This window comes from Pipistrellus kuhlii, unplaced genomic scaffold (assembly GCF_014108245.1).
Source record: "Pipistrellus kuhlii isolate mPipKuh1 unplaced genomic scaffold, mPipKuh1.p scaffold_m20_p_45, whole genome shotgun sequence".
NCBI classification, from domain to species: Eukaryota; Metazoa; Chordata; class Mammalia; order Chiroptera; family Vespertilionidae; genus Pipistrellus; species Pipistrellus kuhlii.
In genome coordinates, this window is record NW_023425546.1 from 2,254,832 (window position 1) to 2,326,920 (window position 72,089).

Sequence of the window (72,089 nt, forward strand, 5' to 3'; positions counted from 1 at the left end):
AGGGCACAGAGCAGCCCACGCCGAGGGCACAGCGGAGCCCCAACAATGAGGGCACAGCGGAGCCCCAACAATGAGGGCACAGCGGAGCCCACGCCGAGGGCACAGAGCAGCCCACGCCGAGGGCACAGCGGAGCCCACGCCGAAGGCACAGAGGAGCCCACGCCGAGGGCACAGAGCAGCCCACGCCGAGGGCACAGCGGAGCCCACGCCGAAGGCACAGAGGAGCCCACGCCGAGGGCACAGAGCAGCCCACGCCGAGGGCACAGCGGAGCCCACGCCGAGGGCACAGCGGAGCCCACGCCGAGGGCACAGCGGAGCCCACGCCGAGGGCACAGAGCAGCCCACGCCGAGGGCACAGCGGAGCCCATGCCGAGGGCACAGCGGAGCCCACGCCGAGGGCACAGAGCAGCCCACGCCGAGGGCACAGCGGAGCCCATGCCGAGGGCACAGCGGAGCCCACGCCGAGGGCACAGAGCAGCCCATGCCGAGGGCACAGCGGAGCCCATGCCGAGGGCACAGAGCAGCCCACGCCGAGGGCACAGCGGAGCCCACGCCGAGGGCACAGAGCAGCCCACGCCGAGGGCACAGAGCAGCCCACGCCGAGGGCACAGCGGAGCCCACGCCGAGGGCACAGCGGAGCCCACGCCGAGGGCACAGCGGAGCCCACGCCGAGGGCACAGCGGAGCCCACGCCGAGGGCACAGAGGAGCCCACGCCGAGGGCACAGAGGAGCCCACGCCGAGGGCACAGAGGAGCCCACGCCGAGGGCAGGGAGGAGGCCTGAGCTCTGAGCTGCCGGGGGAGCAGGAGCCACAGGCCGCACCTCCCCGCTCGCACACTGGCTCAGGGGGAGCCCTGGTGGGCCAGCTCCCTGGAAAGAATCAAAGCAAAATATCTCAGAAACAAAGCCTGAGCCTCAACCTGCAGATCACAGTTTGCTCTGAACGTGCTTAAAAGGGAGGAGAGGGGAGCATTGCCCTGCCTCCCATTAAGATGGGGTTATGGCAGCTGCCAGGTGAGCATGTGGTCTGTGAGCAGAAACTGGTCCTGGAGCTGGAGCTGTGGCCAAACAAAAGCCGGAGCAGTGTCAGGACTGCTCACTGCAGCCCGCAGGCGCCTGGCCCCTGTGTGTGCATGTGTGTGCAAGGTTCTCTGCTCAGAGGGCTCTGGCCTCACCAGCTCCCCCCACAACCAAAAGTGCAGCTCCTCATTGGCTGCCTGGTTTTGTCGAGTGACTGTGACGAGCTGGAGTCCAGCCCACCTCATTGGTTGGTGCCTTTAGCTCATTGTCAGGGGAGAGCGAATCAGACACCTGGTCAATATTTTGTTAAGCTGCACAAGACCCCTGGGTGAAGGCGCATTGCATCCCTCCCTGTCTGTGCTCTGCTCTAACTGCAGGAGAGAAGCCAGTCTCAGATGCTCCCCTCATTGGCCACTTTGGAGTATTTGTGAGTCCAGGCAAAAATACCGGGATGCCAAACATGAAGCAGAAGAGTTCATTATAAACAAGATGTCAATCCTGTGAGCAGAAACATCGCAATTAAGCCAGACCAGTGGTGCCCCTTCTGGATGCAAATTACACCTCCTTTCTTCATCTTCTTCTTTCTTTCCTTCCTCCCTTCCTCACTCTCTCCCTCCTTCCTTCATGTGGAAACACAAGGCATATTTATTGAACACCAAGTCTGAGCCAGTTGCTGGGATGGCCTCATCTCCGATGGATACATTGTTGTGTCATGCAAGACCGGTTTCCTTCGGGGGTCATTCCACAGCAAAGCAGGGCACAAAGGGGTCAGGTTCATCACATTCTAAACAAACTGGTCCTAAAGGAACTCATGTGAGCATCATCCATGAAACCAAAGTTCCCCAGAGGGACACAGATCATACATCAAAAGTTGGCCTAGTAACCAGGATTTCTACATGAATCTCTGGTAAAATGTGGCTGCATAGTAATCCTGAGGAAGAAAAAAATTGAGGTTTTAATAAATTTCCTCTATCACAGAGAAAATAGAAGCAGCCAGGAAAGAAATTCCACATGTGCTCTGCCACCTCTTAGCAGCTAATCTATGTCTGTCCTTTGTGCTCCTTCCACTTATAAGGAACAAATAGAGTGATTCTATCAAAATCAACACTTTCGTTTATATGCTAATCTCATCCCCTCATATAATTCTCACATTGTTCTTTAACATCATCAAATTTTAAAATATTCCCTCTCTTCCGGTCATTTTTATTATCATAAAAATATGCTGGGATATCCTTATCTTAAAAATTAAAGATAATAAAGGGAGGGGGGGGGGCCTCTTTATAGATCCAAGGCTGATGTTCAGTTGAAATACACTAGAACTACCATGCTGGTTTTTAAGATGTTCACTTTGTGAATCTGTTGGCAAGCATACACAGCCCTGAGCTTTCCAAGTACCCCCCTTCCACTTTTTTCTACCCCACCTCTCCCCTGAGGCCTCCTGGGCATTCCCTAATTCAGCAACCAAAGTTAAGTCTGGGTCAGTAAGACTGCTCCACACTTACATCTGGCATTCAATTTGATTTGTGGCCATATTTAGGGCACAGTCCTATATTAAAAAAGGCTAATATGCAAATCAACCGAATGGTGGAATGACCGGATGCTATGATGCTCACTGACCACCAGGGGGAAGATGCTCAGTGTAAGAGTTGCCCCCTGATGGTCAGTATGCTCCTATGGGGTGGCACTGCTCAACCAGAAGTGAGTCTCATGGCTGGCAAGTGCAGCAGCATTGGCAGGAGCCTCTCCTGTTCTGCAGGAGGGCTAAGGATGTCCTACTGATAGCTCCCCCAGGGAGCGTGCCTAAGCTGTCAGTCGGACATCCCCCAAGGGCTCCTGGACTGTGAGAGGGCTCAGGCTGGACTGAGGAACCCCCATCCCCAGCAAGTGCACAAATTTCATGCACCGGGCCACCAGTTATTAATATTAGACCCTACATTTTATTTGAATCTTCCCTCCTTCAATTACTTTTGCCCCTTTATAGCGAAACCCTTGAGAGAGTTGTCTATTCTCATTGTCTCTATTTCCTGTCCTCTTTTCTTTTGAATACATTTCAATCAGGTTATATGTCCAATTTCCAGCATCATAGCTTTTTAAAAAATATATTTTGAATGATTTCAGAGAGGAAGGGAGAGAAAGAGAAAGGGAAAGAGACACCGCTGGAGAGAGAGAATCATTGATCGACTGCCTCTTGCATGCCCCCACACTGGGGGTGAAGCCCGCAACCCAGGCATGTGCCCTCACCAGAAATCCAACCCACGACCTCCTGGTTCACAGGTCGACACTGAGCCAAACCAGCCAGTCCGGCATCATAGGTTTTTTTGTTGTTGTTGTTGTTGTTTTTGTTTTTGTTTTTGTTTTGTTTTTTGAGGGCTATCAATGAACCTTTATTTTGTCAAATTTAAAAATAAATTCTTAGTTCTCATCTTATTTTGCTTATTAGCAATGTTTGACATGGTTGACCACTTCTTTTCCTCTCCTTAAAATATATTTATTGTGTTCACTTTCTTGCTTATCTCTGAGACAAGGATCATTCTTTGCATTCTCTGCTTTTCTATCATCCTACCTTTTGTTTTCTTTATTGGTCCCTTCTCATCTCCTTGACCTCTAAACAGGGAAGTGCTCAACCTGGGCAACACATCTTCTTTTCTTTCTACTTCACTCTCTGCTGATCTCTCCCAGTCTTGTGCCATTGAGTACAAATTATACTCCAAAGGTTGTCAAAATTCTACCTCCTGCTTCAACATTTCCCCTGATTCAAATATCCAATTGTCAACTCTGCATCTTCTCTTGAGTATCTAATATATCTCTCAAATTAGGTTGTATGAAACTGTATCATTGATCTTCTCCTCAAAAAAGTTCCCACTTTCTTCCTGTCTTTTTTATTTCAGTATATAGCACATCATTATTCTATGCTCAATCCAAAATGCTTGCACTCAGGCTTGACATGTCTTATTTTCACACCACACTGCAATCCACCTGCAAATTCTGTAATTCTACCTTCAAACCAGTTATCACCACTTCCCACCCTAGTCATTTAAGACCATATCACTGTCACATTTCCTCTTTATTATTGCAATGATCATTCAAAGGTCTCCTACCTTCACCTTGCCCCTAACCATGTCTTCTCCACATACAGCCAGAATGAGTCTCTTCAGTCAATTCATGAAACTCCTAAAGCTTGGTGTTTACAAATGGCATTATGGTCTATTCCTAGACACTGAAAGGCAGAGTGAACTATGACATGGGTTTTGCTTTAAGGAGTGATTTATTATATGTCTAAATACAAACAAAAGAGCAAACAAAAGCAATTTGTGCACAATGTATGGGTCAGTTATGAAATTTCACATTTCATTTAAAGACAGAAAATTCCCTTAATAGGCATTAAAGTTATATCATGTCTCCACTGACATCACAAGCTGGCACTAAGTAGTATTAGATATTAAAATGTCATGTCCAATGTACATAGTGAACATGCACTACGGCTGCTCAGTGCATACATGGGGAAAGACTTCTATTTCTTAGTTAGGACGATGAAGACCAGGAAATGAATATTTACTGTGGAAGGTAACTTACATTTTTACCCCAACAAATTATTGTCTCCTTTTTAAAGGTGAATTCATAATTTTGTGGCTCAGAATCATTTCTCAGGGCACCGTCATAGATGACAACATGAGCTTGTGTCAGATGGACTATGAGGAGGGTAGCTCATAGTCGCAGGTTCAGTAATGTGGCCCGCCTGCCTGCTTGCCTGCCTGCCTACCCACCTGCCTGCCTGCCCACTGCCTGGCCACCAACCACTCTCCTGCCCATCAGAACCTCTCCATCCTCCATGGAAGGGACAGCCCTCCCACAGGCTGGGCCTGGACAGCCTCTCTTCTGTATGCAAATGGGAACATTTATTTCATGAGTAGCATAAAGTGATTTTATTACTGGTATAATAAACTATGAAAGTTTCTGGGGAGGTTAATAAAAAAAAAAGAAGAAATGGCAGAGTTTGAACAATGATCGGTGTGGCTTCAATGCCTTTGCTTCTGCCATAGCCAGATCATGAAGAATCCTTGTGTATTTGTAAGACTTTTAGAACTACACAATGGGGCAAAAGCAGGTTTACAGCTGAGAGTTTATTCTTGTATTATTATTTGTTAACTAGAGGCCCAGAGCAGTGGACCTAAGCCAGCAGGCAGACATCCCTCTCGCAGGCTGGGACCCCTCACCCCTTACCACCTGCCTGCTTGCTGCTCCTTACTGCTTGGTTCACTGCTCCTTAGTCCACCACAGAGGTTCCCACTGTTGTGTTCACCAGCTGTGAGCCCAGCTTCTGGCTGAGTGGCGCTCCACCTGTGGGAGCGAACTGACCACAGGGGGCATCTCCTACATTGAGCATCTGTCCTTTGGTGGTCAGTGTGCAACTGGTGGTTCTGGTCATTCCACTGTAATACAATAGTAGCTTAGGCTTTTATTATATAGACTAGAGGCCAAGTGCATGACATTCATGCATGGGTGCAGTCCCTAGGCTTGGCCGGCCATCAAAGCTCAAGTGTCTGGCATGGAAGGGCAAGTCCCAGGTGTCCTATGAGACCTTGGCAACATCTGGACCCCCAGGCCCTGTGTGCTCCCTTCCACTTGAGTCATTGGGTCCCGGTCCAGCTCCCTCCATGCCTGGGATCTAGATGGTGGCCCTGACCCCACCGCCACTGCTGGTCACCATCCACAGGGCGATCAGTGGGGCAATTGGACCCTGCTCACACCCGCCTTGGTCTGGCACTACCTGCTCACCTGATCCACCATCCCACCATGGTCTTGCTCTCATTGGGGCCCATTGTGGCTGGCAGCACCTCCACTGCAGCTTGCTGCTAGTGCCACATCCTCAACGCCCACCATGTTCCACACTGCCCCCTGGTGGTCAGCACATGTTATAGCAAGAAGTTGAACTCCTGGTTGAACTCCGGGTCAAAGGGGCAACTTGCATATTAGGCGTTTATTATATAGGAGTAGAGGCCAGTGCACGAATTCATGTACAGGTGTGGTCTCTTGGCCTGGCCAGTGATTGGGGCTGATTGGGTGGGCTGACCAGCCAGGGGGAGGAGCTATGGGAGATCAGCCTGCCAGCCACTGGAGGTTGGCTGAGAGAGCACACTTATCACCAGGAGGCAGCTCCTGTGTTTAGCATCGTCCCCCTGGTGGTCAGTGCACATCATAGCAATTGGTCAACCACTTGTTTGTTCGTTCCATTGCTTATGCTTTTATATAGAGAGATTATTGCATTATTTCCCATACAAACAACTGTACATCTACTTTTACCCCATCCTATATAACACTCCCATTATCTTTACATACCTCTGAAGATCAATGAAAAGTGAGAGGCAGATAACCCTGTTTTTAGTCTACAGGGGGTACACAAGCTCCGAAAAGTTTCAAGGTCAAGCAGGGAGATGTCAAGCCCGGTCTTCTGCTCTACCCCCCGAGTATCTTCCCCGGGCCTCCTGCTATCTGACCTGTACTCTTCTTAGCTTAATGAATTGGACCATTGGCCCTTTAAGTGCTGGGATGGACTTCCTAGAGTTATAACCCATGATATTTGTAGTTTATTAACCACCCTTCTCATAAGCATTCTTTACAATTCCCTGTCTCCTGGAGGTAGGAATAGAATGCTGTTTCCTGGAGATGCTCTCAAGCCCATGGGAAGCTGAAATCAATTAGTCAAACTCAGATTGTCAAATTTCAATCAGGTATTTGCTTATAATATGAAAAGAAACCAAAACAATGTCAAAATTTGTTTATTTGTATATTGTGACATAATCCAATAAAGAATCCGATTCAGTGTGATGCTGTTTTTCTAGATTTCATGGTCTTTTTGAGAATCAAATTTCTAGTCATAACTTAACCCTATCTACATAAAAAATGTCCCTTCTTGTCAGTAGCCTCTGTGAGGAATGACTGTCCTGTGGTTGAGGTGAAGAGCCAAAGAGGAGAATCCTATTGAGCAGGTGAACATCTGTGTTTAGTCTCTGCCAAAAGAAGACCAGTCATCGAAGCCAAGTGCATATGAAGCCCCACTGGCTGAGTCCAGTGAAAGTGTATTTATTAGGAGAAGTGTAGATTTATTTCAGTTCTCCAAAGAGGAAATCAATAATTTACACAAAGCTTTGCGATGGGGTCAGCTCCCTGGAATGAAGACACGAATGAATGGTCTTCAGCCATTCCACAAGCTGCCCGCTGTTTCTAGGGGGCTGCTGCCAGCGCCATGCAGGCCACCCTTCAGGACACGCTCTTCTGTGTGCTCAGTTTGTCTAAATGACAACCTCTGCTTGAACGTTCCCCCGGGGCACCTCAGCACTGAGTACTTGTTTATCCTGCTTTAGGAAACTGACCTGGGAAAGTTAGGATTAGAGCACATGTGTCAAACACAAGGCCCGCGGGCCAAATCCGTCCCGCCAGGCCTTGCAATGTGGCCCGCACCACGCTGTCATCACTGCACTCCGCTGCGTTTCCATCACAATGACAGTTTATGACTGTTCAGTAAACCATTCGGCCCGCGATTTAGGCTGGATTTTAGATTTTGGCCCCTTCTCTGATTGAGTTCGACACCCCTAGATTAGAGGAATAGTACAGGGACAATCCTTTTGGTACAGTCCCTAGAAAGAATTTTGACACATGTACACACACAATGGAGACAAAACCCAAAGAAACTTCCTCTAAGTGAATTGCTAGGAAAAACTTTGAGATAAAGACAACTCTAGGGTCACACAAGCTATGTAAGTCCAAATCATGGCCTTGGAACCACATTTATATATTTTTAAGTAGCTTGATTCCAGTTTGGTTTGCTAAAATTAATTCAATAGCAGATTTTTCCAAAAGCAATCAGTGTACTTAAGATGTGGCATATGCTGGAGATACAATAGTTGCCATCATATTTGTATAATTAATACACTTTCTTCTGTGTATTTTCCATATTTGCAATTCATGATCATAGGATTCCTGAAACATTGGAGTTAATTTTTAGATGTTTCATATTCTCTATCAGGGTTGAGTAGACAGTCCCAAATCCCAATCAAGGTCCTCCCAGATAGGAGTGCTCCTATGGACTCAGAAAAGGGCATGAACATATTCCGATCTGCCAACTCCCATGATCCAGAGCTGGAAAGGTCTTGGGTAGGTCCTGACTGATCCTCTTGGCACATCTGTGAAGATTATAGGGCTATGCAGAGAACAGATTGGTAACTAGGCACCTAGCCTACTCCCTCATTTCTCAGACAGAAAAATCAAGATCAAGAAGAACAAATGCTTCATCCAAAATCATAGAACTAGTCATTGCTGAGCTTGAACAGGTCTCCTGAGCCCAATCCAATCAGCATTCTCTCCATGTCAGAGCCACCGTGGCCTCCCTGCAGCCAAGTGTCCTCTCTCCGTCAGGCCCACAGAGCAAGCCAGGCTCCTGCTGGCCACTGGCCTTGGCATCAGTCCTGGTCCCCAGCACTTAGGCTCTCAGCATTAAAAAGCTGACATATGGAGCCCTGGCTGGGTGAGCTCAGTGGATGGAGAGTCAGCCTGCGGACTGAAAGGTCCCAGATTTGATTCCAGTCAAGGGCACATGCTTGGGGTGTGGGCTCAATCCTTAGTAGAGGTATGCAAGTGGCCAATCAAGGATTATCTCTCGTTGCTGATGTTTATCTCTCCCTCTGCCTTCCTCTCTGAAATCAATAAAAAATATATTTAAAAAAGAAAGCTGACATGTATAAACAAACTGTAATTTAAGCATTGTATGGTCAGTGAATAGAGGCCAAAAGGAATGAATATTGACTTATAAGGTAAGAAGGAGCCAGTTTACAATTTTCCAGTCTTGTTTATTTCTAGTGACAGGTACATAAATATTGCAATTGCTACCAAGAGCTTTTGCTAACTCTTAACTCAAAATATCCCTCAATTCCATACCAAGTTTAACAAAACTTAGTCCCCATTTGGAGCAAGTGAGCTGTTTGGGGGCCAGCGGGTGGGAGTTATTTCTAGGTTTCAGTCAGGACTTGATTACTCCCAGACACAGGCCAGAAGCCACAGCACGGGAAAACCCATGTGGCTCTTTGTGGAACACAGGACAACCCAGTGGCTCAGACTAGAGACGACTGTCTATGCCTTTTGCCCCCATGCCACGTGCCCATTGCCACCGTCCAGTCTGGCCATCCTATTACAGATCCATCTGCTCACTCCACCACTGTTCTTAAGGGGACAGCAAAAAGCAGCCATAAGGGAATTTATTTTTTACTTATCAATAGAGATTTATATAAAACCCTAATGTGCACATAGACCAAATGGCGGATCAACCGAACAACTGAACAACCAGTCGCTATGACATGCACTGACCACCAGGGGGCATGTGCAGAACATGGGGGGCATTGGCAGCCAGCGGCAGAGCATGGAACATGATGAGAATAAGCCATGGCAGGCTGGTGGAGCAGGTGAGCGGGTCGCCAGACCAAGGCAAGGCCCAGTCGCTGTTATTGTGGTGCACCTCTGGTGGTTACTGAAAATTCTTTGCTCCTGCATTCCATGGTCCCACTGGGTGCTTGCACCCACTGCCGGCACTGGCCCCACTCACACCTGCAGCCAGCACCTGGTGCTGGTCCCAATTGCTCTGCACCATCAGTGGGTTTGAGCAGCGGCTGCTGACCCTGATCACCCCAGAGGGCTTCTACACCTCCCCCTGCTTTTGAGCAGTGATCAGGACAATAGCCACTGCTCAAACCCCTGATGGTGTTGGCCCCACTCACACCTGCTGCTGGTGCCAGCCCCAATTGCTCTGTGCTGGCTGTCAGCGGGTGTGAGCGGGGCTGGCACCTTCAGCACAGGGAGTGGCAGCAGCAGGAGTGGGGCTCCTGGCAGACAGTGGACCAGGGGCCTTGGCAGGGGGAACTGGGCAGGGATGTAGAGGATGGGTTAAGATCCACCCCTGTGCCCACTGCAGCCTCACAGCCCACTGTTCCTTTTATGGGGCCCAGTGCATGAAATTCGTACTGGGGGTGTGTGTCCCTCACCCCAGCCTGCACCCTTTCCATTCTGGGACCCTTTGAGGGATGTCTGACTACCCAATAGGGTGTAAAAGAGCAGTCAGACATCCCTCTCACAATCCAAGACTTCTGGCTCCCAACCGCTCACCTGCCTGCCTGCCTGATTGCCCCTAACCACTTCTGTGTGTCAGCTTGATCACCCCTTAACCACTCCCCTGCCAACCTGATCAATGCCAAACTGCTCCCCCATTGGCCCGATTGCCCCTAACTTCCCTCCTTCCCTCCCCTGCCAGCCTGATAACCCCCAACTGCCCTCCCCTGCAGGCCTGGTCCCCTCCAACTGCCCTCCCCTGCTGGCTCGATTGCCCCTAACTGCTCTCCCCTGCAGGCCTGGGTCCCCCCCCCCCCCCCCAACTGTCCTCCCCTGTAGGCCTGATCTCCCCCAACTGCCCTTCCTTGCAGGCCTGGTTCCTCCCAACTGTCCTCCCCTGCTGGCTATCTTGTGGAAGCCATCTTGTGTCCACATGGGGGCAGCCATCTTGTGTGTTGGAGTGACTATCAATTTGCATATTAGTCTTTTATTAGATAGGATTAATTCTGATAGAAAGAATTAGACTCAGATTATTTCATCTCAATAAAACACCAAGTGGTGACAGGGATTCATTCTATATAAGAATTAAGGAAAAAGGAAAGGCAAGATATGATTTTTAAAATGCATCATTTTGAGGGGACATCCAAGATGGCAGTGGAGTAGGTAGAAGTTCATCTCACCTCCTCCCAGGACCAAACTGGAATTACAGCTAAAATATAGAGCAATCAACCTAAATAACCAACTAAAGACTAGCTTAACAGAAGTCTCATAACCAAGAAGAAGCCACATCAAAACTGGCAGAAAGGACAAAGATGAGAAGAAAGCTGCTTTCCTCCCCAGCCCCAAGGTGTGGCTGCTGAAAATTCGGAGAAATACCTCAGCTTCACTGTTCACCCCTGAGGAACCTGGAGTCTCAACTGTGGGCTGTACATCTCCATCCAGAGTGCCAGGGCTGGAAGAGCACCCACATGCATCTGGCTGTGTTAGTTAGTGTGCATTCTCACCACCAGGACAAGACAAGCATCTTCTAGGAGGCTAGGTGCTTCTTAACAGGTCGGTACACAAACCTCATTTCCAGCCACTCAGCCTGAGCTCCCACAAAGAGAGGGTGGAGTGGAACACAGTTCTGTAAGGAGAGACTGGGATGTGTAAATCCAGTGAGAGAGCTGAAAAAACACCGACCAGAGTCCCTGTACAGAGTCCCCCTCCCACACCACTGAGGCTGTCTTTCTTGGGTAGAGCACTCCCATTATAAGGCAAAAGCCTGGGGAATGCAATAGCACCACCCTCTTGATTTCCTACCACCAAGATCTGCAGAGCTCATGCGTGTGAAGGAGTCAGTTGTCTGGGCCCGAGTGTAGAGGTCTAGGGGATTAGGAAGGTGTCAGTGACTGAGTTGCATAGGTCTGGAGTGGGGGACCATTCCCCCACCTTTCTGCAAGCTTGACCAGCACTACTCATTCATAGGAAATCCACTAGCCCATCCTCCAGAGTTCTGGTGTACCCATTCAGCTGAACTCCAGCTCTCCAGGAAGTCTGAGTGGAATCCAGGACAGACTGATTTGTGTGGCTCTAGGATGGTGGCCATTGTTTCTTCATATGCCAGAACAGTGTAGTGCTGTTCACATGGCAAGATCTTGCTTGGTTTGGGCTTGGGCACCTCCCTGGCTGCCTGCCACTTAGCACTCTACTACATCCCTCAGGGGGTGTCTGACTGCCTGATCCTCACAGGCCAGCCTGCAGGAATCAATATCTTCTGAGGGGTCCTGGATTGTCAGAGGGCACAGGCAAGGCTGAGGGACACCCCTTCCCATGCATGAATCCATGCACTGGACCTCTAGTATGAAATAAAGAATACACTAAAAGTAAGAAACAGGAAGTTAGTTGAAGCAGAGAATCAAATTGGTGATTGGGAAGACAAGGCAGAATAAAACACCAAGTTCAGCAGCAAAAAGAAAACAAATTTAAGAAATAAAAATAGTTTTAGGGACCTTTACTACAACATGAAACATAGTAACATCTGCATCATAGAAATACCAAGAGCAGAAAAGAGAGAGCAAGAGATTGAGCACTTATATGCATAAATAATAACTGAAAATTTTGCTACTAGGTGAAGGAAAAAGAGGCACAAATACAAAGACCCCAGAGAGTCAAAAACAAGATCAAGCAAAAAAGGTTCAATAAGCAACATAATTTAAAAAGGCAAAAGCTAAACACAAAGAGAGAAATTTAAAAGCAGCAAGATAAGATAAGAAAGTGTCCATAAAAAATGTCAGATGAATCATTAACAGAAACATTTCAATTCAAAAGGGATTGCCATAAAAAATTCAGTGATGAAAATCAAAGACCTACATACAAACAAGACTAATCTACCCTGCAAGGTTATAATTTAAAACTGAAATAGAAGAAAAACCAAGATGGTGGCATAGGTGCCGCCTTGCACAACAATTTCAAAACTACAACTAAAAGACAAAACATCTATCACCCAAAACCACGGGAAAGCTGGCTAAAAGAGAAAGGAGCACAAGCACTGAAAGGCTGAAAAGCTGAAAAGTCTAGGTATGGAGGCACGAGAGTCGGGCTGGTGGCGGGCAACTGGGCTCGTGGCTTTTTTTCAACCGGAAGGGAAACAAGCTCCCGATCACTTTGAAATCCAGTTTCTGGGGTCATGTGGGGGACCCAGATGCCTATGGGGAGAAGCTGGTCTGTCGGCTATCAGGTCCGAAAGTAAGGGTGACTTTTGTGCAGAGGTACGCACAGCAATCATTGTTTACTGCACTGGAGCCCAGGGACATGGGGACTTGGAAACAGGGACTTGGAAACATGGAAATGCTGAGACAGTTGACAGCAGCCATTGCTATTTGCCATGTCCCAGCCTAGTGACATTCTACACATTCTACCCCGCACATTCTACAAACCCATGCAGGCTCCACACAGCTGCTTTTGTATCAGCAGCGAAAATGTTGAGAAAAGGAAGGAGATCTCAAACAAAAAAAAAATGGAGGAGAACAAAAGACTGGATATAGAGTTCAAAACCATGGTTATAAGGTTTTTCAAGGATTTCCTAGAAAAGGCCGATAAACTTAACTAGACCCTTGAGAATATGAAAAAGAAATAAACCAACTAGAAATTAAATATACACGGATTGAAATAAAAAATATTATACAGAGACCCAACAGCAGACTAGAAGAATGAAGAATCCGTCAAAGATTTGGAATACAAAAAGGCAAAGAATACTTTTCCGGAGAAGCAAGAAGAGAAAAGAATCCAGAAAGTTGAAGATAGTGTAAGAAGCCTCTGGGACATACCAACATCAGAATTCTGGGAATGCCAGAAGAAGAAAGAGAGCAAGACACTGAAAACCTATTTGAAGAAAAAAATGACAAAAAACTTCCCCCACCTGGTGAAAGAAATAGACTTACAAGTCCAGGAAGCGCACAGGACCCCAAACAAAAGGAATCCAAAGAGGACCACACCAAGACACATCATAATTAAAATGCCAAGGGCAAAAGACAAAGAGAGAATATTAAAAGCAACAAGAGAAAAACAGTTAGTTACCTACAAGGGAACACCCATACAATTATCAGCTGATTTCTTAACAGAAACTATGAAGGCCAGATGGGAGTGGCAAGAAATATTCAAAGTGATGAATAGCAAGAACCTATAACCAAGATTACTCTACCCAGCAAAGTTATCATTCAGAATTGAAGGGCAGATAAAGAGCTTCATAGATCAGAAAAAGCTAAAGGAGTACATCACCACTCAACCAATGTTATATGAAATGCTAAAATGTGTTCTTTAAAAAGAGGAAAAAGAAGAAGAAAGCAAAGATAAAAATTATGAACATCAAATACATATATATCAACAAATGAATCTAAAAATCAAGTGAATTAAAAATTTGAGGAACAGAATAAACTGGTGAATATAATAGTATATCAGGGGGCATTGAATGGGAGGGGATTGATAATTCTCAGGGGGAAAGGGGTGTATGGGAAGAGACTGGACAAAAATCATATGCCTATAGATGAGGACAGTGGGGGAGGTAGGAGAGGGGAGAGGTAAGGGCAGAGGGCGGAGTGGGGACCAGGTGAAGGGGAGCTATGGGGGGGGGGGGGGAGAAGAAACAATTGTAATAATCAGAACAATAAAGATTTATTAAAAAAAAAAAAAACACCTGAAATAGAAATAATGAGCTTTTCAGACAAATAAAAACTAAATGAGTTCATTACTACCAAACCAGTAATACAAGGAATGCTAAAGAGTCTTTTTTGAAAGAAATAAACAAAAGAGGAGCCCAGCCTTTAGCTTCAGTCTTTGCTCCATGTCTGTGTATACAAATTAATCTGCCATCTTTGTTGGGTTAATTTGCATACTCATGTCAGATTGGCTGGTGGGCGTCATGGAGGTATGGTCAATTTGCATCTTTCTCTTTCATTAGTGTAGATATGAAACCAAAATATACCCTAAATAATGACAGCAATCTTGAGAAAGCAGAATAAAGTTGACATTGTCACCCTACATGATATTAAGCTACACTAGTAAGCCACAGTAATCAAAACAGCATGATATTGGGATAAGAACAGACATATAAATGAAACAGAATAAAAAGTCCAGAAATAAGCCATGCTTATACAGCTAATTAATATTTGACAAAAGAGGCAAGAACATGCAATGGGGTAAAGACAGTCTACTTCATCAATGGTGTTGGGAAAAATTGTACAAGTACACGCAAAAAATAAATCTAGCCACTTTTACCCTATACCAGAAAAAACTTAAAATGGATCGAAGACTTAAATACAGGACTTGAAACCATAGAACTACTAAAAGAAAGCATAGACTGTAAAATCTAGGAAACTTTTTTCTGTAACATTTTTTTCTGACAATATCCTCTGGGGCAAGGGAAACAAAAGAAAAAGTAAACAAATAGGACTACAGCAAACTAAAAAGTTTTTTGTGTTTTTTTTTTTTCACAACAAAGAAAACTATCAATAAAATGAAAAGACAACCAATTAAATGGGAGAATATATTTGCCAATGATAATCTGATAAGGTGTTAATATACAAAATTTATAAATAAATCACACAACTCAACATCAAAAAAACAAACATTCCAATAAAAAAGTGGACAAAGGACCTGAATAGACTCTTTTCCAATGAGTTTATATAGGTAACCTATCAACATATGCAAAGATGCTCAGTTGTCACGGATCATCAGGAAAATTCAAATTAAAACAACGATGAGATATCATCTCACACCTGTCAGATGGGCTGTCATCAATAAATCAAGTGTTGGCAGGGATGGCAAGAAAAGGGAACCCTCATGCACTGTTGGTGGGTCCACCATGGAAAACAGTATATAGGTCCTCAAAAAAGTTAAAAATGAAACTATCATGTGACCCAGTCATTCCTCTCTTGTGTATATATCCCAAGAAACACAAACATGAATTCAAAAGAATATATGCACATCTCTGCTTATTGCTGCATTATTAATAACAGCTACTATTTGAAAGTCCAAGTGCCCATCAGTAGATGAGTGGATAATAAAAATTTACAAAATTAATACTACTCTGCTATAAAATATAATGAAATCTTGCTTTTTTTTTGACAGTGTGGAAGAACCTAGAGAATATTAAGTAAAAGTGAGAAAAAGACAATTGCCATATGATTTAGCTAATACATGGAATTTAAAGGCAATTATAAATGAGCAAACAAATCAAAAACAGATTCACATACAGAGAATAGACTGATGTTTGCTAGAGGGGATGGGGTTGGGCACTGGGTGAAAAAGGTGAAGAGACTGAGAAGTAGTAACAAAATAGTTATGGGGATGTGAAAGACAGCATAGTCAACAATATTTTAATAACTGTTAACATAAAAACATCAAATCTGCAAGGATTTTTTGTGAGTTTATTTGAGCCAAACTGTCCACAATTGCCAGGAAGCAGAATCTCAATGGATTGGGATAATGCTCCAGAGCAGCAGTCGGTAACTGGTGGTCCGTGAGATCCAAAAGGTTGGCTACCGCTGCTCCGGAGATTGGAAGGTGTGTTTTTTAACCTATTTTTATACATTACAATCAAAGGAGGAGAGGTAGGTGGGCTGCAGGAAACCCACTGGGGATAGATTAGGGAGGCTGGAACCTCTGGGATTGGATAAAGAGTAAAATGATGAACACATGCTCCCTTTACTTAGGTGGGTGCAGGGTAGTAACAGTCACTAATTAACATGATGACAGTAACAATGAAGAATCTGTGTGCTCTGTCCTGGCACCCAGCATTTGGTTGTGCCCTGAGGGGTCATGAAAAAGAGAGGTTAAAGTTACCCTGACATCTCACAGGGAGGTTACCTGAGATGCAGAGAGACAATAGGTTCAGTTAAGGTAAAGAGTGACCTTTGTCCAGGAAGATACCGGCTGTCCTAATTATGCCCCAATTAATTGATTATCTGTCTAGACTTAGTGATATAAACACAAGTGACCAGGATTCAGCAATAACGGCCTATCCCCTGGTACTTCAATGTCTAGACACTGAGCTGAACTGGAACACAAGACAGAATGAATGTGCACTCGCAAAGGGTTTATTTACCGATTCCTAGCGGGTCTTGGGCTCCAGCAAAGGCCACCTGGCGATGCATACTGAAGGGCAGACAGACAGGTAGGCGGCTGTAGTTGGTTCAGGCTCACACAGCAGAGCAGTCAGGGGCTTGTCTCTCGGAGGATGTGGAGTCCTCCTCTTATCGGGCAGGAGACCACAACTGAAGATCATCCTAGGGTTACATAGACCATGGTAAAAAACTTGTGTCCTCATCAGTGTGGGCCAGACGGTGTGCCTTATGCCAGGAGTAGGACGTTTACACTTTAAGGTGCAGAGCTTTACATCAAGATAGTGGGGTGTTCGTTAATTTTGGAAGTTACAGAGTATTGGGAGTTTCCATACAGCAAACATTTCACACAATAATTATTTCATTCATTGGAGGGTTTACATTATTATAACACCCGCCTATGACCTGACTACCCACCATCACTGCTTTTAGTTAAAATTTTAATTCCAGACCATGCTTTGTGGTGACTTTACCAACAGGTCTCTGAGTTTGCAGGACGGCCATGTGGACCCCCCCTGAGCTGGTCCGGTTAGCACGTGGCCCCCCTCATCCACATGCTGCTTACTTAGGAGAAGTATAAGTCACGCAGAAGCCAAATGTCTCACTTCCTGTTTAATAACATCAAAGAGAACTCAAAGGATCAGGTTTTCTTGATCCAAGATGATTAGGCTTCACATTTCAAGATACAACATGATGGTGCTTCCCTGCTTATGCAATAATTGTTAGGGCCATAAGAAATGGCTGACAGAAAGGCCCTGTCTGGCTCCATTCTGAGCTGTTGATCGGAGTACTGAGTTATATGGCACTTTTTTATCTTGTGACATGCTTGTCCCTGGGGCACTTCTTTGGAGGATGCACACCACCTATCCAACTACAATGACAAGTTACTTCTCAGTCAATGAATGCTAATTAAAATGCTGGGGGAAAGACAGTCTTAATTGAATAATGAGAATAATGCAGCATACTTTTGTTTAAAGCTTCTTGTAAGCTGAATTTAGGAATCAAAAATATGATCTCTAGGAGCTCACAGACAAAACTAACTCTCTTCATTACTTAGCCTGTGTATCACTAAACTAAATCTGCATCTTTTTCTTTTCTCTTGCTTTTTGATAATAGCCATCCTAACAGGTGTAAAATGACCTCCCATTACTGTTTTCCATGATTGCATTTCAACAGGTGTACATTTCTAATTGAACTTATTGGGGTGGCATTAGTTAATAGAATCATAGAGGTTTCAATCTGCATCTTGAATAGGAATTGTTTGAAAGCTTTGGGAGAGGCTAAGTGTCAGCTTCACATTTGTCTCTTGGAAAATGTTTGTGAAGCTGCTTCTTAGTCCCAGGTTTTGTGAAATGTAGGGTGGAGTGGAAGCAGTGGTGTGGAAATCTACTTTTCTTTACTCTTGGAGAGGTAGCTGTGATCTCCTTCCCACATAAAGGTCTCTAGGCAGGAATACTGAAGCTTTTATAAAGCTATAGAACTTGATAACACCAAGATGAGAAGCATGCACAAGGAAGTAAGCATGTGGTTTAGTGGAAAGAATGTTTAATTCTAATCTTAGCTTTTCCAGTAATTCAAGACAGGATGTAAATAATTTAGGCTTGATCCTGATTATTGAATTAAGCCTCTTTTTGGGGGAAAAAAGAGATATTATATTTTTAAATAACATATATATATTTTTAAGACAATCATATATATATGACTCTAATATATATGTGTGTATATATATATATACGACTCTCTCTCTCTCTCTCTATATATATATATATATATATATATATAGTAGTAAAATATAAATTATCCCAAAATACAAAATGCATCCTTCATCCCACACAAGGTCTAGTTTTCATTCTGGTCCCGTCTAGCTCCTAACATAATTGGATTGACCTCCATGCCTCTCAGTTTCCCAGTTTCCTTTGGCTCTTCCATTCCAGGAACAGTTCATTTCAAAAGCTCCAGGACTGCATTAAATCCAACCCATTCACTGTTCTTAGAGGTCTATGGGAAAAGTAAATTCTATTACCTCTTTTTCTGCCTAACCACTTTTATAAGTAAATTCTGAGCAATCTGGATTCTTTGATTGTGAAAAATGTCCCGAAAGCCACCCATTGGGAGGCCTCCCACATGCTGACTAACCCGCGGGGCGCAGAGGCCTGACAGCTCCAGCATTGAAGTTAGACGCTCCTTATGAATATGCAACAACGATCTTTCACTTACAAAAAGAAACTGATATGTCCATTATGGCCTGTGGTTAATCAAACCCCCATTCACTCCCCTCTGCTTAGAGAACCCTCATCAAGGAAATGTGCTGCTAAGCAAACTTAGCGGCAAGAACCAGGTTCTCATGAAAATGACTGCCTGGAGGCCAGCCTGCTGAGCAGAAAGGACCCAGGGCATTTCAGCCTCTGATTTGATTTCCTAGAAAATCTGAGCTCATCTTTTAGTTAAAGAAGGATTTGCAAGTTGCTTGCACGTTTTGCATTTTAACAAGTTAGAGTTTACACACACCACACACACACACACACACACACACACACACACACACACACACACACACCACACACCACACACACACACACACACACACACCACACACACACACACACACACACCACACACACACACACACACCACACACACACACACACACACACACCACACACACACACACACACACACACACACACACACACACACACACACACACACACCACACACACACCACTCCTACCAGGCCTTTCCATTTGCCTCTCTAACTGCTTCTTGGAAACCATCCAAGCTCAGGCCAATGAATGCATAATAGAGAAGCTGCTGATTTTCCCAGCATCTGGTGAATTTACAATTTTTATTGAATCTTACATAATGCATCATCAATATTCATTTTTTCATAGACATTTATCTTAGTTATTCCTACCTCCCCAAAGAAACACTGTCCAGAGAAAACAGAAAGGACATTACATGGCAAACTTTTTATGAAGAGTACACAGGAGCAGAAATTCACTTCCTAATTTTGCAACTAATTTTCAGTGTAACCTTAAAACATCATTTAAAACTACCTGTGCCATGGATTCTATAGTCCAACAATAGAGAAAAACATTTCTATTACATCAAAACGAGGCTTCAATCCTGCTCACACAATAGCTTAATATCTTTCATAACTATCTGAGTTGTCAGATTCCATCTAGGTTAGTCAAAGCCTCTGTTTTGAAGTATTTAGAATTAATTTCCTTTGATAGATAACAAGTTCAGTGATCACAGCTCCCATTCCAGGCAACACTTTCAATTTTCCTCATGAAAACATAATCCAAGGAAATGTGATAGATTTCAGGCATTTGATATTGCATTCTGGACAAAATAAAAAGAAAGATTAATCTCTGATTTATTAAGTTTATTTTTTTAAACTACTACACTAGATAGTGGATATACATTATAGATTGTCACATAATGTTCATATTTAATTGCTTTATTCCAAATAACATTGCTTTTAACCTTTCCTAGGATTATTTTCTTAATAAACTTGATTATAACATTACTAGTGGCCTGATGCATGAAATACATGCACATTAAAAGGGGATTAATTTGAAGAAGTATTTTAAAATTGAAATTTGCCCTTTCTCTATAATAGAAGTGTCAGAGATGAAAGAAAATTAGTAAAATGTATATGAAAATCTTACTCCTGTCAGAGTCTGGGGTGCACTGTGGGACCCAGAGTCAAGTCCCGGCCCACCTGCAGCTCCTAAAATCATGTGAGACCCAGCCCCAGCCAGCCCCAATCCTATTGGGTGAGATCCAGACCCAGCAGGCCCACCCTTGTCAAGCCCTGCTGGGTGTGGGGGGGAGGGATGGAGGGGGGGCGCAGCTTCAGGTGCCCTGTCAAACCCCACTGGTTGGGAGGGGTGCAGCCTCAGGGCCCCCATCAAGCCTTTCAAGTCCTGCTGGGCGGGGGCGCAGCCTGAGGTCCCTGTTAACGGCTTGTTAAGACTCCTTGCAGGAACTTGGCCTCCACTGTGGATGCAACCATCTTGTGTTACGGAAACCCTACCTCCACTGTGAGTGCTGCCATCTTTATGATGGCATAATGGTCAATTTACATATTCCCTCTTTTTTAGATAAAGTGTGTCTACCCTCAAATAGTCTGTTTTGGTATTGATAGTATCTATACATAAAACCCTAAGCAACCTTTCAACCAGTTGATTGTTGGACTGATTGTAATGATGCACACTGACCACCAGGGGGCAGACACTCAAAGCAGGAGCTGCCCCCTGGTGGTCAGTGCACTCCCACAGCAGGAGTGCCGCTCAGCTGACCAACAGACACCAGACGCCAGGCTAGTGGCTGGCAAGTGCAGCTGCGGTTTTGCGAGTCTCTCTCACCATGGCTGCATCAGGGCAGGCGCACAGGCCGGGATGAGCAGGAGCGGCGGGGAGCCTGGCTAGGGCTCGGGCTCTCCCTGGCTGCCTGCTGCCAGGCCAGCATGAGGACTCCCTCGGCGCACGGTCCATGAAGCGGGCCTCTAGTTTAACGTAAGATAATACGTAACGACAACTGTCCTGTAAGACTTTTAAACTGCACTTCCTGAGGGTGGAAACTGTGTGTTTTCCTTTGTATCGCTGGCACAGTTTTTGGCATATGCACGTTTCTAATTAATCAGTTTTGATTAAATAATAACTAGATAAATAAATTTAAAAATTTCCATTAATTTGATGGTGGCCATTTTTCAATGCTTCTCAGAATGTGGTTCTGAATCATCTGAGGATTTGTTATGGGATGAGAGTCCTATGCCCTGCCTGTACCTGAGGCCCACTGAATCTCAGTCTTTCTCAGGATCAGGAATCTGTAATTTTAACAAACTCTTGAGTGGTCCTTGGACATATTTCTGTAGCGAACCTCTGCTTTGCTTTTTTTTTTTTTTTTTTTTTTTTTTTTTTTTTTTTTTTTTTAATCTAAAAAGCATCATTTTTGGCTGTGCTGGAACTCTTCAGTCAACATGAAACAAGTGGTGATTTTAATAATGTGAGAATCTCATGTTCCAAAGCTTTCATGTTCAAACTTGGTATGAGGTCCTTTATTTTTGATATTACAAAACCTGTTGGCAATGCCAAGCCTAGGTAACTATTTTCTGCTAAGTTTATCTCTAATGTCACATGAATGAAATCAGTTTCTATTATATCTGTTTGGCCATCTGATTGTCACGGTTGATTAGTTAAGGTTTTCCAATAAAAGGCAAGTATGTGTATCTGTGTGTGTGTTCTCATGTGTGCATTTAAGTGTTTGATTTTCTTTTCTTTTATTCAAGTAGTTCCTTAGTTTGCAACTAGTCAAGTGTATCTTCTTACTAGCATGGGTCATGCCTTCTTCTTCAATCAACTGTCAGCATGTAATGCCCTTACCTTCTTTTCAGGTGTCTGTATGTGACCTCTGTCTGCTTTGTCCACCTCTCTGGGAAAGTTCTTTGTGGGGCACGTAATGATTTTTATATTCAGCCACGAGTAAAACATGTAAACAAAACAGTATTGGACATGTGGGTCTAAATTCCTGAACGATATGCTCCCGAGGGTTGCCATGGTGTAGATTAATGAAGGATCCGCCTCTAATAACTGCTGGTATGGGTCAGGGTCTCATCAAAGCCTCCAGTGAAGTTCTTCACCCACCTCCTTTTCTAGGAAGTGACATGCCTGGCACTTCTGTCAGCACTGAACTTACTGCTTCTGTAACATGACTAAATGTTAATGTTAATGTTAATGTTAATACCAAAACAGACTATTTTGGTGATGGCATATCTTTTTTAAAAAGTTTTCTTTTATTTGCCAAAACCGGTTTGGCTCAGTGGTAGAGCGTTGGTCTGCGGACTTAAGGGTCCCAGGCTTGATTCCGATCAAGAGCATGTACATCGGTTGTGGGCACATCCCTGGGAGGGTGTGTGCAAGAGGCAGCTGGTCGATGTTTCACTCTCATCGACATTTCTAGCTCTCTAGCTCTCTCTTCTTTCCTCTCTGTAAAAAATCAATAAAATATTTTTTTTTAAAGTTTTCTTTCATTTTACCCTCAATCTCTCAAAAAAAAAAAAATCAGGAAAAGTCCAATATGAGATGCTTAATTCTATGCAGGTGACAGTATAGTTATGTGAATTAGTAATTAAGTATATATAACTCCGTTTCTCAGAAGTCAAAGGTCCAGAGAATTAAAATAGATGATGGGGAGAGAGGTACACACTGGCATATTTGTTGAAACATCATCTTTTCTGGGCCCACCTCTAGCCTCTGGAGAGCTCACATATTCTCTCTGCAGGGCCTAGGGTCCATTCTTATAGTGCTGATCATTCTCTCCTCCACTTTATGGCCTGCATTCTGGGTGTCTTGGGATTTGATAATTTGAAAAAATTAAAGACAGAGAGAATCTTAAAAGCAGCAAGAGAAAAACAATTATCTACAAGGGAATAGCCATAAGAATGTCATCTGATTTCTCAAAAGAAAAATTGAAGTCTGGAATGGATTGACACAAAAATATTCAAAGTGATGAAAAGAAAGAATCTGCAATCAATACAATTCTACCTAGCAAGGCTATCATTAACAATTGAAAGGAAGACATAAAACATTTCCAAGCCAAGAAAAAGCTAAAGGAGTTCATTACCATCCAACCAGTATTACAAAAAATGTTAAAGGGACTACTTTAGGAAGAATAAAAACAGAAATATAAATATGAATTACAAAATGGCAATAAATACATACCTATCATTGGATTAAATGTTCTAATCAAAAGACACAGGTAGCTGAATGGGTAAGGAAACAAGACCCATAACATGTTTTTAAGGGATCCACCTCAGAACAAAAGACACATAGAGACTAAAAGTAAAGGAATGGAAAAAGATATTTCAGCCCTGTCTGGTTTGCTCAGTGGTTAGAGAATTGGCCCATGGGTTTGATTCCCAGTTGAAGGCATGTACCTCAGTTGCAGGTTCCCTAACCCTGATAGGAGAGCATGCAGGAGGCAACCAATCACTGTCTCTCTCTATCTTTTCCTATCTCTCTCCCTCTCTCCCTCTTCCCTCCCTTCCATGTCTCTCTCTTCCCTCTCTTTCATTCTCTCTAGAAATCAATAGGGAAAAAATATCTTCACATGAGTATTGATTTAAAAAAAGATATTTCATGCAAGTGTAAACAACAAAAAAAGCTGGTATAGCAATAGTTACATCAGACAAAATAGACTTTAAAACAAAGGTTATAATAAGAGAAAAAGGATATTTCATAATGATAAAGGGATAAATCCAACAAGACAATACAAACCTTGTAAACATTTATGCACCCAACAAAGGGGCACCTAAAAATATAAAGGACAGATCAAGGAGGATACAGTCATAGTAGTGTCGTTTATATTCCATTGACATCAATGGGTACATCTTCCAGATATAAAATTTACAATGAAACAGTGGCCTTCAATGACACATTAAGCTACATAGATTTAATTGATACTTTCAGAACATTTTGCCTTAAAAGAACAGATCATATATATTTTTCAAGTGCACAGGGAACATTTTCCTGGATAAGTACTTGTTAGGCCTCTCAACAAGTCATTAAATTTAAGAAGACTGAAATTATCCCAAGCACCTCCTCCTAATACAGTGATTAGAAACTAAGAATCAATTACAAGGAAAAACTGAAAAGCACCCAAACATATTGAAGCTAATTAGCATTTAGATCAAGGAAGACATTTTTAAAAAATACATTGAGATTAACATAAAGAAAAACACAACAACCCAAAAATCTATGGGACAAATTAAAGTAGTCAGAACAGAAAAATTGATAGGAATACAGGCTTAATTCAAGACACACACAAAATCTCAAATAAACCTGCTAATCTTAACCTAAAGGGACTAGAAATAAAACAACAAAAATACACAAAAGTGAGATGAAAGGAAATAAAGATTAGAGCAGAAATAAACATAATAGAAACTAAAAACATGAAGAAATATTAAAATCCAGAGCTGTATCTTTTAAAAGATAAACAAGACTGATAATCCTTTAACTAAACTTATCAAGAAAAAAAAGTGGACCCAAATAAATAAAATAAGAAATCAAAGAAGAGAAATAACAACTGACACTACAAAAATACAAAGGATTATAAGAAAATCCTACAAACAACCATATGTCTTCCATATTAAGCAATATGGAAGAAACTGATAAACTTCTAAAAACATACAATCATCCAAGCCCAAATAAAGAAGAAAAAAACAGAAATTCTAAGCAGACTGATAAAAACCATGGATAGAAAAGCATTAATCAAAAAGCTCCCAACAAACAAAAATCATTGACCAGATGGCTTTACAGGTAAATATTACAAATCTTTCAAAGAAGACCTAATGTCTAACTTAAAACTATTCCAAAATTCCTAGAGGAAGGAAGCCTCCCCAAGGCCAGCATTATCCTCTTTCCAAAATCAGACAAACACACTACAAATAAATTAATTATAGGCCTATCTCCCCAATAAGTATACATGCAAAAATCCTCAAAAATATTAATAAAACAAATTCATCAATGCATTCTTGGCCCCCAGTGCCTGGGCTGAAGGTCAAGCTGACAACACTCCTGCCTCTGGAAGGTGTGTTTCCAGGATATGGCCCTGCCAATGCCACTGGATTCAGCTGACAATAATTAATGCTCATGCGCCTTCTTTTGTTTTTAAGCTACTATTATAAAAGCAAAACTTAAACATCAAGAACAAAGCTCTGATATTTAAACAATTGCAAACAATGCCAATGCAAAAACCCACATGTTATTATTTTAAAACTTGAATGTCAAGAGCAAAACTTTAGCTATTAAAATAATAACAAAATGATGCCAATCCAACACAGCAATGTGAGAGAAATCAAACTACAGACATGTTAACAGTTTTAGTTACTAAATGAAAGTTTCTTTTGCTGCTGGTGTATATTAACTCAGAGTCCTCGGACTTGTCTAAGCAAGACTTTGCAGAACACTGGCAGCTAACCAATGCTAGCATAGCCAGAAAATGGTTGAGGGAGTAGCTTCCTCTTCTTGCTTTTCTACTTTCTGCTGGGCTGCAGTTGTTAACTTCTTCAGCTGACTCCATGATGGCACCTCTGTCCCTTGTGTATGGTTTATATTCTTCTTCCACTTTACCATCATTGGGACAACTCTCAGTCTTTTTGAGTGAAGAGACAAGGAGTTTCTCTGGGTCAATTGTGATGATGCACATAATGCTCTGGAACCCAGATTGGCTACACTGCTCCTTTCGGAAAGATACAAACACAACCTCTTCCCCACATCATTACTGAATCTGGGAAAACTCTTGTCTGGTTTGTGCATCCTTCCACCAGGCTAATCCGGTGAAGGCTGTTGTACAGGAGACCTGATGTTTTTCCCTCTGCACTGCAATTCTAAAAATTTAAAGTATAAAGAGCATGACTGAGTTTGTTTGAGGTGACACATAACATCCATCTCCTCCTTTTTGTTTTAGTAACTGCATTTTAAAAGTATGATTGGCTCTTTCCACTATTGCTTGACCTTGAGGATTGTAAGGGACACCAGTTTTAGGAAAGCTTTGATATTGCTGACAAAAGTGCTGAAAAACAGAACTAGCAGATGCGGGCCCATTGTCTGTTTTTATCTCTAAGGAAGATCCTATGACTGGAAAAACTGTTAGGCAGTGGTTAGTTACATGATTTGCACTACAGGGAGTAGTGAAAATGAAGTATGAATATGTATCTATGGAGACATGGACCCACTGAAATATGCCAAATTCAGGTAAATCATTTGCCAGATTTGATTAGGTTTAAGTTCTCAAGGATTTACCCCTAATGATGGCTCAGGGAGGTGGATAACACACTGAGGGCATTGCTTGACACTTGGCGAGCCTGCTCTCGGGAAATATGGAGTTGCTTGAGCAAGGCAGATGCGTTTTGATGATGTAGGGCATGTGAGGCCTGTGCCATGGGAAATGGAGTGACCTCCTCTACTGAGGCAACAAGGCTCTCTGCTTCCTTATTACTTACAGCCAAGGGACCCGGAAGGCCAGAATGGGATCTAATGTGGCCAATAAAATATGGACATTGTCGTTTTCAAACAACCTTTCAAAGGCTGAAAAATAAATGAACGAGTTTCTCCAAATTAGTGTGCTCTATAGTAGCTGTTTCAATAATTTTGGCCATACTTACCACATAAGCACTATCACTATAGGTTGACGGGTTCTGTAGCAAAATCTTTCAAGGCATAAATAAGAGCTTGTATTTCTACCTGTTGTGTTGAAATATAAGGGGTTTGAAGGACCTTTGCTTCCTGCTATAGTAGATCCAGCCTTTCCAGACCTGGATCCATCTATCAAAATTGTGAATGCCTGAGGTATAATATCTCTTTTAATGCAGCAGTTAATACCATTCCCCTAAACATAGGCTGGTCCAATGTCAGCACAAACATAGATAAAATACTTCCATAATGAGTAATCTCCAGGTGAAAGACAAGTTTCTATGACAATATTAAGCCTCAGGTAACCTTCCACTATTAGTTCCCCTGAACTTTATTTGACCCAGAGTATGGACAGTAAATGACACTAATTAGATTTCTGTTATAAGTCTTTTTGAGTACTTTGGCATAAGGTTTATGCCATAAGCTATTTAACCTCTATTTGGGAGGCAAAATATAAATCACTGACTTTTAAGTGTCTTTGATTTAGGGAAGACAGGGTTTACTAGATGGCCCCTAGCTGCTTGGCATTTATATTTATTAGATGGTTGCAAACTGCTGTTACATGCAAGTCACAAAATTAGAAAATTGACTCTGTAGGTCTTTGCAAACACTTAATAAAACTTTCTTAGGGTCCCTAAGTATATTGAATAAATTTGTCATTTCTTCCTTAGAGAGTTTTAGATAAGGTCTTAACTAATTAATGTCCTCTAATAACCTTTAAAAATCATTTAAGGTCTTGAGGCAATTTTTTTCATATTTCTACCTTCTGAGGCCTAATTTAGTTCAAAAATATTTCTTTTAAGAGGGTCGTGTAAGTCCTGGAATCATGCCAGGGCCTTTGAAATGTTCTAAAGGTATCTCTCAATTACAGTCTTGAAATTTAACTTGGAAAAACTATTAAATATACTTAACCCAAAGATTATATTATACACCTTTTGTAATTATTTTTAAAAGACATTTATTAAATTCAAACTGGTTAACATTAAAAATTTAGTTCAGACCACAGAATTAATCCTTATCCTCTAATTAGGCCAACAAAATACTATTTCTTAGGTTGAAATTTCTCCACACACAAAACACATAAGGCCCACAATACACTCCGAACCAACAATCTCTCCAGAGAAAACACAAGAACCATTTCTCTCACAGATAAACCTTCACACACTCCATCCACTCTGCCATTGCAACCATACAGTTTCAACCTAACTTGAATTCCAAACTTCCAGAAGCCTCAAACTCTAGTTGGCAAGCCAAACACCTAGCGTTTTTCAGATTAGCAAAATCCACATTTCTAAGGATATATTTCAAATAAAAAACAAAACACACTCAATTAATAGATTCAATTCTATTCTATAGATTCTTCACAGGAGGCAAATTCACACTGACATTTCAGTACTTTGTCATTTAAAAATGCCTATATATTTAACAATGTTCCAAAGTCCTTAAGTTACTAAGAACTTTGGAAAACTATGTTTAGTCATATATAATTACCACTGAAAAATATTTACCATCTACCTTTCATTTTAGTTATGTATATTTTGACTTAACATCAACTATTATTACTTAAGGCATTTTCTTTGGCAAATTCTATAGCAGAGATAACATATTGATTGTTGATGGTGTTAATGTTAAAGTATCATTTTATTTTACTTTCCTTTATAAAAACAGGAGTGCCCTGGGACCTGGGAGGCAATCCTGGAATGCGGTCATTATAATTTAAGAACTACACTTTTTTATGGAAGCAGTAATCTTGTTGCCCAAATACAGTCTTGTGTCGTTTTTGTCTTCTTTTAAAGATAACCATGTTTGGGTTTTATTCCATAGAATCAGTGAAGAGATATGGGGCTCAGGTCAAGAGCCACCCAGTATTGAGTGGGGTGTGCCATTTCTCTTAATCTAGTCTTTATCTTTTCAAGAGTGCAAAAATTCTGGACATTTTCCAAAAACTGTGAGGAATGTCTCACTTATCCAAAATTCAAATAACCTACTGAGAAATAAAAACATGGAAAAATGAGTTTTAATAACACTCCTGGCATCCATTTTACAGGATCACCAAAAAAACTAGTCAATGGGCTAGGACCATGATCAGCAACTGTGGCTCGTGAGCCACATGTGGCTCTTTGGCTCCTTGAATGTGGCTCTGCCACAAGATACCACGGCCTGGGTGAGTCTGTTTTGAAGAAGTGGCATTAGGAGAAGTTTAAGTTTAAAAAATTTGGCTCTCAAAAGAAATTTCAATCATTGTACTGTTGATATTGGCTCTGTTGACTAATGAGTTTGCTGACTACTGGGGTAGGGCATTTTTAGTTACTTCCTTCTGACGAGGGATTTTTCTTAAACCCTGTGTTATGGCTCAGGTTTATGCATCACAGGCGTGCTTGGAATTAACTGGCCTTTGTTTAAACTTCCCTGGGTTGCAATTTTTACAGATTTTACACTTTCAAATTAATCTTAAAATCTAAAAATTTTAACATAGCACAATAAAATCATAAATCAGAGAAAAGAATATTAAAGTTATAATTCAGACACATAGAAGGAAATTTAACTAGCTAAGAGTTTCTGGTGGTCTGAGAGGGAAAGAAAAATATTTTTTAAGATAAAAAATTATTGGCAGCTGTTGAGAAATTTCTTTAATCCTTTCTACTTGGTTCAGCCCAGTACAAGTAGTTTGAGCCTCCAGGAAAATGAAATAGGAAGTTGCTTTCACTTTTGGCTGAGAGCCTGCATCCAGCCATAAAGGCTGGGCAGCTGCAAGCAAAACCTTTCTTATCATCTGAGTCATCCCACTTACAGTGATTCTTGTTCTGCTCTGCCTCAAACTCTATATAGCTCCTGCTGAATATTATGAGGCAAATCTCTCATCAGGTGGGCTCTTGATTGTGGTCACAGGCAGAGGCAGAGGAGGCACAGAGGGGAGAAGTGGTAATTTTAGAGATTTGCACTCCTCCACTGTAGGCTTTAAAGCTATGGCCACACTCTGCTTGGACATTCTTAAATTCTCCTGTGCAGGATCAAGGCAATCATGAATTGAAGACCATAATATAGGAATAGGAATCTTCTCTGGACCTTCTGCTGTGTATAAGTGACACAACAGCTTTCTGACCTTTCCCCATGTTTGAAAGTTAACGGTTCCCTCTTCAGAAAAACATGGACAAGTTTCATTAACAAAACCTAAGAAATTAAGAATCTGACTATGCTTAACAGAACATCCTCTACCTTTAAGCATAGTTTTAAGCATTTGAGAATAAAGGTCTCTTTCCTGAAACCCTGAATATTCGTATTTTACACCCAGTTTTGACAACAATCCACACCTTACCTTACTTCTTTAATTTGTTGCATGGTGCACTTCTCAGAGCAACTCCCTTGCCTGACTTTTGAGAATGCTCCAGTATTCAGGTCCTAGGATCCAGGAGCCAGATATAAATATTTCTCTCTTTTCTGCACCCAGCACATCTAGAGAGTGGCCAGTCCCTGAGTAGGAGTGACAGGGCATTGAGAAAACCAAAGAGACAGACACAAATACAGTAGGGAAAGCTGGGACTTGGTGGGACCACTGTCCTCTGATGGACTTTGAGGGACACAAAGCCAATACAGCATGTTTATTTTATACAGCAAAAACCAGGAAGTTTTACTAAAGGTCAAGACAAAGGTGATTATGTGCATTCTTGGGTGGGCCAGAGTGGTATTCATTCCTGGTGCTTGACTGGATTTAAATAGCAAAACCCACGCCTGGCACCTGAAGGTCAGGCTGACAACACTCCTGCCTCTGCCAAGGTGTGTTTACAAGATGTGGCTCTGCTAACACCACTGGATTCAGCTGACAATAGTTTTAAAAAATGCTCATGCGCCTTCTCAGGTGCTCTTTACAATTTATGACAAACCTAGAGCTAACATCATAATCAATGCGAGGGCAAGGGAGGGATTTCATTAAGAACTAGAGGCCGGTGCATGAAATTTGTGCACAGGAGTAGGAGGGGTGTCCCTCATCCCAGCCTGTACCCTCTCCAATCTGGGATCTCTCTCACAATCCAGAACTGCTGGCTCCCAACTGCTTACCTGCCTGCCTTCCTGATTGCCCCTAACTGCTTCTGCCTGCCAGGCTGATCACCCCCTAACCACTCCCCTGACAGCCTGATTGATGTCTAACTGCTTCCATTCCAGCCTGTTTGCCCCCAATTTCCCTTCTTTGCCGGCCTGGTCACCCCTAACTGCCCTCCCCTGCAGTGTTGATTGCCTATAACTGCCCTCCCTTGCAGGCCTGGTCCCTCTCAACTGCCCTCCCCTGCTGACCATCTTGTGGTGGCCGTCTTGTGTCCACATGGGGGCAGGATCTTTGACCACATGGGGGCAGCCATCTTGTGTGTTGGAGTGATGGTCAATTACTCTTTTATTAGATAGGATAGAGGCCTGGTACACGAGTGGGGCCAGCTGGTTTGCCCTGAAGGGTGTTCCAGACCAGGGTAGGGGTTCCTTTGGGGCATGGGGTGGCCTGAGTGAGGGCCTGTGGTGGTTTGCAGGCCAGCCACACCCCCTGGCCACCCAAGTATCTGGAATTTATTTATCTTCTACAATTGAAACTTTGTAGCCTGGAGCAGAGCCAAGCCTTCTGCTCACTCTGTGGCCAGCAGTAATTTCTGTTTGGATTTGTTTACCTTCTATAATTGAAACTTTGTAGCCTTGAGTGGAGGCCTGGGCAGGCCAGGGTATGCAGAAAGCTTTGCTTCTTCCATTCCCAGGGGCAACCCTAGCCTCCCACTCTTTTCAGCTCCGTGGCTACAGCCATTTCTGTTTGGATTTATGTACTTTCTATAATTGAAACTTTCTAGCCTTGAGTGTAGCCATCTTGTTTGGGTTTATTTGCATATTCACTCCTCATTGGCTGGTGGGTTTGGCTTGTGGGCATGGCTTATGGGTGTAGTGGGGTGATGGTTAATTTGCATGTTACTTTTTTATCAGGTAGGATAATCTCAGATTGCTATATGGAACTAGGCTAGTAACATTTTCTTTAATCTTATAGCCATCTCTTCAAATTTATAGATACAGACTTAAATTGTGTTACTGTGACAGAATGTCTGGGGAATATGTTAAGCAATGCAGAATATATGATGTATTGGTATTACAAGTGCCACCCAGGCCAGCAAAATCTTCAAATGATCCTATCATGCAGAGAAAACTATAGGGAGGGTTAGGGTATAATAGTCAACTAATTGTCTTTCACCTTGTAAGAAACATATTTTGTTGTTGTTAATCCTCACCCGAGGATATTTTTTCATTGACTTTCAGAGTGAGTGGAAGGGAGGGAGAGGGAAACAAAGACTGATTGCACCCAACCATGCACCCCAACCATGGCGGGGATCAAGCATGAAACTGAGGTGCATACCATTGACCAGAATTGAACCCAGGACCTTTCAGTCTATAGGCCAATGTTCTATCTACTGAGCCAAACTAGCTAAGGCAAGAACCATAATATTTTTATAATATTGCAACTTCTGTATTGAAATAAATTTTAGAATAAAGATGAGATTATTGGTTGAGGATTATCACACAATAGAGAGAAAGAGAGAGAGAGAGAGAGAGAAAGAGAGAGAGAGAGAGAGAAAGAGAGAGAGAGAGAGAGAGAGAGGAAGAGAAATTGACTGATATAGATAGATGGTAGGTAGATGATTGATAGGTGATAGAAAGATAGATAGATAGATAGATAGATAGATAGATAGATAGATAGATGATAGATATTGGGCCTACACAAGTAAAATCTGACAAAGTTGGTGAATTGAATGGACAATACATTTAAAGGGAGCAATCAGATTGAGCTCCTCTTGTGCAGAGGTTTTGGGGCGAATGGTTCAAGGAATGATCACACTCCTCGATTCACTTCATCATAAGTCAGTGCCTTACTGATTGCTTTCTGTGGACTAGGAGCTGAATGCTCTGCAGTGTAATTGCTATCACCGAGCTTCAAAGTGCAGAAGCAGTAATGGTGAACAGAATAGGGCAGGTGAGTGGGCTGACATGAAGCCTCAAAGACTAAGGGAAACAAGTGGCTCACATCCTGAGGCGTGGCAGCTTAGCAGAGATTTTTGACAGGAAGAATGATTCCAAGTGATGACTACTCTCTGATGTCTTGGAATGGGCAATAGAAAAGGGTGAAGAAAGAACTCTCCTGACTTTTCTCACTAAAGACCTGGAGGTGACTTTAAATCCAAAAAGAAGGTGAAATCACTACTTTAAGTCCTTTTTTTTAGATTCATGTTCTCCTTTTTTTTTTTTTCCAGTTTTTTTATTTCAAGAAAAATATTTTGTTACATGCAATAAACCTTAATATTTCAAGAAAAATTATCTTAAATATGATAATATTACATGTAATGAACACCAGTTATTCAAAAAAAATGATCTTACATCTAATAACATTATAAGCAATAAACATTAATATTTTAAGAATAAAAGGATTTTAAGTATAATAATATTACACAAAGTGTACTAATATAGTATGATCTTACAAAAATTATAGAAAATATTAAAAATCTGCAAATAACAGGATTACTTCTATTATATTCTAGAATATTTTCCCCCTCTGGCTCTATTTTTGTTCATTAGTTTATGTTGTTCATTATATTCCACAAATGAGTGAGATCATATGATATTTATCTTTCTCTGACTGGGTTATTCCACATAGCATGATATTTTTAACATCTATTTTGTCAGATATGACTATGGCTACTCCTGCTTTTTTTTCTTTTACATTTGCATGGAAAATATTTTTCTATCTCTTCACTCTCATCCTGTATGTGTCTTTTGTTTTGAGATGGGTCTCTTGTAGACAGCATACAGTTGGATCATTTTTTTTTTTTTTTATCAATTCAGCTACCCTACACCTTTTGATTGGAGCATTTAATCCGTTTACACTTAGGGTTATTATTAAGAGGTGGTTATTTATAGCCATTTTAATTCTGTATGGCTAGGTTTCTCTCTTTGTGTTTCTTCTTCTCAGCAATCCATCACAGCAATCCCTTTAGCATTTCTTGTAATGTTGGCTTGGTGGTTATAAACACCTTTAGCCTTTTTTTTTTTTTTTTTTTTTTTTTGTCTGGGAAGCTCTTTATTTGACCATCTATTTGAATGATAGCCTTGCTCGATATGGTAATCTTGGTCTCAGATCCTTGCTTTCCATTACCTTGAGTACTTTATGCCATTCCCTTCTGGCCTGTAGCATTTCTGATGAGAAATTAAGTGTCAGCCTTACGGGAACTCCTTTGCAGGTAGCAGTTTTCTTTTCTTTTGCTGCCTTTAAGATTATCTCTTTGCCTTTAATTTTTTGCATTTTAATTATGATGTGTCTGGGCACATCAGTTTGTTTGTTCTTCTTGTTTGGTGTTTTCTGTGCTTCCTGAGCTTGTGTGACTTTTTCCTTTACCAGATTAGGAACTTTTCTACCATTATTTTTTTCAAACACCTTCTCTATGCCTTTCTCCCTTTCTGCCTCTTTTGGCACACCTGTTATTCCAATATTTCACATTTTACATTGTCCCATAGCTCCCTCAAGCTGTCCTCCTGTTCTTTTCTTTTTTTTTCCTTTTTGGTTGTCTAATTGAGTGATATTTTCAACTCTGTCTTCTAATTCACTTATTGGATCCTCAGCTTCCCCTAATCTGCTGTGTATTCCTTCCAATGTGTTCTTTATTTGTGTTATGTCATTCTTGATCTCAGACTGTTCTTTTTTCATAGTTACTATATTTTTTTTATACTGTTGAGCATCTTTACCATCATTACTCTGAACTCTGTTTCAGATAAATGTCTTATCTCTGCTTCATTTATCTCTTCTTCTGGAGAATTCACTAGTTCTTTCACTTGGTGATTGTTTCTTTATTTCTTCATTTTGGTTGTATGTTTGGGTCTGTTACTATGTTTTTGGTATATCCTCTACACCTCTCAATTTCTAATGCAAGATAGTTTTAAAGGCTGTTTCTGACTAATTAGATTAGGCAAAGACTCAAAGCCTCCTCTGTCTATAGACTAATAGGATTCCAACCTGAATTGCCCCAAGGCAATTGTCCTCAGGTGTGACAAGAGTTTTGTTGTTGTTGTTGTTGTTGTTGTTGTTGTGTGTGTGTGTTTAACAGGGTGGGGCAGTTACTTCTGCCTGGAGGCTAATTGTTACTTTTAATATCTTAAGTGGACTCCAGACAAGGTGTTTTCCAATATCTATTCCAAGGTGTTCACTGTATTCCTACGCCCCTCCCTCCCCCACCAGGCAAGGCAATGTCTATGTGGGAAAGATGCCTTCCATCATGTGAGGAAATGGCTCAGTCCAGGAAACTTGGGATGTCTGCCTTCTGAGCTCTATCCTCTGAGTCCCCAGTTTTGGGTTCTGCTCTCACAGCTCCTGTCCACTTCACCCTCCCTCTGCCAGATCACGAGGTGGGTGAGTCTACAGGGAATTTTTGTGCATTGGTCCTTTAAGAGGGTTCCTGAACTTTCTGCTGGCAGACAGCACTCCACTGTCTTTCACAGCTAGATGTTATGTGGGTACCCTTCTCAGTTTGGTGTTCTCTGCTGGGGGGTCCAGCTTCTGGATTAGATCCCAGAGTTCTCAGTGGCACCCTCCTATAGCTAACTCAACTCTCTGGGTCTTCAGTTGCCATCTGTGGGTGATGGGCCAGCTCTTTTGTGCCTCCACCCCTCCTACCAGTCCCTAAGTGGTCTCTGCCTTCCATCCTTGGATATCACGGTTCTCTCCTGGGAGGTTTCCACTGCTTGTTCAGGAAGCCTTTCCATATCTCAGTTGTAATTCCAGTTTATTCCTGGGAGCATGTCCGTGCTGCATTCTCTTACTCTTCTGCCATTTTAAAACTCTCAGTACTTTGTCTTGATTCCCCTTTTCCCTTCATCTTACCCTGTCATTTCTGTTCATATGCCCTGAGTGAATAATCACTTCTCCAGCCCCCTCCTTATTTAATTTAGAAACTGTCCTAGCCTACTTCCTGGAGAAGAACTCCCAGGAACTGAGAGCCTCCCCTCCCTGAGCAGCAGGTGCCACCACAGAAGGGACTCCCACCATAGGAGGAGCCCTTGCCATCACTGGGTTGAGAAGAATGACACCAAGGGCACAGACTTGTGACCCACCTGCAATGGCACTGACTAGTTTAAGCAGAACAAAAAAGGCATATGAAACAGAAAGAGGAATTTAATTTAATTACCGTACCAGATGGTCTAGGTGGCCTCTCGGCTGCTCCTGGTGCAAACCAAGTTCAAAGCCATCAGATGTGGCTCTGTAGACAGAGATCAATAAAGCTATTTCTGCAGTAAGACAAAAATCATTGCAAATGTAGATAAAATGATCATGCTCAGGGCTCCTAGTGGAAGCCTACATTTGCTATGTCAACATTATCATTGAGACCTCCCTCCAAGGAGGGGAGCATGAGGAAGACTATCGGAGAGAAATAGCGGGAGCCACTGGTACCCAGTTCTGTGCTGTCCTCATCTGAGAACCGTTAGCAGCTTCAGTGCCATCTGCCCGACTACATGCACTGCTTTAGAACACATGTGTTAAACACAAGGCCCGCGGGCCAAATCCGTCCCGCCAGGCCTTGCAATGTGGCCCGCACCGCGCTGTCATCACTGCACTCCGCTGCGTTTCCATCACAATGACAGTTTATGACTGTTCAGTAAACCATTCGGCCCGCGATTTAGGCTGGATTTTAGATTTTGGACCCTTCTCTGATTGAGTTCGACACCCCTACTTTAGAACAATGTGGATAATGTTTACCCCAGTCTTAGAGAAGTTGCTGGGAGCAAAATAAAGTTATCAACACTAGGCTAAACAGAGAGCAAACTTTACTTAGTAACTTAACTTTATTGAGAACTTACTAGGTGAGCCAGGTATATTTTACTGGAAACTAAGGCTTAGAGATGTGAAGTCACTTTTCCAATGTCACAAGATTGTGAGCAGTAAATCCAGAACTCAAACCAAGGTCTGCCTTGAAACTTTCAAAATCAGTTCTATGTAGCCCCATAAAAGGCTCATTTGAATATTTTTCTCAAAGCCTTTGTCTTCCACATGGTCTTCATCATGTTGGGGTCATTGGTGTGCACTTGACCCATATAGACATTGAATTTCTACCAGGCGCTAGGGGCAAAACATGCAACACCTGACTATGTAGTCAGGGGCAATGACATATTTTCCCTTAGATTGTCAGAAAAAAAATGGCCAAAGCCAACACAGTAGCTGTTCTGTGTGAATTCCCTGTCTTGAACCATAAATATAGAAGTCATAAGAGTTGCATCTTATTGCTCAGGTTGCATAATAAGGTTGTGTCTGATTGGTTAATTTTTTTAAATATATTTTATTGATTTTATACAGAGAGGAAGGGAGAGAGATAGAGAGTCAGAAACATCGAAGAGAATCATTGATCAGCTGCCTCTTGCACAACCCCCACTGGGGATATGCCCGCAACCAAGGTACATGCCCTTAACCAGAATCGAACCCGGGACCCTTCAGTCCCCAAGCCGATGCTCTATCCATTGAGCCAAACCGGTCCCGGCTGATTGGTTAATTCTTTTTTTTTAATTTAATAAATTTTTATTTTTCAGATTATTACAATTGTTCCTCTTTCCCCACTCACCCATAGTTCCCCTCTACCAGGTTCCTACCCCACCCTCTGCTCTTACCTCCCCCCACACTGTCCTGATCCACAGGTGTACGCTTTTTGTCCAGTCTCTTCCAGCACCCCCCCACACCCCTTTTACACCAAGAATTGTCAGTCCACACTCCCTTTCTATGCCCCTGATTCTACTATATTCACCAGTTTATTATGTTCATAAGATTTTTATTCCCTTGGTTTTTAGATTCACTTGTTGATAGATTGTTCATAATTTTTATCTTTTTCTTCTTCTTCTTCTTCTTCTTCTTCTTCTTCTTCTTCTTCTTCTTCTTCTTCTTCTTAAGAATACTTTTAAGCATTTCATATAATTCTGGTTTGATGGTGATGAACTCCTTTAGCTTGTTAATGGGCCCTTTAGCCATTGCAAAGATGGTGGTGCCCACAGCCAATACGAGGCGAATAAACTAATTGACTGACATGCCCTCAAAGATGATGATGCCCAGAGCCACAAGATGGAAGCACCAAGTCCCCTCAGTCCTGGGCACACAGCAAGGCCTGGCCCACCTGCAGGAGGGCCCAACTACTCCACATATTTCCTCCAGAGTCTCCCAGTTCCCTCAGCCCCCAGCTGCCCAGGGCCAGCCCAAGGTGCAGGCAAGCCTCAAATGGTGGCTACTCAGCCACTCAGGGCAAGCTAGAGGCACACACAAGCTTTGGATGGTGGCTGCCCAGCTGCCCAGGACAGGCCCAAGGGATGCCCAAATGACTGAACAAGCAGGCTGTGTGGGGCGACCAGGCTGGCAGGAAGGCAGTTAGGGGTGATCAGGTTGGCAACAGAGGCAATGAGGGGCAATCAGGCTGGTGGGGAGGTGGGTAGTTAGGGGCAACCAGGCAGGCAGCCAGGAAGGTGAGTGATTAGAAGCAGCGGTCCCAGGATGTACTGACTTCTGATCTAGATGGGCAGTTGGACATCCCCTGAAGAGTCCCAGATTGGAGAGGATTGAGGCTGAGCTGAGGGGACAGCCCCTCATGCATGAATTTTGTGCACCAGGCCTCTAGTAATTCTATATATTAGCAATAGGTGTGCCAACTCCTCCTAGGCAAGATGTAAATAAAGGTCAGTTTCACAGGTTCCTCAATTGCCAGCTTCAGAGTCATTGGAGTAGTGAGAAGCACGCCTCAAGGTCCTGTCCATTTTCCCTCTGGTTGGCCATCGTCCTTGCTCTGCTCATGTCTGTCTACATGCCTACCACACTCCCCTCAAGGCTCTTGGCTTTGAACTCTTTCAGAATAAAAGAGCACAGAGTCACTTCTGTGACTGCTTCATGCTAAAGAGGGACAAAGTGTTTCCTTCAGAACCATTGTCAGAGGGATGATGAAGCTTGAGCACAGAAGGAGGTGGTAATGGTATTTAGAGGTGATATTCCCTGAGTGCAATTAGGGCTTGTAACCTGGTGGAGACAAACTGTGTTATAAATTTTAGTAATATTAGGGTAAAAGCTACAGATAAATTCAAGATCCAGTTCAATTCATAGGTTTAAAAAATAGTTTTAAGTCTAATATTCACAGCTGTGTGTTACAGAGTCTACTGAAACATAATCCCCACCCCTAAAATCACCCTCATTTTTATTAAGGAGCCACATTAAGACCAGTTTACTTATTGTGTTAAGTCTAGTTTCAATTTGACCTGATCATTTGCATGAACACAATAAGAAAGCAATTGATCATATAGACTTTTAAAAAATCTGCTTTGCTGGAATCTTATGATTGAGCTTTAATCAGCCCCTCAGGGCAAAGAAACCTGAGCCACCTAGCTGCCATCAGATATTCCTGCAATACCTGTAGGCTTGGGTGAGTTCCTCACGCTCTTGAGCACATGTGTCAAACACAAGGCCCGCGGGCCAAATCCGTCCCGCCAGGCCTTGCAATGTGGCCCGCACCGCGCTGTCATCACTGCACTCCGCTGCGTTTCCATCACAATGACAGTTTATGACTGTTCAGTAAACCATTCGGCCCGCGATTTAGGCTGGATTTTAGATTTTGGCCCCTTCTCTGATTGAGTTCGACACCCCTACTCTATAGAGTTCTAGTAATTTTCATCCAGTTCAAAGGGGATGATCTGAAAATGTCAGAGTTCTCTCCCTGGATCCCTCAGAAGATGTACATTTTTCCAAATGTATTATAACAAAATAGCAACTGACTCTAAATGATTAAGAAGAAATTTAAAATGATATGATTATGAATTTGATTATAATGCAAATGACATGGAATCTTGTCCTTTCTGCAAAACAAAATATTCAGAATAACAATTAGAGTTATAAATGAAAGCATATCAGAGTTATTTCTTCTTTATTTGACAAAGCTTCCCCTGTACCTTAACAATTTTTTTTCCTTCATAAGGAGAGAAAACTAATTCTTGAGGCATTCCAGGGCCTATTGGAGTGACCTAAAGCCAAATCTAAAAATTGAAAAACAAAGAAGTTTCTTAAAATTCAAATACTGGGAAGGTTGTCAAACATATTTTACCAAAAGATTACATATAATCATTATTATTATGTAGCAGTATTAGATTATTTATTAATTTAAAGTGACAAAAATGTATTAAATGCAAACATAGGCTAACAAAACTTCAGTTCCCATAATTAAGAAGATTGCCTTTTTTTTAAAAAATATATTTTATTGATTTTGTACAGAGAGGAAGGGAGAGAGATAGAGAGTTAGAAACATCGATGAGAGAGAGTCATCGATCAGTTGCCTCTTGCACACCCCCTACTGGGGATATGCCCGCAACCAAGGTACATGCCCTTGACCGGAATCGAACCCGGGTCCCTTCAGTCCCCAAGCTGACGCTCTATCCACTGAGCTAAACCGGTCCCGGCAGAAGATTGCCTTTTTAAAAAGTAATTAAGTGTCTGATTAATATAATATACTAACGGCCTGATGTATGAAATTTGTGCATGGGGAGGTGTCCCTCAGCCTGGTCTCACCCTCTCCAATCTGGGACCCCACAGGGGATATCCGACTGACTGTTTAGGCCCCATTCCACAAGGCAGCAGCAACTGGACATCCCTCTCACAATCTGGGACCACTGTCTTGCCTGCCTGCCTGTCTGCTGATTGCCACCTAACTGCTCCCCTGCTGGCCTGATGGCCCCCAAATGCCCTCCTCTGCTGGCCTGATGGCCCCAAACTGCTATCCCCTGCCTGCCTGATCCCCCCTAACCACCTCTGCCTTGTCCCCCACCACTGTGGCTTTGTCTAGAAGGAAGTCAGATGTCCAGAAGATGTCCGGTCACTCGGTCTAATTAGCATATTACACTTTTATTAGTATAGATGGTTACTGAGCAGTGCATTCTGGAGAACATGAGGAAGCGGCCTTATGACTCAGAGACCAGGGACTCGACAAGAAGCTAGGAGGTCTGGTCTCACTCAGCAGAGGATGGGCAGGATGGAGAGGCCTGATGGCCAATCCACAGTCCCGCTTTCTGCCACCCAGCCTGGACCCATGGCTCTCCTTGACCATCCAGCCTGATGGAGTCTGCAGGCTAGAGGTAGAAGGGGAGGGGAGGGACCAAGAGGTGCTCCAAGCACTTCCTGGTTTTGAAAGGGCATGGCAGGGCTAACTCCTTGGAATGAGTGGGCAGGGCAGAACTCCTGATCCTCCATTTTGTAATTGGACCCTAGCCCTCACCCAACCAATCAGGGTCAGCCAAAGCAATGACATCACCACCCCTATAGAACCCTTTGATCTGTTGAAGCTCATGCTCTTCCTCCACGCCAATGTCAGTATAAGTGGGACAGAGCCCATGCTGGCATGGAACAGGCTTTCTGCTATTGCATTGGACTCGGCTCCCTGGTGGTCCTTGGGGATCACGAAATCTGGGCACAGCAGTTACCAGTCTTCCCATCCTCATGATGACCCTAGGCTATTATTACAATAATATAGACTAGAGGCCTGGTGCATGAAATTCATGCATGGGGCAGGGGAGGAGTCTCTCAGCCCAGCCTGCACCCTCTCCAATCTGGGATCCCTCTCATAATCCAGGACTGCTGGCTCCCAACTGCTTGTCTGCCTGCCTTCCTGTTTGCCCCTAAACGCTTCTGCCTGCCGGCCTGATCACCCCCTAACCACTCCCATGCCAGCCTGATTGATGTCTAACTGCTCCCCTGCCAGCCTGTTTGTCCCCAATTCCCTCCTCTGCCTGCCTGGTCATCCCTAACTGCCCTTCCCTACAGGGCTAATCACCTCCAACTGCCCTCCCTTGCAGGCCTGATTCCTCCCAACTGCCCTTCCCTGCTGGTCATCTTGTGACCACATGGGGGCAGAATCTTTGACCACATGGGGGCAGCTATTGTGCGTTGGAGTAATGGTCAATCTGCAAATTATTCTTTTATTAAATAGGATTGAGGCCTGGGGCACAGGTGGGGACCAGCTGGTTTGCCCTGAAGGGTGTTCTGGATCAGGGTGGGGTTTCCCTTCAGGTGTGTAGCGGCCTGAGCGAGGGGCCTGTGGTGGTTTGCAGGCCGGCCATGCCCCCTGGTGACCCAAGTGGAGGGCCTGGAATCTGAAATTTATTTACCTTCTACAATTAAAACTTTGTAGCCTTGAGTGGAGGCCTAGGCCAGCAAGGGCAGGCAGAAAGCTTGACTTCCATTGCCTGGGAAACCCAAGCCTCCCTCCTGCTCTCTGTGGCTATAGCCATCTTGGTTGGGTTTATTTGCATACTTGCTCTGATTGGCTGGTGAGTGTGGCTGGTGAGCGTGGCTGTGGGTGCAGAGGAGTGATGGTTAATTTGCATATTACTCTTTTATTAGGTAGGATAACCGTTTGAATAATTTATAGAACTTCTGTTTTCTGGGCAAAAAACAGGAAAGACTTTTTCCCTTTTAACAGACTATAGAAGCCTAGCTGACTTTGGATTCATTTATCTGATTAAGTTTATTGTTTAGATTACCTATAATTAACTTTTGAGATTTCTCTCCACAAACCCTCCATAACTATCACAAAGTGTTCTATAATGTTCACAAATCTCTTACCCACTCAGAAATAACCAGCTTTAAACTCAGGTATTCCCTCCCGCTTCAAAATACATCTCCATGCCTCATGCCTTCTATTTACAAAACTATACAATTTCTTTCCAGTTGGTTAGATTCTTAGAAACCTTAATTTTTAGATGAACACCAAAAAGTAAGCAGTTAGAACTCTTTAGATTGGCAAATACATTCACACTTTTAAGAGACATATTTCTAATAAAAACATTCACTAACAAATTCAAGTGTATCTTCAAACTTTTCTGTAATAAAAAGTCAAAAGTAGGCAAACTCAGGCTAATTAATGTTTCAGTTTCCACTTATTTCAAAATGCCCAGGTATTTAATAATTTCTACTATTTAAACCAGCAGGACTCCAAAGTTTTAAGTTACTGAGGACTTATTTTTTTCTCTCTCTTTACAGCATGGGAGTGGCCCCGCCCGAGGACACTTCTATAGCTCAGGCCCTCCTAGGCGGAAAACATGAGGGGTTTAGGAAGGTTATTCCTTCCCCCAACTGGTGGGTGGAGTCTGACATAACCTGCAGCCCAGAAATACCTGAGTGCCTAACCATGTACTGTACATGGATTATACATTGAACCACCAATCAGAACCTGCCAAATACCCTAAGCCCTGTCCCTAAGTACCTGAAAGCCGACCTTATATGGACCATCAATCAGCGAGCCGAGTACCCTAAGCCCCATCCCTCCCTCACAAGGTGTCCTCACCTCTTCATGGGTTGCTGTTCTCCCCTTGCAAGACAGCCCGGCAGGTCTCTTTCCCAGAGAAAGCCTGTAGTCCTGGTTTTTGGATCCTGGCTGGTTTTTCAACTTCCCACAATTTTTCTTTCTGAGTAGATGGCAACAACGTAAAATCTTGCATGTAAGAAGAAATCTTAATAAATGAGTACTCCCAAAAGGTGAGAAAGCAAGCAAAGAACATCTTTAACCAAAGTTACACTACAAATAGACAAAACTCTCCCAGCAGCATGGGCTCTGCCCCATCTTTAAACAATTAAACCAAACAACAAAGAGACACAAACAACAATCAAGAGACACTCTTATCCTATATAATAAAAGCCTAATAGGCTAAGTGTCCGACCGTTTGTTTGACCAGTTGGTATCATGTGCACTGACCACCAGGGGGCAAATGTTCCAACGAGTAGGTTAGCTTGCTGCTGGGGTCCAGCCAATCAGAACTGGCCAGACATGCCCTGGAGCCCTCCCACGGTCCCTCCCTGGCCCTGGTGGGGTCCCTCGGCCTGGCCTGTGGGGATCTGCCTGAAACCAGCTTTCTGATATCCCCCAAGGGGGTCCCGGGTTGCTAGAGGGAGCAGGCCAGGCCAAGGGACCCCACCAGTGCATGAATGTGCAGTGGTGTACGGGCCTCTAGTATATGATATTTACAGGCGTGCACTATGTACAGACAAGAACTTCACACCATGCTCCTTATTTGTCCAACCACAGAAACCTCAGAATGCCTGCATTTAAAATCCACAGAAGCAGAGCAATGTCTCCAGTCCCAGAGGGGATCAGTCTAAGGGCCGGAGACCAGCAAGGACCGCTGGAGGCCTCTTGCCACCCAGCAAATGCATGCCTTACACAGTATATGCTTCCTTACTGAGAAGCCAGACGAGAGCAGCCAGTGCTTCCTGTGCCATGCAAACACGCTCCATTCCTCCTCCTGTCATACAAACATGATCCTGTCATACAAACATGCTCCATTCCTCCTCCTATCATACAAACATGCTCTGTTCCTCCTCCTGTCATAAAAACATGCTCCATCCCTCCTCCTGTCATACAAACATGCTCCATTCTTCCTCCGGTCATACAAACATGCTCCTGTCATACAAACATGCTCCATCCCTCCTCCTGTCATACAAACACGTTCCATTCCTTCTCCTGTCATACAAACACATTCCATTCCTCCTCCTGTCATACAAACATGATCCTGTCATACAAACATGCTCCTGTCATACAAACATGCTCCATCCATCCTCCTGTCATACAAATACGTTCCATTCCTTCTCCTGTCATACAAACATGCTCCATCCCTCCTCCTGTCATACAAACATGTTCCATTCCTCCTCCTGTCATACAAACATGATCCTGTCATACAAACATGCTCCATCCCTCCTCCTGTCATACAAACACGTTCCATTCCTCCTCCTGTCATACAAACATGCTCCATCCCTCCTCCTGTCATACAAACACGTTCCATTCCTCCTCCTGTCATACAAACATGATACTGTCATACAAACATGCTCAGTTCCTCCTCCTGTCATACAAACATACTCCATTCCTTCTCCTGTCATACAAACACACTCTGTTCCTCCTCCTGTCATACAAACAAGCTCTGTTCCTCCTCCTGTCATACAAACATGCTCCATCCCTCCTCCTGTCATACAAACATGCTCTGTTCCTCCTCCTGTCATACAAACATGCTCCATCCCTCCTCCTGTCATACAAACACTCTCTGTTCCTCCTCCTGTCATACAAACACTCTCTGTTCCTCCTCCTGTCATACAAACACTCTCTCTTCCTCCTCCTGTCATACAAACATGCGCCATTCCTCCTCCTGTCATACAAACATGCTCCATTCCTCCTCCTGTCATACAAACACTCTCCATTCCTCCTCCTGTCATACAAGAAGGCTTGATTTAACTTATATTTTAGGTGAGGTGATGGAGATTGCCAAGGCTGTGGTTGGAACTCAGAATAGAAAAATTTCTGGCCTCAGCTCTGGGAACCCACAGTCCTGGCAACAAGTGGGATCCCAGGTACTCACCCAAGGACACTTCCCACCCGAGTCCCACCAGAGTGGCCAAACTATATGGACAACCAAGGGGACTGCCTGTCACTCCTTCAGCTAATGAGCAGAGGCAGGGGTGAAGCTATGAGCGTTTATTCCAGTCCTGCCGGCAGTGGGGAGAGCAGCAGGTGGTCCACAAAACTCTGCTCTGCCCCCCGAAGCCGGCTGTGTGCATTGGTAGGAGGACAGGATTACGTGGGGAAGTAGGGGTTAGAGGCAGGGGAAGTGGGATGGGATAATCATTATGGTTACAAGTCATGTGGGCTGTGGGGGGTCACAGACACGGGCCCTGGGAGCCCCAGGACTAGGTGCCACGAGGGTGTGAACTGTCCATGATGACAGGAGGCCTTGGAAGGACGGGCGAACATTAGCTCCCAGGCCCAGGGCATGCAGCTGCCAGCAGGTGAGCATGTGCTTCTCTAATCAGAGCAGAACCATCACGGTAACCGAGCAGGATAAGTATTTCTTACGGTTGTAGCTGGTCCCCAACGCTTTCTATTTCTGCCCCTGATAGAGTCCGTTTTAACCGCTTTTATTTATTTGGAGAATGTAGGTTATGCAAAGTTAAAGTTGCTGGAAAAAATTCCCAGTATTTTCAAACTTATGTCAAATGCCCATTTAAAATATTTTTCTTAAAAAATCTATTTTGAAAGTGTGGCTCTGTAACCTTTGAAAACTTTGAGATTTGTCAGAGGAGCAGGTCTGTTCAAGGAAGATAGTCACTGGTGCATTGATGCTGCCCCAGGAACAGACTCAGAGCCATCGAACAATGGCCAAGCCACCACGGGCAACATGCACTGGAGTCACCGCACACATGACCGACAAATTTAAATAATCTGAAGACGACATCACGACTCAGACTGACGTGCGTTCAAAGTTTGAGCAAATCACAGACAGTGGACTGGCCGTGCTTAAAATCCCATCTGGTTGTTCATCAGCTGAACAAAAATAAACAAACCGGAAGCTTAGCAGATGAGCAAGACTTTTCTCAAGATTTTTTAAAACTGAAATTGCAGCAGAAAAACGTGTCATCACAGAAGTCCTTGCAAGGAACTGCCTTTGGCCTCTAATCTGAAGTGACCGCCGAACCCCCTCACTCCCTCCCCCCACCCCCACTGCGTCTCCACAGGAGGCCCCACTCTGGGCATTTCCAGGTCCAGGGCTGCATTGCTGAGCTGTTTATCAAATCAGTGTGAGTGCTTACACCGCCCGCCTGCTTCTCTATGCGCCTCCTCCTGGACAGAGGCCGCCAGTAAGAAAAGAAAAGAAAAAAAAGAAAAAAGAAAAAAAAAGCAGAGCAGTGAAAGCAAGAAACAATAGCCAGCCTGGGCTCTGATGGTGCCTTCCCTCCACACCCTCTCTGCTCCTGGTGAAACTTGCTTTTGGGAGCCATGGAGACTGCAAGGATGCAAGGATGCAGGGATGCAGGGATGCAGGGATGCAGGGATGCAGGGATGCAGGGATGCAGGGAAGAGGATTGAGGAAATAAGGGGAGGAGGGGAGGGCAGAAGGGAGGGATCAGAGGAATTCTAAGCTAAGATGGCAGAGCTCTCACCAGTTCTGTTCCCAGTGGTGTATGTGTGTGTGTGTGGACTGGATGAAGGCATCCTGCAGAGTAGAAATAAAAAGATGCCTGAATTGTTGGATGGTCCTGAAGGCTTCTGCATTTGCAAGCATCTATTAGAACTCTCTGCAGGGGCTGCAGGGGCATACCTGCTGTCTGTCTCTCTCTCTCTCTCTCTCTCTCTCTCTCTCTCTCTCTCTCCCTCCCTCCCTCCCTCCCTCCCTCCCTCCCTCCCTTCCTTTTCCCTTCATCTTCCTCTCTCAGTCTCCCTCTCCCCTTCCCTCTCTGTGTTGTGTCCTGCTATCTCCATCACACCTCTATTTGTATGAAGACTGCCTGTCTGTGTAAATAAGTTTGAGTGTGTGTTCCTCAGAGTTTGCATTCCTGTCTGGCCTAAGGAGCACACAGCAGTCACTACAACTGTCAATTCGTCAGCAGTAGCTGACTCCCGCAAGCTCTGAGGAACAAAGGTAGGAAGACAATGTGCAAATACCTAGCACCTGCATCACCAAGCTTGCGGCCGGATGAGGGCACTTCCCCTGTGTGTCTCTGTTTATCTCTGAAGTCTGTGATATTGCAGGTTATTAATATATCCAACTGCAAGTGTTAATAGACATACATGTTTCTTTGATATCACTGGGAATTAAATGCAACGCATTATGCTGAACTAAAAGGACATGTCTGGTGACAATAAGAGTTTACGACACATTTGATCCATTTGATTCAAGTGCCACTAGAACTTAAATTAACTATAGGGCATAGTTCTTTGACCATTTCACTGGCTTTTTATGGAACAAACTAACAAAACAATGGTGAAAAACAGGGAAGCACTCAGCTATAGAAAAGCATATGGGAGAATAATTCTCCTCTGTAGGAGATGAGATTATTTTGGTTCAAATCCAATTCTGGATTTGGTTACCAGTGGGCGGGTTTGTTGTGGACCCTGTGGTGTGTGTGTATGTGTGTGTGTGTGTGTGTGTGTGTGTGTGTGTGTGTGTGAATGTGTGTATGTGTGTTTGTGTGTTTGCATGTATGTGTGTATGTGTGTGTGTGTGTGTGTGTGAATGTGTGCTTTAATTGGACGTGGGCATGCAGCTCACATTGGTTATACCTGTGGTAACTTGCAATGGGTATATTTTTGGATAACCCACTGAAACAATACAAATAAACTTTAATCTACTTTGCAAAAACTTCAAAAAAGTCAACCCTTTTGAAAAATAATGTTTGCCTTTCAGTTTTCTAGGATATCAAAATATTGTCAACTTGGACAGCAAGGAGAAAAGGGAATTTTTAACTTTGGAAATTTAAAAGAGAATGACATCTTCTATGACTTTTGTCCTTTTCTGGGGCATGAAAACTGCCTCCTTCCTGTTCGAGTTGAAATAATTTTCAAGCAAGGCCTGGACATGGCCTATAGGCTGCCGTCTTCTCAAACCCGAAGTGAGGCCGCCCCTGGTTAGTTCTGGGGACTGTCTCTCTGAAGAGCCATTTCCTTTCTTCCTAACAAGGTGGCTCAGAGGGCCTGCGGTTCCACCAGCTCTGACCTGTGAGGTGACTGTTCGGAGATGGCACTCAAGGAGAAAACCCAGCAGCAGCCTGAGCCCTGAGTGACAGGGACCAGGTGAGCTGAGGCTCCCTAAGGAAGGGGGCGAGGACTGGGTACAGCCCCCTCTCTGGGTGAGGCAGGGCCAGGGAAGGAGCCCCCCAAACCTGTCTGTTAACAAATAAAAAGCCCTGAGGCTGCTGAGAGGGAGGGAGGGAGGACTCTGTGAGGGGCTGCCAGGGGGCATAGACCTGCGGCTCTAGCGCAGGCCAAAGGGAGTGACCGCCCCGCAGGGACCAGGGTCCTGCCCCTCCCAGCCCAGTGCGGGCCCCCCCCCCACCCCCCCCCCCCCCCCCCCCCCCCCCGCGCTGGCCTCCGGGGCCAGAGGCGCAGGGTTAGCACCATCAGCACCCTCTGTGCCTGTGAAAACCTCCGGGCAGGGGCTCCGGGCAGCAGGGGGCAGAGGGGATGGTGAGCCCAGGCCGTTGCCCCCTCCCGCCCCGGATTCAGATGGACTGCAGCCCCTCCACACCAGGCGCACGGCCCCTCCCTGCGGTCTGTTAGACATAATGTCAGGGCCAGGCCATCCCCTTCTCACCCGGGGCAGACGGTTCAGAGGGAGTCCAGGTGACGGGAAACCTTCCTCCAGGCAGAGGGCGGCAGGGGAACCGTCCCCACCCACGTGCTGCAGGCTGGACGCAGCGGGCCTTCAGGGGTCTGTCCCCAGGCTGTGCTGCAGGCCAGCTGCTCACTCCCACCCTCCGCAGGTGACTCCTTCCCATCGCCCTCAGCACCACAGGCCCGCCTGTGTGCTCAGGGGCTGAGAGGCGACCTATGAACCAGGCGGTCAAAGGTTCCAGGCCCCGGTTGCCAGCTCTGTCCCCAGTGGGGGGCTTGCAGGAGGCAGCCTATCAATAATTCTTTCTCATCTCTCTCTCCCTCTTTCTTCCTCTCTGAAATCAATAAAAATATACTTAAAAATAAAACAAAACAAAACTAGAAGCATGACCTGGAGAAAAAAATCATACCTTGAGAAAGATAATTCACTCAAGATAAAAATTATTAGTAACAATTTTTAAACATCTACACTTCACCAAACAAAAATCTTTACTAAAAGCAAGAAATAAATGGTGTTTGATGTCATTTAGATGTGCTTTAAATTTGAGTATTCCTTCCATTCACTTCAATCTTCAACTATTTGGAATATAACAGAAAAATACTCTCCTCATTAAAGTCTATCTAGAAAGTAGAAAAAAAAACAAAAAAAACACAATACAAGTTCACTCAGCCTTTGCCAACAAATTAAACATAATCTACTATGTTCTTGTCTGAGCCCAGAAATTGTCCCTTTATATAGACTCTATTATAGTGTTAGAATATTTTAAAAGATCCTTCTCCATTTTTCATCTTAGAAGACATTTATTAAAGGTGTATGTGGGCATACCTGTACACACAAAATTTCCAAGTTAATTTAAATGTATGGGGGAAATTCAAGAGATAGTAGGTCAGGTGATCCCAGAAGAAAATAACTAACCATAACCATAGAGCAGTTTCTGTGAAGTTTCACACGCCCTTGAGATGAGATGGACATACTGGTGATGAGACAACATGCTTTAACCACTCCGTTTCCGAGGCAATCACGTACAATGTACAGCCAAACGCCCACTTCTCTATTTTTGAGTCAGAATTTGTTTCTGTCAGAATTGTGTGTTTCTATTTATATCATATATTGTATATGTAACCCATAGAAGAGAGTAACAAAGTAAATTACTCCAGACCTTCCATACGCATTCTCAGTGTTGATTTTAGCTGTAAATCCCCCTGGGTCCGGGCGCTCTGACAACCACTGACAAGACAAGTATTCATGTCGGACCTCGGCCTCTTGCAGTCTGGTTCACGCAGCTTCTTCCAATGACCTGGCTGAAGGGAACGCAGACTCTTGCATTGAGCTATCCATCACATTTTCCTAGTCTTCCAGTTAATGACACTGCAAGGAGACACTGCAAGAGAAGAGCTTGCATTTCTAACCTATTAATTCACCGAGTAATTCCAGCAATAAGATGTGACTTGAAAGGCAAAATGCTTGAGTCAAGTGGATTCTCTCAGCATATTGCGTGGTGATTCCCGGAGCCAGACGTGAGCACTGGAGCGTCTGCCTCCTGACCAAGGTCGTCAGGACCCAAGGACAGGTTGCTCTCTCAGGAGCAAGCGTCTTTTTTCACAAGATTCTCCATAGTGAACTCACACCATTACGGGGCTACTCAAATTGGTCACTGAAATTTGGTAGCAAACATCCTTGGAATGAAAGTGGGAGTATCAGCTCCAGCAGCCATCGCTCTGGGCTCCTAAGCTAGCCAAACCGCCAAACTTGTCATGTTTTTGAGAGCCTCTGCAGGGAGGAGAGGGTCAGGAAGAGCAGGACTGGGGAGGAATGAGAATGCCAATGTGCTTGGCCCATCCCAAACCATTGCCTTGGTCTGACTCAGTGCCAACAGGGAAGGCTTCTTCGTGTCTGCCCCACCGAAGACACACAGAAATGGATAACTGCTGCTTTTTAGGGAATAAAAAAAATTCCCTACCACCTCTGTGGCACTTACACTGTGACGGGCAATGTGCTAAGCTTTTTGTGTTTGATAAACACTCAATCCTCACAGAACTCTAGGAGATACACACTGCTGCTCTCACCACTGAGCAATAAAGAAACTAAAGCAAAAAGAAGTCAAGTTACCTTCCCAAGATCAAAGAGACATCACATTGAAAAGCCAATTTTCACATCCAGGAAATTTAGTGCCTGAGCACATCCTCTTGACCACTGTACTCAATTGCCTTTCATCTACCTTCTTTTTCCTTAGATTCTCATCAATTGTGATTTTCAGTACGAGTGGGACTGAATGGCCAACTAGCTAATTCTATTATGAATGAACTAGATGCCCAGTGCAAGAAACTCGTGCACTCAGAGTGGTGGTGGGGGCGGGGGGAGATCCTTTAGTCCGAACTGCACCCCCTCGCAGTCTGGGAACCCTCAGGGGATGTCTGACTGATGGCTTAGGCCCAGTACCCAGTGGTCACTGCATGTCATAGTGACCAGTCATTCTGCTGTTGGGTCAATTTGCATATTAGCCTTTTATTATATAGGATAATTTGTTATGGGCAAGGCCTCTAATTCTTTTTTTTTTTTTTTTTTTTTTTTTTAGGTAGGTAAAGGGAAGGGCAGAATTTTCACTTGAGCCTGAAGCTAAAATTACCCTTAGCTCAAAAATCTGCATACCATTGAGACACATCTTGGTGAGGCTCCTTCTGACCCCCCACACTATTCTATTATGTGTATAAGTATTGGGAACCATCTTATCTCTTTAGTGAAAGGAACCTTTTGTTTTGTTACAATGACTAACTTTATCTCATGAGTTGTGTTTTGGCTTCAAGCCTGTATCCAGTATTCATGCAGCAACTTCAGCTTTTCTGTTCAATATTTACCTGGCATATCTTTTATTTTATTTTCTCTAAATCTTTCTAGATATTTTATGTATTAGATAGGAATAGTTGGCAAGCCCAGATGTTGCAGGGGAGGAGAGACCATCCTCTCTTCTTCCTTAATGCTTAGCAGATACTCAAAACAACACAAGTGATGCATAGGCACGTGTGTGTGTGTGTGTGTGTGTGTGTGTGTGTGTGTTTTAAAATTTTTAATTGATTTCAGAGAGGAAGGGAGAGAAAGAGAGATAGAAACATCAATGATGAGAGAGAATTATTGATCAGCTGCCTCCTGCATGCCCCACACTGGGGATTGAACCCTCAACCCAGGCACATGCTCTTGCCTGGAATCAAACCTGGGACCTTTCAGCCTGCAGGCTGATGCTCTATCCACTGAGAAAACCAGCTAGGGCAAGTAATGTGTATTTTATTGTTTATCACTTTTTCTGATTATAGCAATAACACATTTGCTACCAAACTTAAAAAAAGATTTAAAGATGACAAAATTATTTAATAATAATTAAATACAATCATGTTAGGTATTTTTATATATTACCCTCTAATTGTTTACATATGTGGGTGTTTAGATATTAATATATTTATGTATCTTTACAACATTTGGACCATAATGTAAATAATTTTTCATTCTACCCTCTTAATTTAACATCATATCAGGAATATTTTTGGTGTTTAAATATCCTTCAAGAATACTTAAGACATTGTATAACATACTATTCAATAGATATGGTATTGCACTATTTTCCCAAATAGCCACTTGCCATGTACTTAGAATTTATCCTGTATAATAAAAGCCTAATATGCTAAGTGTCTGGTCATCCAGTCAGACGTTCAACCAATCAAAGTATAATATGCTAATGATATGCAAAGGCTGCTCAGCAGCTCACCATGATGTGCACTGATCACTGACCACCAGGGGACAGACACTTCAACAAGTATTATAGGTTAGCTTGCTGCTGGGGTCTGACCAATCCAGACTGAGAGAGATGGGCCAGACACTCCCTGGAGTCCTCCTGCAGTCCCTCCCCAGCTGGCCAACTTCCGGCACCCCTCCGCCACCCTGATCATGCATGGTGGGGTCCCTCTGCCTGGCCTGTGCCTTCCACAATCTGGAACTCCTCAGGGGATGTTGAAGAGATGCTTTGGACCTGATCCCACAGGCCATGCCGAGGAACCGCCTAGTGCATGAATTAGTGCAGCGGCCTCTAGTATTATATAAGAGGTTATAATAGATATGCTTTTTACATAACTAGCTGACTACTTAGTACAGATTAGGAGTAAAATTATTTTATCAAAATGTTTTCATTTTTTTAATGTCTTATTAAATTACTTTCTAGAAAATTTTGGCTAATTTACACTTTGGCTTTTGGAGGAAATTCTGATTTTTGCAGAATTGTTAGTTTGGAGTTTTGTTTTATTTATTTTAATATATACTACTGACTTACCAGTGCTGCTTATTTTGTTATTCTTTGAATTCTAGTGAGATTAAACTGATAATTTATTCTCTTCATTTCATTAATTACCCATTTGTATTCTTTTTCATTTTCTCTACTGTTGCTACAATTTTTTTTTATTCATTTATAAGATGCATATGTAAATAAGTATAACTCCCCTTGTCAACTACTAAAAATGTGTTTCCTAAGTTGTTTATTTTTTTGTTTACATAACTTTTATATTCTAAAAATACAAATGTATTGATATTTTCTTTTATGATGTCATCAGATGCTTTTATATTTTGAAGTACTTTTCACTCAAAATTAAATATTTATTATGTTACCTTAAAGTTATTTTATGTGAGGAAATTTTGCATGTAATCAAACTGCATTTATGTTGGTGCATTTTGTGAAATAAGGCTATAACTTAAGGGTTTTGTTTCCCATTCATTTGGCAATACTCCTAGCATCCATCTATATTTTAATTATAATAAAGTATACATATCACAGCCTGTACCAGGGCCACAGATTCCATTCATATGTTTGTAATTTAAATTCTTTCTAGTAAACGAAACTGTCAAAGTGTTTCCTCATCTCTAAAACTAAATGACTTCTACTATCAGAGTGAGAGACAAAAATGTCCTACTAAGGATTGGGCCACAGAGTGTTGTTGATTTGAGATGATAAACAGCTGATAAGAATGGCTGGGTTTTCCCTGGCCGGTGTGGCTCAGTAGGTTGGTGGCATCCCATGCACTGAAAGGTTGCCGGTTTGACTCCCAGTCAGGGAACCTGTCGGGGTTGCAGGCTCAATCCCCAGTGTGAAGGAGGCAGCCAATCGATGTTTCACTCTCAAGTCAATCTTTCTCTGTGTGTCCCTCTCCCTTTCTCTCTCTCTAAAATAATCAATAAAAAATATATTTTTAAAAACTGTCTAGGCCCTGACCCATGTGGCTCAGTTGGTTGAAAGTTATTCCATGAACCTAAAGGTCTATGGTTCAATTCTTGGTCAGGGTACATGCCTAGATTTCAGGTTCGATCTTTGGTAGGGGAGTGTATGAGAGGCAACAGATCAATATTTCTCTCTCATATTGATGTATCTCTCTCTCTGTCTTTCTCTCTCTCTCTCTCTCTCTCTCTCTCTCTCTCTGTCTGTCTTTCCCCCCCCACCCCCATCTTTCACTGCCCCTTTCTCCCTAAAAATCAATAAAAACATATATATTTTTTTAAATCTTAGAAAAAATAAGAACTTCTCAGGTCTCGGTTTTCTGGTCATGATGGTGGCATATGTAAGTACGGCACTTGAACCCTTCCTCAACCACATCAAAATTCAACTAAACTGCAGAACAACTATCATTCAGAACCACTGGAAATCTAGCTGAAGAAAAAACCTACAAGTAAGGATATAAAGAAGAAGCCACATTTAGACTGGTAGGAGGGACAGATACACTGGTTCCACACCATGTATGGAGGAAAAAAATCAGAAGGCATATCTCAACTGTGGAAGCATTCCCTAAAGAGCCAAAGGTCCCAGCCTCACACCAGGCCCCCAAGCTCAGGGTTCCAGTGCCAGGAAGAGAAGTCTCCATAACTTCTTGCTGTAAAAATCAGCAGGGATTGAGGTTGAGGGAGACTGAGGGCTGTGGGAGTCCCATGTGTTCCTCTTAAAGGGCCCATACAGACTTACTCAGATTCACTTCCTCTGAACTCCAGTGTTGGGCAGTAGCTTGAAAGGCACCAAGGACATACAGGAAACAAATGAATTGTCTGGCATTGGCGAGAGCTAGAGGGGCAGCTTTCTTGTGAACAAAAGTGCTGGCAGTGGCCATTGTCCTCTCCCTGAGCCCTCTACCCAGCAGGCATGCTCCATATATGAGTCTTCATAAACCTGGACATCCCAGATTGCCCCACTGGTGATTCCTTGAGAACCTTTCTCACCCAACTTGCTGGCCCACCCAAGCTGTTTTCAGTGGTTTTCCCATATAAAAGACCTCTCTTGATCCAAGCTTTGGAATTTCCTAAGGTCTCTCAAACAATCTGTGTCTGGCCTCTGCCTATACTGTACAGCTTGCTAAGTGGCCCAGGCCTGGCACAAGTAACAGCCAGCCTTAGTTTGCAGCTTGGTCCCTTAAAGGTGCCTCCAAGCCCAGCATAGTAGCAGTCATCTTCAGATCGCTCTGTAGCTCATGACAGCTTAACTTGGAGAAAGGCTCAGGGGGTGACTGACCTTGGCCTGCACCTCTAGGGAGACTCCAGAGCCAGTACATCTGGTAGACAGCTTCAGACTATGCTGAATTGCAACCCAGCCATCTTTATGAGAGACACATTCAAGAAGTGGACAGCAGGCATCAAAGACCCACTAAAGTAAATCCCTCCAACTAGTGTCACAATAACAATCAAGGATCAACTACAACAGGAGGGTGTACATGTGGGTGAGGGGAGCATCTGGTGGCTCAGGTGGCTGGAGATGTTGCACCACTAGGTCCCTCAGGACACCTACTGCATAAGGCCACTCCTCACTGTACATAAGGCAGATGATACATAGAAACAAACACAGGGAAACAACCAAAATAATAACACTAAGAAAGAAATCCCAAATGAAAGAGTGGGAGAAATTACCAGAAAATGACTAACAAAATGGAGGTAAGCAAACTACCTAATGAAGAGTTCAAAACAATGGCTCTAGGATGTGCAATGAACTAGGTGAGAACTTGGACCACATAATAAAGGAGATGGATCCCTGATTGGACTGGTGTGGCTCAGTTGGCTGGGTATCATCCTTTGCGCCTGGAGGTTGCTGGATGGATTCTCAGTAAAGGGCACATGCCCTTTGGGTTTTGGGCTTAATCCCTAGTAGGGGGAGTGCAAGAGGTAGCCAATCAATGTTGTGCTCTCCCATCAATGATTCTCTCTCTTCCTCTCTCTTTTTCTAAAAATCAACAAACTGTTTTTAAAAAAATAAAAGGATGGAAGCCATAAAAAAGTCAGAAGTGAAGAGTTACAAATAAAAAGTACAGTACAGTAGATGAAGCAGATGATTAAGGCAATGATTTAAAAGATAAGGAAGTAGAAACCCCAATTAGAACAGCAGAAAGAAAATAGAATCTAATAAATGAATAAATAAATAAAATGGGATACTGCCAGGAGTCTCTGGGACAAATTCAAGCACACCAACATTCATATCATGTGGATGCTGGAAAGAGAAGAGAGAGAGTGAGAGAGTAAGAAATTGAAAACCTGTTAGAAAAAATGATGACTGTAAACTTCCCCTACCTAGTGGAAGAAACAGACATACAAATCCAGGAAGTGCAGAGAGTACAAAACAGTAAGAACCCAAAGAGGCCCACACTAAGACACATAATTAAAATGCCAAGAGTTAAAGACAAAGAGAAAATTTTAAAGTCAGTAAGAGAAAAACAGTTAGTTACCTACAAGGGAGTGCCCACATGACTGTCGGCTGATTTCTCAACAGAAACTTTGCAAGCCAGAAGGGATTGGCAAGAAATATTAAAAGTGATGAAAAGCAAGGACCTGCAACCAAGATGACTCTACCCAGAAAAACAATCATTTAGAATTGAAGGTCAGATAAAGAGCTTCTAAGACAATAAAAAGCTAAAGGAGTTCATTGCCAAAACCAATAATACATGAAATGTTAAAAGATCTTCTTTTAAAACCAAAAGATTAAAAAAAAAAAAATCCTATATAATAAAAGGGTATATGCAAATTGACCATCACTCCAACACAAAAGATGGCCACCCCCATGTGAACACAAGATGGCCACCACAAGATGGTCAGCAGGGGAGAGCAGTTGTGGATAACAGGCCAGCAGGGAAGAGCAGTTGGGGGAGGAGGGGGACTGGGCCAGCAGGGAAAGGCAGTTGGGGGGAACCAGCCCTGTAGGAGAGGACAGTTGTGGGGGACCGGGCCATCAGGGGAGGGCAGTTGGAAGCAACCAGCCTTGCAGGGGAGGACAGTTGGGGTGACCAGGCCAGTAGGGGAGGGCAGTTAGGAGCTGTTGGGCCAGCAGGGGAGCATTTAGGCATCAATCAGACTGGCAGGGGAATGGTTAGGGAGTTATCAGGCTGGCAGACAGAAGCAATTAGGAGCAATCAGGCAGGCAGGTAGGCAAGCATTTGGGAGCCAGCAGGTGGGGGGAACCTCCAAGGCAGCACTAAGGAGTAGCAAGCCATTTGGTAGACAGCAGCAAGCAGGTGGGCGGTAAGGAGTGAGGGTCCTGGACTGTGAGAGGGCACAGGCCGGGCTGAGGGACCCCTAACCCCAGTGCACAAATTTAGAGCACCAGGCCTCTAGTGCTCTAAGATAGATGGGATATTCCTTACAACTTGCATAATTGCAGCTTTTGAGAAAAACAAAGTAAATTAAATCTTAAATTCCTATAATGTCCTGCAGAAAGTTAAGATGTTTCTCCTCAACTCAATTATTTCTACCAATTTACTCCCAGTACATCCCTCAAAAGTCAATTCAACACAGAGAGAGATCTAATATTGCAGTTGAGTACGTGAAAGTTACGTTTAACTCCTCCCAAGACCAAACTGGAATTACAAGGAAACTATAATCACCCTGAATAGCCATCTAAAAACTAGCTGAACACAAGTCTTATAACTAAGGATTTACAGAAGAAGCCATATGGAGACTGGAAGGAATGGTAGAGATGTAAAGAGAGCTGGTCCCCAACCCAGGTCTAGTGGGTAGATTCTCAGAAATATTTAACTACAAAGGTTCCCTCTGAGGAGCATGGGTGTCAACTCTGTTGGGATTCACAGCCCAGAACACCAGAGCCAAGAAAAGGAGCACACATAGTATCTGTCTGTGAAGGTCAGAGATAATTCTGTCTGCCAGAAAGAGCTGGGAGTCTGCTTTAAATCTAGGTGCCCCTTAAAAGGACCAGTGCACAAAATCTCATTCACAGCAACTCAACATGGGCCCCAGCAAACATGGCTTGGAGCAGAATGGAGTCCAGTGAGGACAGACGCAGTTGTGTGCTCCTAGTTCTTTTGAGAGCCAAGTTTTTAAACTTAAACTTCTTCTAATGCCACTTCTTCAAAATAGGCTCACCCAGGCCATGGTATTTTGTGGAACAGCCACACTCAAGGGTCCAAAGAGCCGCATTTGGCTCACAAGCTGCAGTTTTCGGACCATGGAACTAGGAGGTCAATTCCCTGTCAGGGCACATGCCCATGTTATGGGCTTAATCCCCAGTTGGGGGCATTCAGGAGGCAGCCAATCATTGATGTTTCTATCTTTCTCTCCTTCTCCCTTCCTTTCTGAAATCATTAAAATATTTTCTTTTTAAAAAGACATCATATGGACTTCACAGCAAGCTTTGACAGAAGAATCACAACACTGATTTTTCTTAGGAACCTGGAGTAAGACTGATATCTATAATTTATTGCATTATGCTCCTTGCATTGTTACTGGACCCTAGTAGAGATACAGAATTTGACCATTGGATGTTAAATAACCATTTGGCCAGGTCTTCCCATTATAGGCTGGATTCTATCAACCTAGTGTAAGAAAGGAGAAATAGTTTTGTATGGTCAGGAGGGCCCCACAGCAGTTCAAAGTAAGGTAAAGGTGGGACACCAGAGTCAGCAGGGCACATGCAGGCTGTGTGAGCAGATGCCCAGACCCTTTGTTGTCCCCCATTGTCACCCCATATCTGTCTGTGGCCTCACGTCGGCAACTGCCTGGGGAAGAGTATGAACCCCAGTGTGGCCCTGCTGGTTCACTCCATGGGTTGCTGCTGTACAACAGCCACTCTCAAAAATGGCCCCAAAGGACACTGGTGAGTGGAAGTACTCCCAGGAACCAGACTTCAGGTGAACAACTTGTGTGACTACTTTGTGTGAAAAGAGGTGAATCCGTTAGTTGCTCTGACCTTTGTGTTCCAAATGCATATTATATTTAACCCCTTCTACTATACTTAAAATGTGGCTTTGGGATTTTCAGTATTAAATTTTCCCACAAGGTAATATGTTTCTGCAATAAAGAATAATTACTTAATTTTTTTATCAGCCCTGGTGCCTGGTCCATAGTAAATTTAATAGAAGTGTCAAATGAATCACTAAACATCCTCTTTCCATTCCCTCCCTCCCTTTTCACCACTTCTTACCACTGCCCACAATGCCAGCTAATTTGTCGGCTCCCACATTACCCACCAACCCCATTTCAGCCAGACCTTACAGACAGTTCCTGTTTTCTTATTCCAAAAATCTCTTCCTATATTCTTCTACCCGATCAGGAGGTCATTTTCTCAGGGTTTTGTAAGTAAGATAATATGACAAATTAATTTGTGTCAAGGTTCCAGTAATATTTAATGAATTGATTATTGAATATTATATTTTAAAATTACTACATATTTTTAATCCAGGCAACTAAGCAACATGGTGCTCAAGGAAGGGGGCAGGCTGCTCTTGGTGGCTGCCTGGCTGCTGTGCTTTTGAGGGTTTTGAGGAAAGACATATGTTGAGCATTAGTAATCATTTAACTCTAGACTATTTAACTTATCAGATTATTTCCTGAAAACAGAGATTTATTTCTTGAGAAGACAGTAGAGAAGAAGAGCAGGGATGTAATGGGCATGTGAAGAGAAGAGAGGGAGCTCCAGGAGGGATGAAACGGAGCATTTGGTGGTGGTTCCTCTGCAGCCATTGCACTCTGCCTCACAGGAGGACCAATCCCGGGTGCTGACCCTGGCTGGTCCAGAAGTCCAGCTCAGGAATGGCTCAGTGAAAAATAGAGGTCACCAATGCAAATTATGTGAATGCTCTGGAAACAAGAAGTTACATTAATTTATCACTGAGCCCAGAAAAGTAAAAGCATATTCAAATATACATCAGATACTGAGTGCTAGCTCTGTGAAAGAATTAAGCCCAAGGACTATAAAGATGAGTAAAACAAATGTGTTGTCTAAAAACAACTAAAATCTAGCAAGGAAAAATGTATTGCAAGCTAATAGGATAAGTACTGGGTGGCAGATGTTTAAAGACATTATATAGAAAGGCAGCATTCAGTTCCGGGTAGGTAGCCCTGGCTAATGAGAAGCTCTCATATAGTAAGTAATATTTGAAGCAGGTCTTCTAGGGTGCGTAGATGTCTCCTGGGAAAACAGAGAAAGTGGAAGAAGGAATCCTAATAATAAAAACCCAGGGCTGAACTTGTAAGGACTAATCACCACCAAAGGCTGACCAAGGGGAAGTCAGTGCTAGGTTGCCTTGGCGACGTTCACAGCCGCTGCCACATACTGTGGGCTCCACTGATCTGCTCTCCCCAGCCCATGGAGCCTAGCCTAGCGAGCTGCAGCTGGTGAAAAGCAGTGAGCCCAGGCTGAGCCTCCCCCTCCCCACTCTCCAATCACAGGGTGAAGAGCCCTGGCCAAGCTGCCCGGAAATCACGGGGCGAACAGGCCAGGCCTACCTGGCCAAGCTGCTCCGCAATCCCAGGTGAAGAAGCTACTCCACTGACGAGCCTGCACTGGGGACCTGTTCTGGCGCGTGGCGCGGAGTACGTGGCCTCTAGCCTGCAAACCTGGGAAGTCTCTCTCCCCAGAGTTATTATAGAAGCACCAGCCCAGGTCCACCCAGCGGCCTGGTCCTGACTGCGGGGGTGAGTTCCAGCAGCCTGGGGTTTGATCCCCACGCATTAGCAGTAGGAGACAGTGCCTTTGTTATTGCTGTGTGTCCGTGTTTTAATTGGACAAATGCCTGGCATCCGGGGCGCCAGCTTGACAAAATCTTTTAGGAGAATTCTGTCTGGGTTTCCTCAAATTCCCTCAGCCCCTACTCACCGCTCTGTAAAGGCCCAGAACAAGGGAGGCCCTTAAATAATAATCAGAGGTCTCCAGCAACTGTGGGCCTCTCTCATCAGAGTCATTTAGACTGGATGGCATTTGAGTATTTATCTAGGCACCATGGCAGAGAAACACAAGCTCAAGTCATCATCTCTGCACTTAAATGATTCACAATCTTATTAGAGCAAGTGGATGATAAAAGCTCAGTAATAACATCAGAATGTAAGGCAACAATACAGAGAGGAACACAGGCAATTGCTAGGATAATTTTTCAATAATTAGTGTAAAGAGTATGTGCTCTGAATTAAATTAAAAAAATATGTGTGTGGAAGTAGCTGCTTCATGAGTACGGCAACGCTTCCTATTTTAAAGGAACCAGAGTTCCATGTGAACTGTGCACGATGCTATGATATCTGAGGCACAGGACAAGAAAGGCCCTACTGTACAATGCTTTGACATTTGAGTCATTCTTTATTGTTCAATGTGATTTATTTCTGTACGCCTCAGTTTTGTAATAGTTAAATTACTAAAATAACACATCTTGTTATAAAATATTACTAGAAGATAAAATGATCAGGTGACATTTATTGTTATTTTCTATAAATGAACACAATCTCTGGTATGCTAAAGTGATAGGGAGACCTACAGGCTTGATTACAAGTGAGGCTTACTATCACAACCCAAATTTATTGCTTAAAAAAATCAGAGAGCCAGCTAGAAACTGAGCCAAATATAAGCCCTTGAAAGACAAATGAAAACTGGATAAGCTTTGCTATTACAAGAGCAAGAAGAAAAAATTTAGATGCAAGAATGAAAACTACATTGCATCCACTCTAAGTTGCTGCTAAAGAAAAAGAATGATATACTATGAAAATACTTAATATAGATTGTAAAGACATTTATTCAAAGAGGATTTCCTAGAGTAGGTGATATTTCAGTTTGTTTGTTTTTTAAATGTGAAGAGGTTAGCTAGATAAGAAAAAGGTGTAGGGTTCCCGAATTGCAGAGGGTACAGATGGGGCTGAGGGACCCCCCACCTCCTTTGTGCACGAATTTTGTGTACCGGACCTCTTGTCTATAATAATTAAAGTATAATATGCTAATTAGACCAGATGTCCTTCTGGACGAAGCTGGGCTATGAGGGAAGCCCCGGTTCTAGGTGCCAGAGGGAAACCAGTGCTGGCAGCCAAGGGAAGGAAGGCCTACTCTTGGGCAAATTTTGTGCATCAGGCCTCTAGTAGCATATAAAAGGCATAAAGCCATGGAAAAGCCTGTCTTGGGGGCAAAGCATTACTAATAAGATGGATGGATCTTGGGCTTTGAGAAAGTGTGTAGTGATAGATGAAATTCAGACATAATAAGGGACCAGGTTATGACAGATCTTGAATGCCATTCTAAAAATTTTTGTAATTTAATATTTTTAGATAATAATAAACCACTTAAGATTTTTAAACAAGGGACTCACATGTTCAGAATTTCATTTTTGGAAGATGACACTGGCTGCAGTATAGAAAGTGAGGAGGAAAGGACTCAGAGACTGATCTGTTGACAACAAATTAAGGTGTAAGAGAATCTGAGTCAGGCAATCATAGTAAGGGCAGACAAGAATGGTCAGATACAAGACATACGTAGAAAATGGTCCAAAACTTCATGCCCTATTGGCTATTAAGGCAAGGAGACATGATCAGTTGCTTTGAATGATCTTGTAAATTGGCTGATATGTGTAATACAGATGCAGAAAATGTCCATGGGCAATTCTATATTTGTGCTGAGGCATATTGACCTTGATGTTCCTATGAAACATCAAGGTAGAGGTTCAGAAAGCAATGGGGATCAGGATAGTCAGTAAAGAGAAGATCTAATTTGATTTTGTTAACTTTTAAATCATATCAACATTATTAGATTGAAATTTTGGATACAAAAAAGAAAAAATAAATTTTTGGATACAGATGAATTGGTGTAAGAAAGTATGTTGAGACACAACCAAATATAGTATGCCCAAATGTGAAGATTGGTTGAAAAGGGGGAGCCACAAAAAGACTAAGATTATCAGGAGAGAAGAGAAAAATATAGTGTACACACACACACACACACACACACACACACACACACAAAAAAAAAAAAAAAAAAGGAAGAAAGTTTCCATGAAAGAATATCAGATGCATAGAGAGGCAAAGAAAGAGATTTTAAAAACCTGAAAATGTTGATTGAATATAACAGTATATAGATCTTTGTTTCCTTGGTGACAACACATTTAGTGAAGGGGTGGGGACCAGGTAAGACAAGTGAGGCACCCAGGAAATAAAATTTAAGATGGCACTCACTCTCAAAGTTATGCAAATCAAGATGATCAGCCCCTGAGAGTCAGGGCCGCCTTAAATTTTTCACCTCATATGCCTTATTTGCCCCACCTGTCCATGCTGAAAGTAAGTGAGAAGGAAGGTAGTGAAGTCAGGTAATTTTACTGCGGGGTATCAGGGTCTCCATCTCTTTCCTAGAAACCACCCTGGAAAGGCAGGCTTCAGCCACTGGCCCATGGATAGACATCTGATTTAAGAGAAGCTAATTATAAACTCTCAGTATGCTGGGCCACACATTTTCCTCCTTCAGAGACTTTGAATAAGGAAATACCATGAAGATTTATTAGTTGATAATAGAAAAACAGCTGAAGAAAGATTATCTTTTAGAAGTCAAAATAGCCATAATGGGCAACATGTATGCTATATTTATGCTATATTTATAGAAAGTCTTAGTTCAGAATAAGCTAAGGACTCAGTTAAAAACGGAATCCAATAATCAGGAAAAGTAAAGTTCCTCCAAGAGGCAGAAAGGACCCCAAAGGTCCACAACCCCCTCAGCTCCAAGGAGCTTGTTTCCTGCGCAAACACTTAGATTACAGTCATTTTGTCCCTCAAATCTATTTGAGTTTCTCTCCTCCTTGCATCCAGTAGAACCTAACTAAAGTTATTTTTAAAGGTGCTATTGGAACTATATATAATGGAATGAACTGGAAAAAAAATGTTAATGAGCTACTCTGGTTAACTTGAGCAGCTTGTTTAACTTCCTTATTTATTCCTAAAACGTTCTATATTAGGACAAAAAGGATCTAATGTTTGCCCAGCTCCTTCAGTTATTCAATAAGTTAAGCCTTAGTTTTCTTACCTATAAAGTGGGACTGTACACATCTACCTACTTATCTCATTGGATAAATGGATGTATTGAAATGTAAAGTATAGGGCAGCAATAGTAATTGTGAGTCATATAAATTATAGGAGCAAGGACTTACGTTTTCTCTTTAGTAAGATCAGCCTAAGATTTACCGAGTAGGACTGTACTCACCCGACCTACCTCTCTGCCACATTTTTCTCTCTCTCACATAGTGCTTGAACCTTTTTGCTTTCTCTACCCATACCATCTTTTACTTCCTACTTTTACATCTTATCCAATAACTAAATACTTCACAAATCTCACCTAAAATGCTCTAACATGTTTGTTCCCTGCAAAAGGGTATTCCAGCTGAAATGGGCAAGAAGGCACTTTAGAGGCAGTAAATGTGAGGTGCTAACAGTCATGGTGGAATAATCATGGTGGGGTTCCCATCATGCCTAATTACTCACACTAAGCATGGCAGTCATATAGTTGTTGTTCTTGCCATGTGTACACCATAAAAACAATATTTACTCATCTGAAATTAAGCTTAACACTTTCATGTCACACCTTACAAAGAACTCTATATTGGCCCTTTTCCTTATTTTTTTAAAAACCAGAATATTTTGGTGCCATCACACCACTTTTAATATGATTTCGGAGTCTCCTAAACCTTTTTTGACAGCCTACAAGTGAAAACAGCCATTTTCCAGCACAGCCTCCCCTGTGCACAGCCTGACCCCTCTGTGGAGCCACGAGCTGGCTCAGACCAGGCGCCGTGCTGTGGAAATTTCTGTAGCAGCGGCAGCATTTGGATGCTACGAGAAGGTGGGCACATTTCCAGTTCTTATGACAAAGCACTGCATTATTCAAAAGCTGAGAACCTTTTTTGGAACTTGCTTCTTGCGCAGCACTGAGAGTCAATCCGAAGCTTCCTACTACAATACTTGGTAATATAGTCTGACAAGCTGGTCTCTGCAAACCAGGGAGCTGTCGCACAGATGACAGCAGAGGCCTGGGGAATCAGCAAGGCTGGTCTCGGATTGGCTGGCTGTGGAGGCACTCTCTGAATTCCCAGGTCTCCTGACTGGTTGAAGGTGGAGAGAGGACAGCAGGAAGACCCAGCACTTCCTCATCCAAAACTCTGAGAGCTTCCGCGCTGCACTCAGCCCTGGCTCCTCTGTGTCCTGTGAAGGAAAGCTGTCACGCCGTTGTCATGCAGCCCTCCCTGCAGAGGCTGAGGTGGAAAGAGAAGAGACAAGGCTCCTCTCCGCCCTGTATTTACCCATCAAGCACAGCGAACGTCTGTAAAGAAGGCAGCTGGATGGTGGGTTCATGAAGGTGCAGGTTATTATTTTTTCTACTGTTGTCATTATTTGAAATCTCCCATAATAAGAAGTTAAACTAGCCCTAGCTGGTTTGGCTCAGTTGACAGAGCATCAGGCTGCGGACTGAAAGGTCCTGGATTCTTTTGGGGTCAAGGGCACATGCCTGGGTATGGGGCTCAATCCCCAGTAGGGGACCTGTAGGAGGCAGCCTATCAGTGATTCTCTCTCACCCCTGATGTTTCTATCTCTCTCTCTCTCTCCCTTCCTCTCTGAAATCAATAAAAATATATTTTTTAAAAATAAGTTAAACTATTGATAGAAAGTAAAAGGCATAATCTTCACTGTGAAACGTTAGGCTTTGAGGAAAAGGGATTTTTCTCTCCCAATTACTTTCTACCACTATGTGGTCAGTGTTTTCTGTTTCACAGTTGGAAATATGACTGGAAATACAAATAAAAACAGAAGTAAACTGTGACAAATTCACATTCAGGTGGAAGCCACCAAACCCTGTTCCTGTCCCCATCCCAGGGGGGGAGCAGCAGGGTCCCAGGTGCCCGGAGGGAGAGGGAGCCATGGAGAGAGGGATTAGGAGAGGAGACTGGGAGCCGCAGAGACAGATCCTGTTGATGTTGCCACCTTCCCATCTCTCTGTCTCAAAGGGTTCTTTGGGGGACAGCCTGATGCTTACTGGGGTTCCCATTTCCCCCACGAGCTTCCCATCCTGCTCCATCTTGACAGTTATCTGGGCTTTGGAAGCAAAGTCCTTCACTGGCTTTTGACCCCTGTCTCCTTAGTAATATTAGACCATAAAGTTGCACAGCACAGAGGAGTTGCCATGACAACACATCCATATTTCTGTAAAATGCCAGCACTGAGACCCACGGGCTCAGGCACATGGCAGGAAGACAGCTTGGGGAACCTGGAGGGGGCTGACTGCTGATTCTCTTCATGCCTAATTACCCAGACACATGGCACAATGGCTCATTTCACTCTGCCTTGGCTAGAAATGGAGACAGGTTCTCATTCCAGTTGGAAAGAATTCCAGCCCTGGCCCTTGCTTCCATTTCAGGGATGAACAGGAGAAGGAAAGTGAGTTATTGAAATGCTCAGACGTGTCTTCTTAATTGTTTTGCAATCACCACAGTTCTTCATCCTTATCCCAAGTCAGGAGCATTGTTCACCAAAGGCTCGGCTGTGGGCTAAATGCTGCACCAGGGTTGGGAGCAACTGATTCCCACACCTCATGAGGCAATAGGGAGCATTCTTTCCCAGGACAGATCTGGCAACCAAGGGTGGAATGACTTATTCATCCTCAGGCTGCATAGGTAACCCTCCTGGCTTCCTCGCACAGTCCTGAGAACCCCAGGGTGCATTCAGGCTCACCCTGTGGGATTTCACAGGCTGAGCAGCAGTCCTGCCAGGACCGGCTGTAAGGTGAGCCCGGGAAGAAGAGAGGACGGAGATGGAGGCAAAGGAGGTTATGTCCTCTGAGCAGGGGGCAATCTCAGGACTAAGCCATTCCTCCACAGGGTGAGCTCACAGCTCACCAAAAGTCCTTTTCAGTCATCAAAGGCCATGGCAGAACAAGTGAGGCTACTGCCTTCTCGGAATTAGGAGAATGAGTGCTTTTCAGAGATTTGTGCCACAGATTTTCTGCTGGATTTTCTGCCATGGAAGCCACTTACATGGGCCAATTGATTACCAAGACAGCATCCAAGTCAGACACATTTGGATATGGTAACAGTGCCTTTACCATCTGTCCTGTCCCTCTCCAGCTCTGATCCTGATCATTTTTCTTTCTCTGTGGTTTACTGTTTACTTTCCAATTCAGATCACCACAGAGGGTCAAAGGCTTTCCCACCTGGCTCAGCAAAACCTAGGGTGCCTGTTGTGCTCCCTCCACTTCGGTCCACCTCAGCACTGAGCACAGTAGAAAATGGGGTTTGGAACCCATCGCTCTGGGAGGGCCCAGGGCACAGTCTCCTTAATGAGTTAGCAAGAAACTCTCTGGTGAAGGCCCCTAGCATCTCTGAGAAGGTCAGAGAGCCCTGTCCTCTGGATAAGATGACTGATGGAGCACTTAGCCATGGAATCAAACTCTTCATCCAAGTGGAGTATTAAATGGGGTCAAGAGGAAGATGAGACTCTGCTGTGGCTCCAGCCTGCCTTGTACCCCAGCCCAGGCCCAGGGGTAAGATTGCCCACCAGGATGGTTAGAGCACCGCTCTGTGAACAGGGAGGAAAAATGTGTCTTCTGTAGCAGAAAATCACTGTTATTTGAAAAGAAGCGCATGGGCAAAGGGATGACAATGAGATACTGTTGGGAAGGACAAGGGACACAGGTCTGGGCCATTCTTACTAAATGCTATTCCTACTAAATGTTAAAGTTAGCCCAGTATTTTGTAGACCAGCTGTAAATAGTATGGCTTGACAGCAACCAAAGGGATAAATGTAGCCATCTGCAAAGGAGAAATCCATGTGTGATCAGCCATATAGTGTCTTCAGAACCTTGAATATGGATCCCATCCCCTTCACTTGCTGCAAGTAAATAAAATGGCCTTGTGACAACCACATCTTATTCATGGTAGAGCACCTCAAGTGGAAGCTTCTTGACTTGGGTGATAGTAGCTATTGACTAGGTGACAGGGGCTGCACTTCAAAAGCTGGGTGTTATTGACCTCCTGCTTCATAAGACCAGGGAGCTGAGGACTACTTCCTGGGCATGGAAGTTCTGCATCAAGTCTGGAGCTCCAGGAGGCACAAGTGGATGACATGAGAAGTAGCCAAACACCCTGCACCACCGCCTGTACTCCCTCAGCTCACACCTACGAAGGAGGAGGAATGGCTCTCTCTGAGCTTTCAGATGGGGTTGCACAAATCTGGTGCTCACAGTCATGGGTGCTGACTCATTACCGCCTCTCATGAGTGACAATATGTGTGACAGAAAGTGCTTGAGAGGTTCAGAACTTGAAGCAACATATGGGACCAGTTACTTCATGAGGAGGAAGATCTGAGGTCTAGATTTATACAGAAACTTTTGAGAAGTGGCAAATTACTTGACTGAAAAAATTAAGTCTGAATATGTGTATATACATTTGTTGAAGCAGCCATACCTGAAAAAAACAGACGTTTATTCTTTCACAGCTCTAGAGGCCAGAAATCTAAAAATCAGAATCACCAGGTTGAAAGCAAGGTGTCAGAGGCTTGGAGAGACAATCCATTCCTTGCCTCTTCCAGTTTCTGATGGATGCTGGCAATTCTAGGCTTGTGGCTACGTGACTTCAATCTCTGTCTCCATTTTCATGCTGCATTCTCCTCAGGTTTTGTCAAATGTCCCTCTGCCTCTCTCTCATAAAAACACCTGTGGTTTTATTTAGGGCGTACCCAGGCAATCCTGGATAATCTCCTAATCTCAAAATTTCTGATTTAATCATATCCACAAAGATCACTTTTTCCAAATAAAATGTAAAGATTTCAGGAATTGCAATGGATACCTTTAGAGTCCTTTATCAGTCTGCCACAGGTTGGACTAGTAGAACTTGGAAAGGGATTTCTGGGTGAACCTACTGAAATGAGCACAAAAAGTGTGAGGATTTTTGTATCCCATGTTCCTACCAAACAAAGTGCATTCACCTCAGGGGCCTCAGTTCTCAGGGAGACTGACTTCCTGTAGATGTCAGTGAGTGTTCATTTGGCCTATTCCTGGCTGAGTCCCTGAGTTGAGTGGCTATGTGGCAGAGATGGAATATCCTGTGGTCATAGCAAAACGGGTTCCCTCTGACAAGCTCTTAGTGTTGCCCAACCTGCCAGCAGCAGAGACTGACTCTAACCAATGGATATGCTACCACATTTTTAGGACAGTGCTTCCCCACCCATTGGTTCTGAGTCACCAGGTTTATTTGTTTTTAACTTCTAAATACTGTAGAAAATATTTTTAAATAATACGATAAATTGCTAGAAAATTAGCACACGATTGGATGCTAAAACAATGTCAAATTGTTAAAATATTTTTAGACCTCTACTCTCAATTTCTGTATTTATCACAAATTTGTGATAAATTTATCACAGGTCCAAGGACCATGTTCTGCATCACTTTGCATATTTCATGTCTATCCTTTCTGGTCTGTAAAGTTTCTGTTGAGAAATCAGCTATCACAGGAGAGCTCCTTTGTAGACAAATTACCTTCTTTGTCTTGCTGCTTTTAAGAATCGCTCTTTGACTTTAACCTTTCCCATTTTAATTATGATGCATCTTGGTGTGTGCCTTGGGGGGTTCGTCTTATTTGGGACTCTGTACTTAATGAACTTGTGTGTCTTTTCTTTCACCTAGTTAGGGAATTTTTGGTCATTATTTCCTCAAATAGTTTCTCAATCACTTACTCTCTTCTCCTACTGGCACCCCCATGATATGGATATTGTTATACTTCAGGTTGTCCCAAAAGTCCCTTAGACTGTTCTCATGAGTTTGTTTATTTGTTTTAATTCATTTTTCTTTTTGCTGCTCTGATTGTGTTGTTTTTTCCTACCTTGTCTTCTCCCAAATCAATGATTTGATCCTCTGCTTTCAACCTACTGTTGATTCCTTCCAGTCTATTCTTTATTTCAGCTATTATATTCTTCATTTTTGGACATCCTCCCAGGGCTCCCAGACTATGAGAGGGCACAGGCCAGGTTGAGGGACCACTCATCCTCCATCCCTGAGTGCATGAATTTCATGCACCAGGCCTCTAGTAATTAATGATTAGTTAATTATAATGGTATCACAATCACATATCTACTTGTAATCAAAAAGCTGCTAACCAATCTAACTTTGAGGATAGAAAAAAACCTTTTAATATATATATTTTTTAATGACTGGAAGGAACTTTATTGATCATGTTGACCTTTCAAAAGACCACATGAAAAATCTACAAATCAGGCATAGTTATGTTTGTGGGAATTACTGCAGTAAAAGAAACAAAAATGTCTCAATGGAGTTATTAGTGGGAAATATTTCTGAAGTTTAAGAGCCTGTTTTTTAGAAGGCATGAAATTTTTTGAGACTGGGCAAATTTTATGACAGTAGCTTTGAGTGGTAGACACAGCAAGTCAAGGGTCTGATAGCAAGCCTTGAGCAATAACCTGTTAGTTATATTTTGTGGAGTTTTTAAGTGAATTTCACATGAAATAAAATTGACCATTTTAAATAAGTAATTCAGTGGATATAGTCATATTTTGTATAGTCACCATTTCTATTAATTCCAAAATAATAATAATAAGAAAAACCTATGCTCCCAGCAGTTGGTGTTTCTGATTCTGGATTTACCTATTCTATATGTTTCTTCTAAATGAGATAATATTTATGGGCTTAAAATATTAATATTTTTCCTCTCACCTTCTAGGTTTTTCTAGCTAGGTCAATACCAAAACTGACAGATTAACAGGAGAAAATCAAAGGTTAATACATGCATATGGGGAATTCACATGGACATGACAAATCCATGAAAATTCCCCAAACATTGAAGCAACACTGAGTTGCTTTTTGGACGAGGAGGAAAAGGGATCGTGAGGTATTCGATTTTAGAAGTAAGAATGGGTAACTGACAGGTGTTTGAGGAGCAGTGGAACACACATGGCAGGAAAGTCCTTGCCAGGTGACTCAGACACTCTGGGACATGGTGAGTACCAAGCTAATAGCACCTACCTATAATCAAGATTTCCTTCCTGAAGCAGGTTCCTCCATTTGAATCTATTAGGCAGGACATAGGGAGGGTCAAAATTTCTTTCTGAGTCTTTAGTTTCTTATGACAGCTTCTAATTAACTGTCTTTCAATGTGCACAAATTTGTGCACCAGGCCTCTAGTATTATATAGTTCATATAAAACCAAGTACCATGTGAGACTATAGGAAGACCCAATAGAATAGAGATGTAACATAAATAATCAGCATAATGAATGGCATATGGAAGGTGCTCAGGAACATGAGTTGCTCTGTGGCGGGTGAGAAAGAACCTGGCCGAGGATCTCATCACAGATGACAGCAGGGCCCTCACATGGTGATTCTCAAGGCCAGGGTTTTGGCACTCATCTGTTCCAGAGTGCTGTTAACATGAAAACATTCAAACCATTTACAACAACATGGATAGACCTAGAGAGCATTATGCTAAGCAAAATAAGCCAATCAGAGGAAGATAAATATCCCATGATCTCACTCATTTGTGGAATATAATGAACAACAAAAACAGATCCAGAGACACAGACTGTCAAACCTCAGAAGGAAGGTAGAGGAAGATGGGGGTAAGGGGGAGAGATCAACCAAAGGACTTGTATACATGCATATAAGCCTAACCAATGGATACAGACACGGGGGTGGGGTGGGGGGTGGGGCAAAGTGGGGGTAAGGATGCATATGTAATAACTTACTCAATAAAGAAATAAAGAAAAAAAAG

General features: G+C 43.2%; 1 long non-coding RNA gene across 1 annotated transcript; it reads right to left on the reverse strand.

Annotated features, from left to right (window-relative positions):
* Positions 1-20,934: 20,934 nt before the first annotated feature.
* Positions 20,935-38,771, reverse strand: LOC123651297. The gene is made up of 3 exons (XR_006739919.1): positions 38,760-38,771; positions 37,564-37,569; positions 20,935-21,080 (listed from the first exon to the last, which is right to left on the reverse strand). It is a non-coding gene; the product is annotated as an uncharacterized LOC123651297 (long non-coding RNA).
* Between the last annotated feature and the right edge of the window lie 33,318 nt (positions 38,772-72,089).